This window comes from Schistocerca nitens, chromosome 2, assembly GCF_023898315.1.
Source record: "Schistocerca nitens isolate TAMUIC-IGC-003100 chromosome 2, iqSchNite1.1, whole genome shotgun sequence".
In the NCBI taxonomy this organism is placed as follows: Eukaryota; Metazoa; Arthropoda; class Insecta; order Orthoptera; family Acrididae; genus Schistocerca; species Schistocerca nitens.
Window position 1 is genome coordinate 1,133,880,647 of NC_064615.1, and position 72,089 is coordinate 1,133,952,735.

Sequence of the window (72,089 nt, forward strand, 5' to 3'; positions counted from 1 at the left end):
GATTTTCTTTGGGGTTCCGAGTATCTCTTTTCCGATGCATTATTCCTCCTTTACTGCATCCCTCGCTCCCTCACATTGACGAATTAACACACAAATTGCGTCCATATGAAATACTCTGGATTCCCTGCATTATCTTTCTAAATCGAGATACGTTTCTACGGAAACGATAGGACTTTCTTTGGGGTTCCGAGAATCTCTTTTCCGATGCATTATTCCTCCTTTACTGCATCCCTCGCTCCCTCACAATGACGAATTAACACACGATTTGCGTCCATATGAAATACTCTGGATTCCCTGCATTGTCCTTCTAAATCGGGATTCGGTTCTACGGAAACGACAGGATTTTCTTTGGGGTTCCGAGTATCTCTTTTCCGATGCATTATTCCTCCTTTACTGCATCCCTCGCTCCCTCACATTGACGAATTAACACACAAATTGCGTCCATATGAAATACTCTGGGTTCCCTGCATTATCTTTCTAAATCGAGAGACGTTTCTGCGGAAACGATAGGATTTTCTTTGGGGTTCCGAGTATCTCTTTTCTGATGCATTATTCCTCCTTTACTGCATCCCTCGCTCCCTCACATTGACGAATTAACACACAATTTGCGTCCATATGAAATACTCTGGATTCCCTGCATTGTCCTTCTAAATCAGGATACGTTTCTACGGAAACGATAGGATTTTCCTTGGGGTTCCGAGTATCTCTTTTCCGATGCATTATTCCTCCTTTACTGCATCCCTCGCTCCCTCACATTGACGAATTAACACACAATTTGCGTCCATATGAAATACTCTGGATTCCCTGCATTGTCCTTCTAAATCGAGATACGTTTCTACGGAAACGATAGGATTTTCTTTGGGGTTCCGCGTATCTCTTTTCCGACGCATTATTCCTCCTTTACTGCATCCCTCGCTTCCTCACATTGACGAATTAACACACAATTTGCGTCCATATGAAATACTCTGGATTCCCTGCATTGTCCTTCTAAATCAGGATACGTTTCTACGGAAACGATAGGATTTTCCTTGGGGTTCCGAGTATCTCTTTTCCGATGCATTATTCCTCCTTTACTGCATCCCTCGCTCCCTCACATTGACGAATTAACACACAATTTGCGTCCATATGAAATACTCTGGATTCCCTGCATTGTCCTTCTAAATCGAGATACGTTTCTACGGAAACGATAGGATTTTCTTTGGGGTTCCGCGTATCTCTTTTCCGATGCATTATTCCTCCTTTACTGCATCCCTCGCTTCCTCACATTGACGAATTAACACACAATTTGCGTCCATATGAAATACTCTGGATTCCCCGCATTGTCCTTCTAAATCGAGATACTTTTCTACGGAAACGATAGGATTTTCTTTGGGGTACCGCGTATCTCTTTTCCGATGCATTATTCCTCCTTTACTGCATCCCTCGCTCCCTGACGTTGACGAATTAACACACAATTTGCGTCCATATGAAATACTCAGGATTCCCTGCATTGTCCTTCTAAATCGGGATTCGTTTCTACGGAAACGACAGGATTTTCTTTGGGGTTCCGAGTATCTCTTTTCCGATGCATTATTCCTCCTTTACTGCATCCCTCGCTCCCTCACATTGCCGAATTAACACACAAATTGCGTCCATATGAAATACTCTGGGTTCCCTGCATTATCTTTCTAAATCGAGATACGTTTCTACGGAAACGATAGGATTTTCTTTTGGGAGTCGAGTATCTCTTTTCCGATGTATTATTCCTCCTTTACTGCATCCCTCGCTCCCTCACATTGACGAATTAACACACAATTTGCGTCCATATGAAATACTCTGGATTCCCTGCATTGTCCTTCTAAATCGAGATATGTTTCTACAGAAACGATAGGATTTTCTTTGGGGTTCCGTGTATCTCTTTTCCGATGCATTATTCCTCCTTTACTGCATCCCTCGCTTCCTCACATTGACGAATTAACACACAATTTGCGTCCATATGAAATACTCTGGATTCCCTGCATTGTCCTTCTAAATCGAGATACGTTTCTACGGAAACGATAGGATTTTCTTTGGGGTACCGAGTATCTCTTTTCCGATGCATTATTCCTCCTTTACTGCATCCCTCGCTCCCTCACATTGACCAATTAACACACAATTTGCGTCCATATGAAATACTCTGGATTCCCTGCATTGTCCTTCTAAATCGAGATACGTTTCTACGGAAACGAAAGGATTTTCTTTGGGGTTCCGAGTATCTCTTTTCCGATGCATTATTCCTCCTTTACTGCATCCCTCGCTAACTCACATTGACGAATTAACACACATTTTGCGTCCATATGAAATACTCTGGATTCCCTGCATTGTCCTTCTAAATCGAGATACGTTTCTACGGAAACGATAGGATTTTCTTTGGGATTCCACGTATCTCTTTTCCGATGCATTATTCCTCCTTCACTGCATCCCTCGCTCCCTCACATTGACGAATTAACACACAATTAGCGTCCATATGAAATACTCTGGATTCCCTGCATTGTCCTTCTAAATCGGGATTCGTTCCTACGGAAACGACAGGATTTTCTTTGGGGTTCCGAGTATCTCTTTTCCGATGCATTATTCCTCCTTTACTGCATCCCTCGCTCACTCACATTGCCGAATTAACACACAAATTGCGTCCATATGAAATAATCTGCGTTCCCTGCATTGTCCTTCTAAATCGAGATACGTTTCTACGGAAACGATAGGATTTTCTATGGGGTTCCGAGTATCTCTTTTCCGATGCATTATTCCCCCTTTACTGCATCCCTCGCTCCCTCACATTGACGAATTAACACACAATTTGCGTCCATATGAAAAACTCTGGATTCCCTGCATTGTCCTTCTAAATCAAGATACGTTTCTACGGAAACGATAGGATTTTCTTTGGGGTTCCGAGTATCTCTTTTCCGATGCATTGTTCCTCCTTTACTGCATCCCTCGCTCCCTCACATTGACGAATTAACACACAATTTGCGTCCATATGAAATACTCTGGATTCCCTGCATTGTCCTTCTAAATCGAGATACGTTTCTACGGAAACGATAGGATTTTCTTTGGGGTTCCGAGTATCTCTTTTCCGATGCATTATTCCTCCTTTACTGCATCCCTCGCTCCCTCACATTGACGAATTAACACACAAATTGCGTCCATATGAAATACTCTGGGTTCCCTGCATTATCTTTCTAAATCGAGAGACGTTTCTGCGGAAACGATAGGATTTTCTTTTGGGAGTCGAGTATCTCTTTTCCGATGCATTATTCCTCCTTTACTGCATCCCTCGCTCCCTCACATTGACGAATTAACACACAATTTGCGTCCATATGAAATACTCTGGATTCCCCGCATTGTCCTTCTAAATCGAGATACTTTTCTACGGAAACGATAGGATTTTCTTTGGGGTACCGCGTATCTCTTTTCCGATGCATTATTCCTCCTTTACTGCATCCCTCGCTCCCTGACGTTGACGAATTAACACACAATTTGCGTCCATATGAAATACTCTGGATTCCCTGCATTGTCCTTGTAAATCGAGATACGTTTGTACGGAAACCATAGGATTTTCCTTGGGGTTCCGAGTATCTCTTTTCCGATGCATTATTCCTCCTTTACTGCATCCCTCGCTCCCTCACATTGACGATTTAACACACAATTTGCGTCCATATGATATACTCTGGATTCCCTGCATTGTCCTTGTAAATCGAGATACGTTTCTACGGAAACGATAGGATTTTCTTTGGGGTTCCGAGTATCTCTTTTCCGATGCATTATTCCTCCTTTACTGCATACCTCGCTCCCTCACATTGCCGAATTAACACACAAATTGCGTCCATATGAAATACTCTGGGTTCCCTGCATTATCTTTCTAAATCGAGATACGTTTCTACGGAAACGATAGGATTTTCTTTTGGGAATCGAGTATCCCTTTTCCGATGCATTATTCCTCCTTTACTGCATCCCTCGCTCCCTCACATTGACGAATTAACACACAATTTGCGTCCATATGAAATACTCAGGATTCCCTGCATTGTCCTTCTAAATCGGGATTCGTTTCTACGGAAACGACAGGATTTTCTTTGGGGTTCCGAGTATCTCTTTTCCGATGCATTATTCCTCCTTTACTGCATCCCTCGCTCCCTCACATTGCCGAATTAACACACAAATTGCGTCCATATGAAATACTCTGGGTTCCCTGCATTATCTTTCTAAATCGAGATACGTTTCTACGGAAACGATAGGATTTTCTTTTGGGAGTCGAGTATCTCTTTTCCGATGTATTATTCCTCCTTTACTGCATCCCTCGCTCCCTCACATTGACGAATTAACACACAATTTGCGTCCATATAAAATACTCTGGATTCCCTGCATTGTCCTTCTAAATCGAGATATGTTTCTACGGAAACGATAGGATTTTCTTTGGGGTTCCGAGTATCTCTTATCCGATGCATTATTCCTCCTTTACTGCATCCCTCGCTCCCTCACATTGACGAATTAACACACAATTTGCGTCCATATGAAATACTCTGGATTCCCTGCATTGTCCTTCTAAATCAAGATACGTTTCTACGGAAACGATAGGATTTTCTTTGGGGTTCCGAGTATCTCTTTTCCGATGCATTACTCCTCCTTTACTGCATCCCTCGCTCCGTCACATTGACGAATTAACACACAATTTGCGTCCATATGAAATACTCTGGATTCCCTGCATTGTCCATCTAAATCGAGATACGTTTCTACGGAAACGATAGGATTTTCTTTGGGGTTCCGTGTATCTCTTTTCCGATGCATTATTCCTCCTTTACTGCATCCCTCGCTTCCTCACATTGACGAATTAACAACACAATTTGCGTCCATATGAAATACTCTGGATTCCCTGCATTGTCCTTCTAAATCGAGATACGTTTCTACGGAAACGATAGGATTTTCTTTGGGGTACCGAGTATCTCTTTTCCGATGCATTATTCCTCCTTTACTGCATCCCTCGCTCCCTCACATTGACCAATTAACACACAATTTGCGTCCATATGAAATACTCTGGATTCCCTGCATTTTCCTTGTAAATCGAGATACGTTTCTACGGAAACGATAGGATTTTTTTGGGGTTCCGAGTATCTCTTTTCCGATGCATTATTCCTCCTTTACTGCATCCCTCGCTCCCTCACATTGACGAATTAACACACAATTTGCGTCCATATGAAATACTCTGGATTCCCTGCATTGTCCTTCTAAATCAGGATACGTTTCTACGGAAACGATAGGATTTTCTTTGGGGTTCCGAGTATCTCTTTTCCGATGCATTATTCCGCCTTTACTGCATCCCTCGCTCCCTCACATTGACGAATTAACACACAATTTGCGTCCATATGAAATACTCTGGATTCCCTGCATTGTCCTTCTAAATCGAGATACGTTTTTACGGAAACGATAGGATTTTCTTTGGGGTTCCGCGTATGTCTTTTCCGATGCATTATTCCTCCTTTACTGCATACCTCGCTCCCTCACATTGACGAATTAACACACAGTTTGCGTCCATATGAAATACTCTGGATTCCCTGCATTGTCCTTCTAAATCGAGATACGTTTCTACGGAAACGATAGGATTTTCTTTGGGGTACCGCGTATCTCTTTTCCGATGCATTATTCCTCCTTTACTGCATCCCTCGCTCCCTGACGTTGACGAATTAACACACAATTTGCGTCCATATGAAATACTCTGGATTCCCTGCATTGTCCTTGTAAATCGAGATACGTTTGTACGGAAACCATAGGATTTTCCTTGGGGTTCCGAGTATCTCTTTTCCGATGCATTATTCCTCCTTTACTGCATCCCTCGCTCCCTCACATTGACGATTTAACACACAATTTGCGTCCATATGATATACTCTGGATCCCCTGCATTGTCCTTGTAAATCGAGATACGTTTCTACGGAAACGATAGGATTTTCTTTGGGGTTCCGAGTATCTCTTTTCCGATGCATTATTCCTCCTTTACTGCATCCCTCGCTCCCTCACATTGCCGAATTAACACACAAATTGCGTCCATATGAAATACTCTGGGTTCCCTGCATTATCTTTCTAAATCGAGATACGTTTCTACGGAAACGATAGGATTTTCTTTTGGGAATCGAGTATCCCTTTTCCGATGCATTATTCCTCCTTTACTGCATCCCTCGCTCCCTCACATTGACGAATTAACACACAATTTGCGTCCATATGAAATACTCAGGATTCCCTGCATTGTCCTTCTAAATCGGGATTCGTTTCTACGGAAACGACAGGATTTTCTTTGGGGTTCCGAGTATCTCTTTTCCGATGCATTATTCCTCCTTTACTGCATCCCTCGCTCCCTCACATTGCCGAATTAACACACAAATTGCGTCCATATGAAATACTCTGGGTTCCCTGCATTATCTTTCTAAATCGAGATACGTTTCTACGGAAACGATAGGATTTTCTTTTGGGAGTCGAGTATCTCTTTTCCGATGTATTATTCCTCCTTTACTGCATCCCTCGCTCCCTCACATTGACGAATTAACACACAATTTGCGTCCATATGAAATACTCTGGATTCCCTGCATTGTCCTTCTAAATCGAGATATGTTTCTACGGAAACGATAGGATTTTCTTTGGGGTTCCGAGTATCTCTTATCCGATGCATTATTCCTCCTTTACTGCATCCCTCGCTCCCTCACATTGACGAATTAACACACAATTTGCGTCCATATGAAATACTCTGGATTCCCTGCATTGTCCTTCTAAATCAAGATACGTTTCTACGGAAACGATAAGATTTTCTTTGGGGTTCCGAGTATCTCTTTTCCGATGCATTACTCCTCCTTTACTGCATCCCTCGCTCCGTCACATTGACGAATTAACACACAATTTGCGTCCATATGAAATACTCTGGATTCCCTGCATTGTCCATCTAAATCGAGATACGTTTCTACGGAAACGATAGGATTTTCTTTGGGGTTCCGTGTATCTCTTTTCCGATGCATTATTCCTCCTTTACTGCATCCCTCGCTTCCTCACATTGACGAATTAACACACAATTTGCGTCCATATGAAATACTCTGGATTCCCTGCATTGTCCTTCTAAATCGAGATACGTTTCTACGGAAACGATAGGATTTTCTATGGGGTACCGAGTATCTCTTTTCCGATGCATTATTCCTCCTTTACTGCATCCCTCGCTCCCTCACATTGACCAATTAACACACAATTTGCGTTCATATGAAATACTCTGGATTCCCTGCATTTTCCTTGTAAATCGAGATACGTTTCTACGGAAACGATAGGATTTTTTTGGGGTTCCGAGTATCTCTTTTCCGATGCATTATTCCTCCTTTACTGCATCCCTCGCTCCCTCACATTGACGAATTAACACACAATTTGCGTCCATATGAAATACTCTGGATTCCCTGCATTGTCCTTCTAAATCAGGATACGTTTCTACGGAAACGATAGGATTTTCTTTGGGGTTCCGAGTATCTCTTTTCCGATGCATTATTCCTCCTTTACTGCATCCCTCGCTCCCTCACATTGACGAATTAACACACAATTTGCGTCCATATGAAATACTCTGGATTCCCTGCATTGTCCTTCTAAATCGAGATACGTTTCTACGGAAACGATAGGATTTTCTTTGGGGTTCCGCGTATCTCTTTTCCGATGCATTATTCCTCCTTTACTGCATCCCTCGCTTCCTCACATTGACGAATTAACACACAGTTTGCGTCCATATGAAATACTCTGGATTCCCTGCATTGTCCTTCTAAATCGAGATACGTTTCTACGGAAACGATAGGATTTTCTTTGGGGTACCGCGTATCTCTTTTCCGATGCATTATTCCTCCTTTACTGCATCCCTCGCTCCCTGACGTTGACGAATTAACACACAATTTGCGTCCATATGAAATACTCTGGATTCCTTGCATTGTCCTTGTAAATCGAGATATGTTTGTACGGAAACGATAGGATTTTCCTTGGGGTTCCGAGTATCTCTTTTCCGATGCATTATTCCTCCTTTACTGCATCCCTCGCTCCCTCACATTGACGATTTAACACACAATTTGCGTCCATATGATATACTCTGGATTCCCAGCATTGTCCTTGTAAATCGAGATATGTTTCTACGGAAACGATAGGATTTTCTTTGGGGTTCCGAGTATCTCTTTTCCGATGCATTATTCCTCCTTTACTGCATCCCTCGCTCCCTCACATTGCCGAATTAACACACAAATTGCGTCCATATGAAATACTCTGGGTTCCCTGCATTATCTTTCTAAATCGAGATACGTTTCTACGGAAACGATAGGATTTTCTTTTGGGAGTCGAGTATCCCTTTTCCGATGCATTATTCCTCCTTTACTGCATCCCTCGCTCCCTCACATTGACGAATTAACACACAATTTGCGTCCATATGAAATACTCAGGATTCCCTGCATTGTCCTTCTAAATCGGGATTCGTTTCTACGGAAACGACAGGATTTTCTTTGGGGTTCAGAGTATCTCTTTTCCGATGCATTATTCCTCCTTTACTGCATCCCTCGCTCCCTCACATTGCCGAATTAACACACAAATTGCGTCCATATGAAATACTCTGGGTGGCCCTGCATTATCTTTCTAAATCGAGATACGTTTCTACGGAAACGATAGGATTTTCTTTTGGGAGTCGAGTATCTCTTTTCCGATGTATTATTCCTCCTTTACTGCATCCCTCGCTCCCTCACATTGACGAATTAACACACAATTTGCGTCCATATGAAATACTCTGGATTCCCTGCATTGTCCTTCGAAATCGAGATACGTTTCTACGGAAACGATTGGATTTTCTTTGGGGTTCCGAGTATCTCTTATCCGATGCATTATTCCTCCTTTACTGCATCCCTCGCTCCCTCACATTGACGAATTAACACACAATTTGCGTCCATATGAAATACTCTGGATTCCCTGCGTTGTCCTTCTAAATCAAGATACGTTTCTACGGAAACGATAGGATTTTCTTTGGGGTTCCGAGTATCTCTTTTCCGATGCATTACTCCTCCTTTACTGCATCCCTCGCTCCGTCACATTGACGAATTAACACACAATTTGCGTCCATATGAAATACTCTGGATTCCCTGCATTGTCCATCTATGTCGAGATACGTTTCTACGGAAACGATAAAATTTTCTTTGGGGTTCCGTGTATCTCTTTTCCGATGCATTATTCCTCCTTTACTGCATCCCTCGCTTCCTCACATTGACGAATTAACACACAATTTGCGTCCATATGAAATACTCTGGATTCCCTGCATTGTCCTTCTAAATCGAGATACGTTTCTACGGAAACGATAGGATTTTCTTTGGGGTACCGAGTATCTCTTTTCCGATGCATTATTCCTCCTTTACTGCATCCCTCGCTCCCTCACATTGACCAATTAACACACAATTTGCGTCCATATGAAATACTCTGGATTCCCTGCATTTTCCTTGTAAATCGAGATAGGTTTCTACGGAAACGATAGGATTTTCTTTGGGGTTCCGAGTATCTCTTTTCCGATGCATTATTCCTCCTTTACTGCATCCCTCGCTCCCTCACATTGACGAATTAACACACAATTTGCGTCCATATGATATACTCTGGATTCCCTGCATTGTCCTTGTAAATCGAGATACGTTTCTACGGAAACGATAGGATTTTCTTTGGGGTTCCGAGTATCTCTTTTCCGATGCATTATTCCTCCTTTACTGCATCCCTCGCTCCCTCACATTGACGAATTAACACACAATTTGCGTCCATATGAAATACTCTGGATTCCCTGCATTGTCCTTCTAAATCGGGATTCGTTTCTACGGAAACGACAGGATTTTCTTTGGGGTCCCGAGTATCTCTTTTCCGATGCATTATTCCTCCTTTACTGCATCCCTCGCTCCCTCACATTGCCGAATTAACACACAAATTGCGTCCATATGAAATACTCTGGATACCCTGCATTGTCCTTCTAAATCGAGATACGTTTCTACGGAAACGATAGGATTTTCTTTGGGGTTCCGCGTATCTCTTTTCCGATGCATTATTCCTCCTTTACTGCATCCCTCGCTCCCTGACGTTGACGAATTAACACACAATTTGCGTCCATATGAAATACTCTGGATTCCCTGCATTGTCCATGTAAATCGAGTTACGTTTCTACGGAAACGATAGGATTTTCTTTGGGGTTCCGAGTATCTCTTTTCCGAACATTATTCCTCCTTTACTGCATCCCTCGCTCCCTCACATTGACGATTTAACACACAATTTGCGTCCATATGATATACTCTGGATTCCCTGCATTGTCCTTGTAAATCGAGATACGTTTCTACGGAAACGATAGGATTTTCTTTGGGGTTCCGAGTATCTCTTTTCCGATGCATTATTCCTCCTTTACTGCATCCCTCGCTCCCTCACATTGACGAATTAACACACAATTTGCGTCCATATGAAATACTCTGGATTCCCTGCATTGTCCTTCTAAATCGGGATTCGTTTCTACGGAAACGACAGGATTTTCTTTAAGGTCCCGCGTATCTCTTTTCCGATGCATTATTCCTCCTTTACTGCATCCCTCGCTCCCTCACATTGCCGAATTAACACACAAATTGCGTCCATATGAAATACTCTGGGTTCCCTGCATTATCTTTCTAAATCGAGATACGTTTCTACGGAAACGATAGGATTTTCTTTTGGGAGTCGAGTATCCCTTTTCCGATGCATTATTCCTCCTTTACTGCATCCCTCGCTCCCTCACATTGACGAATTAACACACAATTTGCGTCCATATGAAATACTCAGGATTCCCTGCATTGTCCTTCTAAATCGGGATTCGTTTCTACGGAAACGACAGGATTTTCTTTGGGGTTCCGAGTATCTCTTTTCCGATGCATTATTCCTCCTTTACTGCATCCCTCGCTCCCTCACATTGACGAATTAACACACAATTTGCGTCCATATGAAATACTCAGTATTCCCTGCATTGTCCTTCTAAATCGGGATTCGTTTCTACGGAAACGACAGGATTTTCTTTGGGGTCCCGAGTATCTCTTTTCCGATGCATTATTCCTCCTTTACTGCATCCCTCGCTCCGTCACATTGACGAATTAACACACAATTTGCGTCCATATGAAATACTCTGGATACCCTGCACTGTCCTTCGAAATCGAGATACGTTTCTACGGAAACGATAGGATTTTCTTTGGGGTTCCGCGTATCTCTTTTCCGATGCATTATTCCTCCTTTACTGCATCCCTCGCTTCCTCACATTGACGAATTAACACACAATTTGCGTCCATATGAAATACTCTGGATTCCCTGCATTGTCCTTCTAAATCGAGATACGTTTCTACGGAAACGATAGGATTTTCTTTGGGGTACCGAGTATCTCTTTTCCGATGCATTATTCCTCCTTTACTGCATCCCTCGCTCCCTGACGTTGACGAATTAACACACAATTTGCGTCCATATGAAATACTCTGGATTCCCTGCATTGTCCATGTAAATCGAGATACGTTTCTACGGAAACGATAGGATTTTCTTTGGGGTTCCGAGTATCTCTTTTCCGATGCATTATTCCTCCTTTACTGCATCCCTCGCTCCCTCACATTGACGATTTAACACACAATTTGCGTCCATATGATATAATCTGGATTCCCTGCATTGTCCTTGTAAATCGAGATACGTTTCTAAGGAAACGATAGGATTTTCTTTGGGGTTCCGAGTATCTCTTTTCCGATGCATTATTCCTCCTTTACTGCATCCCTCGCTCCCTCACATTGACGAATTAACACACAATTTGCGTCCATATGAAATACTCTGGATTCCCTGCATTGTCCTTCTAAATCGGGATTCGTTTCTACGGAAACGACAGGATTTTCTTTAAGGTTCCGAGTATCTCTTTTCCGATGCATTATTCCTCCTTTACTGCATCCCTCGCTCCCTGACGTTGACGAATTAACACACAATTTGCGTCCATATGAAATACTCTGGATTCCCTGCACTGTCCTTCGAAATCGAGATACGTTTCTACGGAAACGATAGGATTTTCTTTGGGGTTCCGCGTATCTCTTTTCCGATGCATTATTCCTCCTTTACTGCATCCCTCGCTCCCTCACATTGACGAATTAACACACAATTTGCGTCCATATGAAATACTCAGGATTCCCTGCATTGTCCTTCTAAATCGGGATTCGTTTCTACGGAAACGACAGGATTTTCTTTAAGGTCCCGAGTATCTCTTTTCCGATGCATTATTCCTCCTTTACTGCATCCCTCGCTCCCTCACATTGCCGAATTAACACACAAATTGCGTCCATATGAAATACTCTGGGTTGCCTGCATTATCTTTCTAAATCGAGATACGTTTCTACGGAAACGATAGGATTTTCTTTTGTGAGTCGAGTATCCCTTTTCCGATGCATTATTCCTCCTTTACTGCATCCCTCGCTCCCTCACATTGACGAATTAACACACAATTTGCGTCCATATGAAATACTCTGGATTCCCTGCATTGTCCTTCTAAATCAGGATTCGTTTCTACGGAAACGACAGGATTTTCTTTGGGGTTCCGAGTATCTCTTTTCCGATGCATTATTCCTCCTTTACTGCATCCCTCGCTCCCTCACATTGACGAATTAACACACAATTTGCGTCCATATGAAATACTCAGGATTCCCTGCATTGTCCTTCTAAATCGGGATTCATTTCTACGGAAACGACAGGATTGTCTTTGGGGTCCTGAGTATCTCCTTTCCGATGCATTATTCCTCCTTTACTGCATCCCTCGCTCCGTCACATTGACGAATTAACACACAATTTGCGTCCATATGAAATACTCTGGATTCCCTGCACTGTCCTTCGAAATCGAGATACGTTTCTACGGAAACGATAGGATTTTCTTTGGGGTTCCGCGTATCTCTTTTCCGATGCATTATTCCTCCTTTACTGCATCCCTCGCTTCCTCACATTGACGAATTAACACACAATTTGCGTCCATATGAAATACTCTGGATTCCCTGCATTGTCCTTCTAAATCGAGATACGTTTCTACGGAAACGATAGGATTTTCTTTGGGGTACCGAGTATCTCTTTTCCGATGCATTATTCCTCCTTACTGCATCCCTCGCTCCCTGACGTTGACGAATTAACACACAATTTGCGTCCATATGAAATACTCTGGATTCCCTGCATTGTCCATGTAAATCGAGATACGTTTCTACGGAAACGATAGGATTTTCTTTGGGGTTCCGAGTAACTCTTTTCCGATGCATTATTCCTCCTTTACTGCATCCCTCGCTCCCTCACATTGACGATTTAACACACAATTTGCGTCCATATGATATACTCTGGATTCCCTGCATTGTCCTTGTAAATCGAGATACGTTTCTACGGAAACGATAGGATTTTCTTTGGGGTTCCGAGTATCTCTTTTCCGATGCATTATTCCTCCTTTACTGCATCCCTCGCTCCCTCACATTGACGAATTAACACACAATTTGCGTCCATATGAAATACTCCGGATTCCATGCATTGTCCTTCTAAATCGGGATTCGTTTCTACGGAAACGACAGGATTTTCTTTAAGGTTCCGAGTATCTCTTTTCCGATGCATTATTCCTCCTTTACTGCATCCCTCGCTCCCTCACATTGCCGAATTAACACACAAATTGCGTCCATATGAAATACTCTGGGTTCCCTGCATTATCTTTCTAAATCGAGATACGTTTCTACGGAAACGATAGGATTTTCTTTTGGGAGTCGAGTATCCCTTTTCCGATGCATTATTCCTCCTTTACTGCATCCCTCGCTCCCTCACATTGACGAATTAACACATCATTTGCGTCCATATGAAATACTCAGGATTCCCTGCATTGTCCTTCTAAATCGGGATTCGTTTCTACGGAAACGACAGGATTTTCTTTGGGGTTCCGAGTATCTCTTTTCCGATGCATTATTCCTCCTTTACTGCATCCCTCGCTCCCTCACATTGACGAATTAACACACAAATTGCGTCCATATGAAATACTCTGGGTTCCCTGCATTATCTTTCTAAATCGAGATACGTTTCTACGGAAACGAAAGGATTTTCTTTTGGGAGTCGAGTATCTCTTTTCCGATGAATTATTCCTCCTTTACTGCATCCCTCGCTCCCTCACATTGACGAATTAACACACAATTTGCGTCCATATGAAATACTCTGGATTCCCTGCAGTGTCCTTCGAAATGGAGATACGTTTCTAGGGAAACGATAGGATTTTCTTTGGGGTTCCGAGTATCTCTTTTCCGATGCATTATTCCTCCTTTACTGCATCCCTCGCTCCCTCACATTGACGAATTAACACACAATTTGCGTCCATATGAAATACTCTGGATTCCCTGCATTGTCCTTCTAAATCAAGATACGTTTCTACGGAAACGATAGGATTTTCTTTGGGGTTCCGAGTATCTCTTTTCCGATGCATTACTCCTCCTTTACTGCATCCCTCGCTCCGTCACATTGACGAATTAACACACAATTTGCGTCCATATGAAATACTCTGGATTCCCTGCATTGTCCATCTAAATCAAGATACGTTTCTACGGAAACGATAGGATTTTCTTTGGGGTTCCGTGTATCTCTTTTCAGATGCATTATTCCTCCTTTACTGCATCCCTCGCTCCCTCACATTGACGAATTAACACACAATTTGCGTCCATATGAAATACTCTGGATTCCCTGCATTGTCCTTCTAAATCGAGATACGTTTCTACGGAAACGATAGGATTTTCTTTGGGGTACCGAGTATCTCTTTTCCGATGCATTATTCCTCCTTTACTGCATCCCTCGCTCCCTCACATTGACCAATTAACACACAATTTGCGTCCATATGAAATACTCTGGATTCCCTGCATCGTCCATGTAAATCGAGATACGTTTCTACGGAAACGATAGGATTTTCTTTGGGGTTCCGAGTATCTCTTTTCCGATGCATTATTCCTCCTTTACTGCATCCCTCGCTCCCTCACATTGACGATTTAACACACAATTTGCGTCCATATGATATACTCTGGATTCCCTGCATTGTCCTTGTAAATCGAGATACGTTTCTACGGAAACGATAGGATTTTCTTTGGGGTTCCGAGTATCTCTTTTCCGATGCATTATTCCTCCTTTACTGCATCCCTCGCTCCCTCACATTGACGAATTAACACACAATTTGCGTCCATATGAAATACTCTGGATTCCCTGCATTGTCCTTCTAAATCGGGATTCGTTTCTACGGAAACGACAGGATTTTCTTTAAGGTTCCGAGTATCTCTTTTCCGATGCATTATTCCTCCTTTACTGCATCCCTCGCTCCCTCATATTGCCGAATTAACACACAAATTGCGTCCATATGAAATACTCTGGGTTCCCTGCATTATCTTTCTAAATCGAGATACGTTTCTACGGAAACGATAGGATTTTCTTTTGGGAGTCGAGTATCCCTTTTCCGATGCATTATTCCTCCTTTACTGCATCCCTCGCTCCCTCACATTGACGAATTAACACACCATTTGCGTCCATATGAAACACTCAGGATTCCCTGCATTGTCCTTCTAAATCGGGATTCGTTCCTACGGAAACGACAGGATTTTCTTTGGGGTTCCGAGTATCTCTTTTCCGATGCATTATTCCTCCTTTACTGCATCCCTCGCTCCCTCACATTGCCGAATTAACACACAAATTGCGTCCATATGAAATACTCTGGGTTCCCTGCATTATCTTTCTAAATCGAGATACGTTTCTACGGAAACGAAAGGATTTTCTTTTGGGAGTCGAGTATCTCTTTTCCGATGAATTATTCCTCCTTTACTGCATCCCTCGCTCCCTCACATTGACGAATTAACACACAATTTGCGTCCATATGAAATACTCTGGATTCCCTGCAGTGTCCTTCGAAATCGAGATACGTTTCTAGGGAAACGATAGGATTTTCTTTGGGGTTCCGAGTATCTCTTTTCCGATGCATTATTCCTCCATCACTGCATCCCTCGCTCCCTCACATTGACGAATTAACACACAATTTGCGTCCATATGAAATACTCTGGATTCCCTGCATTGTCCTTCTAAATCAAGATACGTTTCTACGGAAACGATAGGATTTTCTTTGGGGTTCCGAGTATCTCTTTTCCGATGCATTACTCCTCCTTTACTGCATCCCTCGCTCCGTCACATTGACGAATTAACACACAATTTGCGTCCATATGAAATACTCAGGATTCCCTGCATTGTCCATCTAAATCGAGATACGTTTCTACGGAAACGATAGGATTTTCTTTGGGGTTCCGTGTATCTCTTTTCCGATGCATTATTCCTCCTTCACTGCATCCCTCGCTTCCTCACATTGACGAATTAACACACAATTTGCGTCCATATGAAATACTCTGGATTCCCTGCATTGTCCTTCTAAATCGAGATACGTTTCTACGGAAACGATTGGATTTTCTTTGGGGTACCGAGTATCTCTTTTCCGATGCATTATTCCTCCTTTACTGCATCCCTCGCTCCCTCACATTGACAAATTAACACACAATTTGCGTCCATATGAAATACTCTGGATTCCCTGCATTGTCCTTCTAAATCGAGATACGTTTCTACGGAAACGATAGGATTTTCTTTGGGGTTCCGAGTATCTCTTTTCCGATGCATTATTCTTCCTTTACTGCATCCCTCGCTCCCTCACATTGCCGAATTAACACACAAATTGCGTCCATAAGAAATACTCTGGATTCCCTGCATTGTCCTAAATCGGGATTCGGTTCTACGGAAACGACAGGATTTTCTTTGGGGTTCCGAGTATCTCTTTTCCGATGCTTTATTCCTCCTTTACTGCATCCCTCGCTCCCTCACATTGACGAATTAACACACAAATTGCGTCCATATGAAATACTCTGGGTTCCCTGCATTATCTTTCTAAATCGAGAGACGTTTCTACGGAAACGATAGGATTTTCTTTTGGGAGTCGAGTATCTCTTTTCCGATGCATTATTCCTCCTTTACTGCATCCCTCGCTCCCTCACATTGACGAATTAACACACAATTTGCGTCCATATGAAATACTCTGGATTTCCTGCATTGTCCTTCTAAATCGAGATACGTTTCTACGGAAACGATAGGATTTTCTTTGGGGTTCCGAGTATCTCTTTTCCGATGCATTATTCCTCCTTTACTGCATCCCTCGCTCCCTCACATTGACGAATTAACACACAATTTGCGTCCATATGAAATACTCTGGATTCCCTGCATTTTCCTTCTAAATCAAGATACGTTTCTACGGAAACGATAGGATTTTCTTTGGGGTTCCGAGTATCTCTTTTCCGATGCATTATTCCTCCTTTACTGCATCCCTCGCTCCGTCACATTGACGAATTAACACACAATTTGCGTCCATATGAAATACTCTGGATTCCCTGCACTGTCCTTCGAAATCGAGATACGTTTCTACGGAAACGATAGGATTTTCTTTGGGGTCCCGCGTATCTCTTTTCCGATGCATTATTCCTCCTTTACTGCATCCCTCGCTTCCTCACATTGACGAATTAACACACAATTTGCGTCCATATGAAATACTCTGGATTCCCTGCATTGTCCTTCTAAATCGAGATACGTTTCTACGGAAACGATAGGATTTTCTTTGGGGTACCGAGTATCTCTTTTCCGATGCATTATTCCTCCTTTACTGCATCCCTCGCTCCCTGACGTTGACGAATTAACACACAATTTGCGTCCATATGAAATACTCTGGATTCCCTGCATTGTCCATGTAAATCGAGTTACGTTTCTACGGAAACGATAGGATTTTCTTTGGGGTTCCGAGTATCTCTTTTCCGATGCATTATTCCTCCTTTACTGCATCCCTCGCTCCCTCACATTGACGATTTAACACACAATTTGCGTCCATATGATATACTCTGGATTCCCTGCATTGTCCTTGTAAATCGAGATACGTTTCTACGGAAACGATAGGATTTTCTTTGGGGTTCCGAGTATCTCTTTTCCGATGCATTATTCCTCCTTTACTGCATCCCTCGCTCCCTCACATTGACGAATTAACACACAATTTGCGTCCATATGAAATACTCTGGATTCCCTGCATTGTCCTTCTAAATCGGGATTCGTTTCTACGGAAACGACAGGATTTTCTTTGGGGTTCCGAGTATTTCTTTTCCGATGCATTATTCCTCCTTTACTGCATCCCTCGCTCCCTCACATTACCGAATTAACACACAAATTGCGTCCAAATGAAATACTCTGGGTTCCCTGCATTATCTTTCTAAATCGAGATACGTTTCTACGGAAACGATAGGATTTTCTTTTGGGAGTCGAGTATTCCTTTTCCGATGAATTATTCCTCCTTTACTGCATCCCTCGCTCCCTCACATTGACGAATTAACACACAATTTGCGTCCATATGAAATACTCAGGATTCCCTGCATTGTCCTTCTAAATCGGGATTCGTTTCTACGGAAACGACAGGATTTTCTTTGGGGTTCCGAGTATCTCTTTTCCGATGCATTATTCCTCCTTTACTGCATCCCTCGCTCCCTCACATTGACGAATTAACACACAATTTGCGTCCATATGAAATACTCAGGATTCCCTGCATTGTCCTTCTAAATCGGGATTCGTTTCTACGGAAACGACAGGATTTTCTTTGGGGTCCCGAGTATCTCTTTTCCGATGCATTATTCCTCCTTTACTGCATCCCTCGCTCCCTCACATTGCCGAATTAACACACAAATTGCGTCCATATGAAATACTCTGGATTCCCTGCATTGTCCTTCTAAATCGAGATACGTTTCTACGGAAACGATAGGACTTTCTTTGGGGTTCCGAGTATCTCTTTTCCGATGCATTATTCCTCCTTTACTGCATCCCTCGCTCCCTCACATTGACGAATTAACACACCATTTGCGTCCATATGAAATACTCTGGATTCCCTGCATTGTCCTTCTAAATCGGGATTCGTTTCTACGGAAACGACAGGATTTTCTTTGGGGTTCCGAGTATCTCTTTTCCGATGCATTATTCCTCCTTTACTGCATCCCTCGCTCCCTCACATTGACGAATTAACACACAAATTGCGTTTATATGAAATACTCTTGGTTCCCTGCATTATCTTTCTAAATCGAGAGACGTTTCTACGGAAATGATAGGATTTTCTTTTGGGAGTCGAGTATCCCTTTTCCGATGCATTATTCCTCCTTTACTGCATCCCTCGCTCCCTCACATTGACGAATTAACACATCATTTGCGTCCATATGAAATACTCAGGATTCCCTGCATTGTCCTTCTAAATCGGGATTCGTTTCTACGGAAACGACAGGATTTTCTTTGGGGTTCCGAGTATCTCTTTTCCGATGCATTATTCCTCCTTTACTGCATCCCTCGCTCCCTCACATTGACGAATTAACACACAAATTGCGTCCATATGAAATACTCTGGGTTCCCTGCATTATCTTTCTAAATCGAGATACGTTTCTACGGAAACGAAAGGATTTTCTTTTGGGAGTCGAGTATCTCTTTTCCGATGAATTATTCCTCCTTTACTGCATCCCTCGCTCCCTCACATTGACGAATTAACACACAATTTGCGTCCATATGAAATACTCTGGATTCCCTGCAGTGTCCTTCGAAATGGAGATACGTTTCTAGGGAAACGATAGGATTTTCTTTGGGGTTCCGAGTATCTCTTTTCCGATGCATTATTCCTCCTTTACTGCATCCCTCGCTCCCTCACATTGACGAATTAACACACAATTTGCGTCCATATGAAATACTCTGGATTCCCTGCATTGTCCTTCTAAATCAAGATACGTTTCTACGGAAACGATAGGATTTTCTTTGGGGTTCCGAGTATCTCTTTTCCGATGCATTACTCCTCCTTTACTGCATCCCTCGCTCCGTCACATTGACGAATTAACACACGAATTGCGTCCATATGAAATACTCTGGATTCCCTGCATTGTCCATCTAAATCAAGATACGTTTCTACGGAAACGATAGGATTTTCTTTGGGGTTCCGTGTATCTCTTTTCCGATGCATTATTCCTCCTTTACTGCATCCCTCGCTTCCTCACATTGACGAATTAACACACAATTTGCGTCCATATGAAATACTCTGGATTCCCTGCATTGTCCTTCTAAATCGAGATACGTTTCTACGGAAACGATAGGATTTTCTTTGGGGTACCGAGTATCTCTTTTCCGATGCATTATTCCTCCTTTACTGCATCCCTCGCTCCCTCACATTGACCAATTAACACACAATTTGCGTCCATATGAAATACTCTGGATTCCCTGCATTGTCCATGTAAATCGAGATACGTTTCTACGGAAACGATAGGATTTTCTTTGGGGTTCCGAGTATCTCTTTTCCGATGCATTATTCCTCCTTTACTGCATCCCTCGCTCCCTCACATTGACGATTTAACACACAATTTGCGTCCATATGATATACTCTGGATTCCCTGCATTGTCCTTGTAAATCGAGATACGTTTCTACGGAAACGATAGGATTTTCTTTGGGGTTCCGAGTATCTCTTTTCCGATGCATTATTCCTCCTTTACTGCATCCCTCGCTCCCTCACATTGACGAATTAACACACAATTTGCGTCCATATGAAATACTCTCGATTCCCTGCATTGTCCTTCTAAATCGGGATTCGTTTCTACGGAAACGACAGGATTTTCTTTAAGGTTCCGAGTATCTCTTTTCCGATGCATTATTCCTCCTTTACTGCATCCCTCGCTCCCTCATATTGCCGAATTAACACACAAATTGCGTCCATATGAAATACTCTGGGTTCCCTGCATTATCTTTCTAAATCGAGATACGTTTCTACGGAAACGAAAGGATTTTCTTTTGGGAGTCGAGTATCTCTTTTCCGATGAATTATTCCTCCTTTACTGCATCCCTCGCTCCCTCACATTGACGAATTAACACACAATTTGCGTCCATATGAAATACTCTGGATTCCCTGCAGTGTCCTTCGAAATCGAGATACGTTTCTAGGGAAACGATAGGATTTTCTTTGGGGTTCCGAGTATCTCTTTTCCGATGCATTATTCCTCCATTACTGCATCCCTCGCTCCCTCACATTGACGAATTAACACACAATTTGCGTCCATATGAAATACTCTGGATTCCCTGCATTGTCCTTCTAAATCAAGATACGTTTCTACGGAAACGATAGGATTTTCTTTGGGGTTCCGAGTATCTCTTTTCCGATGCATTACTCCTCCTTTACTGCATCCCTCGCTCCGTCACATTGACGAATTATCACACAATTTGCGTCCATATGAAATACTCAGGATTCCCTGCATTGTCCATCTAAATCGAGATACGTTTCTACGGAAACGATAGGATTTTCTTTGGGGTTCCGTGTATCTCTCTTCCGATGCATTATTCCTCCTTTACTGCATCCCTCGCTTCCTCACATTGACGAATTAACACACAATTTGCGTCCATATGAAATACTCTGGATTCCCTGCATTGTCCTTCTAAATCGAGATACGTTTCTACGGAAACGATTGGATTTTCTTTGGGGTACCGAGTATCTCTTTTCCGATGCATTATTCCTCCTTTACTGCATCCCTCGCTCCCTCACATTGACCAATTAACACACAATTTGCGTCCATATGAAATACTCTGGATTCCCTGCATTGTCCTTCTAAATCGAGATACGTTTCTACGGAAACGATAGGATTTTCTTTGGGGTTCCGAGTATCTCTTTTCCGATGCATTATTCTTCCTTTACTGCATCCCTCGCTCCCTCACATTGCCGAATTAACACACAAATTGCGTCCATATGAAATACTCTGGATTCCCTGCATTGTCCTAAATCGGGATTCGGTTCTACGGAAACGACAGGATTTTCTTTGGGGTTCCGAGTATCTCTTTTGCGATGCATTATTCCTCCTTTACTGCATCCCTCGCTCCCTCACATTGACGAATTAACACACAAATTGCGTCCATATGAAATACTCTGGGTTCCCTGCATTATCTTTCTAAATCGAGAGACGTTTCTACGGAAACGATAGGATTTTCTTTTGGGAGTCGAGTATCTCTTTTCCGATGCATTATTCCTCCTTTACTGCATCCCTCGCTCCCTCACATTGACGAATTAACACACAATTTGCGTCCATATGAAATACTCTGGATTTCCTGCATTGTCCTTCTAAATCGAGATACGTTTCTACGGAAACGATAGGATTTTCTTTGGGGTTCCGAGTATCTCTTTTCCGATGCATTATTCCTCCTTTACTGCATCCCTCGCTCCCTCACATTGACGAATTAACACACAATTTGCGTCCATATGAAATACTCTGGATTCCCTGCATTTTCCTTCTAAATCAAGATACGTTTCTACGGAAACGATAGGATTTTCTTTGGGGTTCCGAGTATCTCTTTTCCGATGCATTATTCCTCCTTTACTGCATCCCTCGCTCCGTCACATTGACGAATTAACACACAATTTGCGTCCATATGAAATACTCTGGATTCCCTGCACTGTCCTTCGAAATCGAGATACGTTTCTACGGAAACGATAGGATTTTCTTTGGGGTCCCGCGTATCTCTTTTCCGATGCATTATTCCTCCTTTACTGCATCCCTCGCTTCCTCACATTGACGAATTAACACACAATTTGCGTCCATATGAAATACTCTGGATTCCCTGCATTGTCCTTCTAAATCGAGATACGTTTCTACGGAAACGATAGGATTTTCTTTGGGGTACCGAGTATCTCTTTTCCGATGCATTATTCCTCCTTTACTGCATCCCTCGCTCCCTGACGTTGACGAATTAACACACAATTTGCGTCCATATGAAATACTCTGGATTCCCTGCATTGTCCATGTAAATCGAGTTACGTTTCTACGGAAACGATAGGATTTTCTTTGGGGTTCCGAGTATCTCTTTTCCGATGCATTATTCCTCCTTTACTGCATCCCTCGCTCCCTCACATTGACGATTTAACACACAATTTGCGTCCATATGATATACTCTGGATTCCCTGCATTGTCCTTGTAAATCGAGATACGTTTCTACGGAAACGATAGGATTTTCTTTGGGGTTCCGAGTATCTCTTTTCCGATGCATTATTCCTCCTTTACTGCATCCCTCGCTCCCTCACATTGACGAATTAACACACAATTTGCGTCCATATGAAATACTCTGGATTCCCTGCATTGTCCTTCTAAATCGGGATTCGTTTCTACGGAAACGACAGGATTTTCTTTGGGGTTCCGAGTATCTCTTTTCCGATGCATTATTCCTCCTTTACTGCATCCCTCGCTCCCTCACATTACCGAATTAACACACAAATTGCGTCCATATGAAATACTCTGGGCTCCCTGCATTATCTTTCTAAATCGAGATACGTTTCTACGGAAACGATAGGATTTTCTTTTGGGAGTCGAGTATTCCTTTTCCGATGAATTATTCCTCCTTTACTGCATCCCTCGCTCCCTCACATTGACGAATTAACACACAATTTGCGTCCATATGAAATACTCAGGATTCCCTGCATTGTCCTTCTAAATCGGGATTCGTTTCAACGGAAACGACAGGATTTTCTTTGGGGTTCCGAGTATCTCTTTTCCGATGCATTATTCCTCCTTTACTGCATCCCTCGCTCCCTCACATTGACGAATTAACACACAATTTGCGTCCATATGAAATACTCAGGATTCCCTGCATTGTCCTTCTAAATCGGGATTCGTTTCTACGGAAACGACAGGATTTTCTTTGGGGTCCCGAGTATCTCTTTTCCGATGCATTATTCCTCCTTTACTGCATCCCTCGCTCCCTCACATTGCCGAATTAACACACAAATTGCGTCCATATGAAATACTCTGGATTCCCTGCATTGTCCTTCTAAATCGAGATACGTTTCTACGGAAACGATAGGACTTTCTTTGGGGTTCCGAGTATCTCTTTTCCGATGCATTATTCCTCCTTTACTGCATCCCTCGCTCCCTCACATTGACGAATTAACACACCATTTGCGTCCATATGAAATACTCTGGATTCCCTGCATTGTCCTTCTAAATCGGGATTCGGTTCTACGGAAACGACAGGATTTTCTTTGGGGTTCCGAGTATCTCTTTTCCGATGCATTATTCCTCCTTTACTGCATCCCTCGCTCCCTCACATTGACGAATTAACACACAAATTGCGTCCATATGAAATACTCTTGGTTCCCTGCATTATCTTTCTAAATCGAGAGACGTTTCTACGGAAACGATAGGATTTCCTTTTGGGAGTCGAGTATCCCTTTTCCGATGCATTATTCCTCCTTTACTGCATCCCTCGCTCCCTCACATTGACGAATTAACACATCATTTGCGTCCATATGAAATACTCAGGATTCCCTGCATTGTCCTTCTAAATCGGGATTCGTTTCTACGGAAACGACAGGATTTTCTTTGGGGTTCCGAGTATCTCTTTTCCGATGCATTATTCCTCCTTTACTGCATCCCTCGCTCCCTCACATTGACGAATTAACACACAAATTGCGTCCATATGAAATACTCTGGGTTCCCTGCATTATCTTTCTAAATCGAGATACGTTTCTACGGAAACGAAAGGATTTTCTTTTGGGAGTCGAGTATCTCTTTTCCGATGAATTATTCCTCCTTTACTGCATCCCTCGCTCCCTCACATTGACGAATTAACACACAATTTGCGTCCATATGAAATACTCTGGATTCCCTGCAGTGTCCTTCGAAATGGAGATACGTTTCTAGGGAAACGATAGGATTTTCTTTGGGGTTCCGAGTATCTCTTTTCCGATGCATTATTCCTCCTTTACTGCATCCCTCGCTCCCTCACATTGACGAATTAACACACAATTTGCGTCCATATGAAATACTCTGGATTCCCTGCATTGTCCTTCTAAATCAAGATACGTTTCTACGGAAACGATAGGATTTTCTTTGGGGTTCCGAGTATCTCTTTTCCGATGCATTACTCCTCCTTTACTGCATCCCTCGCTCCGTCACATTGACGAATTAACACACGAATTGCGTCCATATGAAATACTCTGGATTCCCTGCATTGTCCATCTAAATCAAGATACGTTTCTACGGAAACGATAGGATTTTCTTTGGGGTTCCGTGTATCTCTTTTCCGATGCATTATTCCTCCTTTACTGCATCCCTCGCTTCCTCACATTGACGAATTAACACACAATTTGCGTCCATATGAAATACTCTGGATTCCCTGCATTGTCCTTCTAAATCGAGATACGTTTCTACGGAAACGATAGGATTTTCTTTGGGGTACCGAGTATCTCTTTTCCGATGCATTATTCCTCCTTTACTGCATCCCTCGCTCCCTCACATTGACCAATTAACACACAATTTGCGTCCATATGAAATACTCTGGATTCCCTGCATTGTCCATGTAAATCGAGATACGTTTCTACGGAAACGATAGGATTTTCTTTGGGGTTCCGAGTATCTCTTTTCCGATGCATTATTCCTCCTTTACTGCATCCCTCGCTCCCTCACATTGACGATTTAACACACAATTTGCGTCCATATGATATACTCTGGATTCCCTGCATTGTCCTTGTAAATCGAGATACTTTTCTACGGAAACGATAGGATTTTCTTTGGGGTTCCGAGTATCTCTTTTCCGATGCATTATTCCTCCTTTACTGCATCCCTCGCTCCCTCACATTGACGAATTAACACACAATTTGCGTCCATATGAAATACTCTCGATTCCCTGCATTGTCCTTCTAAATCGGGATCCGTTTCTACGGAAACGACAGGATTTTCTTTAAGGTTCCGAGTATCTCTTTTCCGATGCATTATTCCTCCTTTACTGCATCCCTCGCTCCCTCATATTGCCGAATTAACACACAAATTGCGTCCATATGAAATACTCTGGGTTCCCTGCATTATCTTTCTAAATCGAGATACGTTTCTACGGAAACGATAGGATTTTCTTTTGGGAGTCGAGTATCCCTTTTCCGATGCATTATTCCTCCTTTACTGCATCCCTCGCTCCCTCACATTGACGAATTAACACACCATTTGCGTCCATATGAAATACTCAGGATTCCCTGCATTGTCCTTCTAAATCGGGATTCGTTTCTACGGAAACGACAGGATTTTCTTTGGGGTTCCGAGTATCTCTTTTCCGATGCATTATTCCTCCTTTACTGCATCCCTCGCTCCCTCACATTGCCGAATTAACACACAAATTGCGTCCATATGAAATACTCTGGGTTCCCTGCATTATCTTTCTAAATCGAGATACGTTTCTACGGAAACGAAAGGATTTTCTTTTGGGAGTCGAGTATCTCTTTTCCGATGAATTATTCCTCCTTTACTGCATCCCTCGCTCCCTCACATTGACGAATTAACACACAATTTGCGTCCATATGAAATACTCTGGATTCCCTGCAGTGTCCTTCGAAATCGAGATACGTTTCTAGGGAAACGATAGGATTTTCTTTGGGGTTCCGAGTATCTCTTTTCCGATGCATTATTCCTCCATTACTGCATCCCTCGCTCCCTCACATTGACGAATTAACACACAATTTGCGTCCATATGAAATACTCTGGATTCCCTGCATTGTCCTTCTAAATCAAGATACGTTTCTACGGAAACGATAGGATTTTCTTTGGGGTTCTGAGTATCTCTTTTCCGATGCATTACTCCTCCTTTACTGCATCCCTCGCTCCGTCACATTGACGAATTAACACACAATTTGCGTCCATATGAAATACTCAGGATTCCCTGCATTGTCCATCTAAATCGAGATACGTTTCTACGGAAACGATAGGATTTTCTTTGGGGTTCCGTGTATCTCTCTTCCGATGCATTATTCCTCCTTTACTGCATCCCTCGCTTCCTCACATTGACGAATTAACACACAATTTGCGTCCATATGAAATACTCTGGATTCCCTGCATTGTCCTTCTAAATCGAGATACGTTTCTACGGAAACGATTGGATTTTCTTTGGGGTACCGAGTATCTCTTTTCCGATGCATTATTCCTCCTTTACTGCATCCCTCGCTCCCTCACATTGACCAATTAACACACAATTTGCGTCCATATGAAATACTCTGGATTCCCTGCATTGTCCTTCTAAATCGAGATACGTTTCTACGGAAACGATAGGATTTTCTTTGGGGTTCCGAGTATCTCTTTTCCGATGCATTATTCTTCCTTTACTGCATCCCTCGCTCCCTCACATTGCCGAATTAACACACAAATTGCGTCCATATGAAATACTCTGGATTCCCTGCATTGTCCTAAATCGGGATTCGGTTCTACGGAAACGACAGGATTTTCTTTGGGGTTCCGAGTATCTCTTTTCCGATGCATTATTCCTCCTTTACTGCATCCCTCGCTCCCTCACATTGACGAATTAACACACATATTGCGTCCATATGAAATACTCTGGGTTCCCTGCATTATCTTTCTAAATCGAGAGACGTTTCTACGGAAACGATAGGATTTTCTTTTGGGAGTCGAGTATCTCTTTTCCGATGCATTATTCCTCCTTTACTGCATCCCTCGCTCCCTCACATTGACGAATTAACACACAATTTGCGTCCATATGAAATACTCTGGATTTCCTGCATTGTCCTTCTAAATCGAGATACGTTTCTACGGAAACGATAGGATTTTCTTTGGGGTTCCGAGTATCTCTTTTCCGATGCATTATTCCTCCTTTACTGCATCCCTCGCTCCCTCACATTGACGAATTAACACACAATTTGCGTCCATATGAAATACTCTGGATTCCCTGCATTTTCCTTCTAAATCAAGATACGTTTCTACGGAAACGATAGGATTTTCTTTGGGGTTCCGAGTATCTCTTTTCCGATGCATTATTCCTCCTTTACTGCATCCCTCGCTCCGTCACATTGACGAATTAACACACAATTTGCGTCCATATGAAATACTCTGGATTCCCTGCACTGTCCTTCGAAATCGAGATACGTTTCTACGGAAACGATAGGATTTTCTTTGGGGTCCCGCGTATCTCTTTTCCGATGCATTATTCCTCCTTTACTGCATCCCTCGCTTCCTCACATTGACGAATTAACACACAATTTGCGTCCATATGAAATACTCTGGATTCCCTGCATTGTCCTTCTAAATCGAGATACGTTTCTACGGAAACGATAGGATTTTCTTTGGGGTACCGAGTATCTCTTTTCCGATGCATTATTCCTCCTTTACTGCATCCCTCGCTCCCTGACGTTGACGAATTAACACACAATTTGCGTCCATATGAAATACTCTGGATTCCCTGCATTGTCCATGTAAATCGAGTACGTTTCTACGGAAACGATAGGATTTTCTTTGGGGTTCCGAGTATCTCTTTTCCGATGCATTATTCCTCCTTTACTGCATCCCTCGCTCCCTCACATTGACGATTTAACACACAATTTGCGTCCATATGATATACTCTGGATTCCCTGCATTGTCCTTGTAAATCGAGATACGTTTATACGGAAACGATAGGATTTTCTTTGGGGTTCTGAGTATCTCTTTTCCGATGCATTATTCCTCCTTTACTGCATCCCTCGCTCCCTCACATTGACGAATTAACACACAATTTGCGTCCATATGAAATACTCTGGATTCCCTGCATTGTCCTTCTAAATCGGGATTCGTTTCTACGGAAACGACAGGATTTTCTTTGGGGTTCCGAGTATCTCTTTTCCGATGCATTATTCCTCCTTTACTGCATCCCTCGCTCCCTCACATTACCGAATTAACACACAAATTGCGTCCATATGAAATACTCTGGGTTCCCTGCATTATCTTTCTAAATCGAGATACGTTTCTACGGAAACGATAGGATTTTCTTTTGGGAGTCGAGTATTCCTTTTCCGATGAATTATTCCTCCTTTACTGCATCCCTCGCTCCCTCACATTGACGAATTAACACACAATTTGCGTCCATATGAAATACTCAGGATTCCCTGCATTGTCCTTCTAAATCGAGATACGTTTCTACGGAAACGATAGGATTTTCTTTGGGGTTCCGAGTATCTCTTTTCCGATGCATTATTCCTCCTTTACTGCATCCCTCGCTCCCTCACATTGACGAATTAACACACAATTTGCGTCCATATGAAATACTCTGGATTCCCTGCATTTTCCTTCTAAATCAAGATACGTTTCTACGGAAACGATAGGATTTTCTTTGGGGTTCCGAGTATCTCTTTTCCGATGCATTATTCCTCCTTTACTGCATCCCTCGCTCCGTCACATTGACGAATTAACACACAATTTGCGTCCATATGAAATACTCTGGATTCCCTGCACTGTCCTTCGAAATCGAGATACGTTTCTACGGAAACGATAGGATTTTCTTTGGGGTCCCGCGTATCTCTTTTCCGATGCATTATTCCTCCTTTACTGCATCCCTCGCTTCCTCACATTGACGAATTAACACACGATTTGCGTCCATATGAAATACTCTGGATTCCCTGCATTGTCCTTCTAAATCGAGATACGTTTCTACGGAAACGATAGGATTTTCTTTGGGGTACCGAGTATCTCTTTTCCGATGCATTATTCCTCCTTTACTGCATCCCTCGCTCCCTGACGTTGACGAATTAACACACAATTTGCGTCCATATGAAATACTCTGGATTCCCTGCATTGTCCATGTAAATCGAGTACGTTTCTACGGAAACGATAGGATTTTCTTTGGGGTTCCGAGTATCTCTTTTCCGATGCATTATTCCTCCTTTACTGCATCCCTCGCTCCCTCACATTGACGAATTAACACACAATTTGCGTCCATATGAAATACTCTGGATTCCCTGCATTGTCCTTCTAAATCGGGATTCGTTTCTACGGAAACGACAGGATTTTCTTTGGGGTTCCGAGTATCTCTTTTCCGATGCATTATTCCTCCTTTACTGCATCCCTCGCTCCCTCACATTACCGAATTAACACACAAATTGCGTCCATATGAAATACTCTGGGTTCCCTGCATTATCTTTCTAAATCGAGATACGTTTCTACGGAAACGATAGGATTTTCTTTTGGGAGTCGAGTATTCCTTTTCCGATGAATTATTCCTCCTTTACTGCATCCCTCGCTCCCTCACATTGACGAATTAACACACAATTTGCGTCCATATGAAATACTCAGGATTCCCTGCATTGTCCTTCTAAATCGGGATTCGTTTCAACGGAAACGACAGGATTTTCTTTGGGGTTCCGAGTATCTCTTTTCCGATGCATTATTCCTCCTTTACTGCATCCCTCGCTCCCTCACATTGACGAATTAACACACAATTTGCGTCCATATGAAATACTCAGGATTCCCTGCATTGTCCTTCTAAATCGGGATTCGTTTCTACGGAAACGACAGGATTTTCTTTGGGGTCCCGAGTATCTCTTTTCCGATGCATTATTCCTCCTTTACTGCATCCCTCGCTCCCTCACATTGCCGAATTAACACACAAATTGCGTCCATATGAAATACTCTGGATTCCCTGCATTGTCCTTCTAAATCGAGATACGTTTCTACGGAAACGATAGGACTTTCTTTGGGGTTCCGAGTATCTCTTTTCCGATGCATTATTCCTCCTTTACTGCATCCCTCGCTCCCTCACATTGACGAATTAACACACCATTTGCGTCCATATGAAATACTCTGGATTCCCTGCATTGTCCTTCTAAATCGGGATTCGGTTCTACGGAAACGACAGGATTTTCTTTGGGGTTCCGAGTATCTCTTTTCCGATGCATTATTCCTCCTTTACTGCATCCCTCGCTCCCTCACATTGACGAATTAACACACAAATTGCGTCCATATGAAATACTCTTGGTTCCCTGCATTATCTTTCTAAATCGAGAGACGTTTCTTCGGAAACGATAGGATTTTCTTTTGGGAGTCGAGTATCTCTTTTCCGATGCATTATTCCTCCTTTACTGCATCCCTCGCTCCCTCACATTGACGAATTAACACACAATTTGCGTCCATATGAAATACTCTGGATTTCCTGCATTGTCCTTCTAAATCGAGATACGTTTCTACGGAAACGATAGGATTTTCTTTGGGGTTCCGAGTATCTCTTTTCCGATGCATTATTCCTCCTTTACTGCATCCCTCGCTCCCTCACATTGACGAATTAACACACAATTTGCGTCCATATGAAATACTCTGGATTCCCTGCATTGTCCTTCTAAATCAAGATACGTTTCTACGGAAACGATAGGATTTTCTTTGGGGTTCCGAGTATCTCTTTTCCGATGCATTATTCCGCCTTTACTGCATCCCTCGCTCCGTCACATTGACGAATTAACACACAATTTGCGTCCATATGAAATACTCTGGATTCCATGCACTGTCCTTCGAAATCGAGGTACGTTTCTACGGAAACGATAGGATTTTCTTTGGGGTTCCGCGTATCTCTTTTCCGATGCATTATTCCTCCTTTACTGCATCCCTCGCTTCCTCACATTGACAAATTAACACACAATTTGCGTCCATATGAAATACTCTGGATTCCCTGCATTGTCCTTCTACATCGAGATACGTTTCTACGGAAACGATAGGATTTTCTTTGGGGTACCGAGTATCTTTTTTCCGATGCATTATTCCTCCTTTACTGCATCCCTCGCTCCCTGACGTTGACGAATTAACACACAATTTGCGTCCATATGAAATACTCTGGATTCCCTGCATTGTCCATGTAAATCGAGATACGTTTCTACGGAAACGATAGGATTTTCTTTGGGGTTCCGAGTATCTCTTTTCCGATGCATTATTCCTCCTTTACTGCATCCCTCGCTCCCTCACATTGACGATTTAACACACAATTTGCGTCCATATGATATACTCTGGATTCCCTGCATTGTCCTTGTAAATCGAGATACGTTTCTACGGAAACGATAGGATTTTCTTTGGGGTTCCGAGTATCTCTTTTCCGATGCATTATTCCTCCTTTACTGCATCCCTCGCTCCCTCACATTGACGAATTAACACACAATTTGCGTCCATATGAAATACTCTGGATTCCCTGCATTGTCCTTCTAAATCGGGATTCGTTTCTACGGAAACGACAGGTTTTTCTTTAAGGTTCCGAGTATCTCTTTTCCGATGCATTATTCCTCCTTTACTGCATCCCTCGCTCCCTCACATTGCCGAATTAACACACAAATTGCGTCCATATGAAATACTCTGGGTTCCCTGCATTATCTTTCTAAATCGAGATACGTTTCTACGGAAATGAAAGGATTTTCTTTTGGGAGTCGAGTATCTCTTTTCCGATGAATTATTCCTCCTTTACTGCATCCCTCGCTCCCTCACATTGACGAATTAACACACAATTTGCGTCCATATGAAATACTCTGGATTCCCTGCATTGTCCTTCGAAATCGAGATACGTTTCTACGGAAACGATAGGATTTTCTTTGGGGTTCCGAGTATCTCTTTTCCGCTGCATTATTCCTCCTTTACTGCATCCCTCGCTCCCTCACATTGACGAATTAACACACAATTTGCGTCCATATGAAATACTCTGGATTCCCTGCATTGTCCTTCTAAATCAAGATACGTTTCTACGGAAACGATAGGAATTTCTTTGGGGTTCCGAGTATCTCTTTTCCGATGCATTACTCCTCCTTTACTGCATCCCTCGCTCCGTCACATTGACGAATTAACACACAATTTGCGTCCATATGAAATACTCTGGATTCCCTGCATTGTCCATCTAAATCGAGATACGTTTCTACGGAAACGATAGGATTTTCTTTGGGGTTCCGTGTATCTCTTTTCCGATGCATTATTCCTCCTTTACTGCATCCCTCGCTTCCTCACATTGACGAATTAACACACAATTTGCGTCCATATGAAATACTCTGGATTCCCTGCATTGTCCTTCTAAATCGAGATACGTTTCTACGGAAACGATAGGATTTTCTTTGGGGTACCGAGTATCTCTTTTCCGATACATTATTCCTCCTTTACTGCATCCCTCGCTCCCTCACATTGACCAATTAACACACAATTTGCGTCCATATGAAATACTCTGGATTCCCTGCATTTTCCTTGTAAATCGAGATACGTTTCTACGGAAACGATAGGATTTTCTTTGGGGTTCCGAGTATCTCTTTTCCGATGCATTATTCCTCCTTTACTGCATCCCTCGCTCCCTCACATTGACGAATTAACACTCAATTTGCGTCCATATGATATACTCTGGATTCCCTGCATTGTCCTTGTAAATCGAGATTCGTTTCTACGGAAACGAAAGGATTTTCTTTGGGGTTCCGAGTATCTCTTTTCCGATGCATTATTCCTCCTTTACTGCATCCCTCGCTCCCTCACATTGACGAATTAACACACAATTTGCGTCCATATGAAATACTCTGGATTCCCTGCATTGTCCTTTTAATCGAGATACGTTTCTACGGAAACGATAGGATTTTCTTTGGGGTTCCGAGTATCTCTTTTCCGATGCATTATTCCTCCTTTACTGTATCCCTCGCTCCCTGACATTGACGAATTAACACACAATTTGCGTCCATATGAAATACACTAAATTCCCTGCATTGTCATCCTAAATCGAAATACGTTTCTACGGAAACGATAGGATTTTCTTTGGGGTTCCGAGTATCTCTTTTCCGATGCATTATTCCTCCTTTACTGCATCCCTCGCTCCCTCACATTGACGAATTAACACACAATTTGCGTCCATATGAAATACTCAGGATTCCCTGCATTGTCCTTCTAAATCGAGATACGTTTCTACGGAAACGATAGGATTTTCTTTGAGGTTCCGAGTATCTCTTTTCCGATGCATTATTCCTCCTTTACTGCATCCCTCGCTCCCTCACATTGACGAATTAACACACAATTTGCGTCCATATGAAATACTCAGGATTCCCTGCATTGTCCTTCTAAATCGAGATACGTTTCTACGGAAACGATAGGATTTTCTTTGAGGTTCCGAGTACCTCTTTTCCGATGCATTATTCCTCCTTTACTGCATCCCTCGCTAACTCACATTGACGAATTAACACACAATTTGCGTCCATATGAATTACTCTGGATTCCCTGCATTGTCCTTCTAAATCGAGATACGTTTCTACAGAAACGATAGGATTTTCTTTGGGGTTCCGAGTATCTCTTTTCCGATGCATTATTCCTCCTTTACTGCATCCCTCGCTCCCTCCCATTGACGAATTAACACACAATTTGAGTCCATATGAAATACTCTGGATTCCCTTGCATTGTCCTTCTAAATCGGGATTCGTTACTACGAAAACGACAGGATTTTCTTTGGGGTTCCGAGTATCTCTTTTCCGATGCATTATTCCTCCTTTACTGCATCCCTCGCTCCCTCACATTGCCGAATTAACACACAAATTGCGTCCATATGAAATACTCTGGGTTCCCTGCATTATCTTTCTAAATCGAGATACGTTTCTACGGAAACGATAGGATTTTCTTTTGGGAGTCGAGTATCTCTTTTCCGATGCATTATTCCTCCTTTACTGCATCCCTCGCTCCCTCACATTGACGAATTAACACACAATTTACGTCCATATGAAATACTCTGGATTCCCTGCATTGTCCTTCTAAATCAAGAATCGTTTCTACGGAAACGATAGGATTTTCTTTGGGGTTTCGAATATCTCTTTTCCGATGCATTATTCCTCCTTTACTGCATCCCTCGCTCCCTCACATTGACGAATTAACACACAATTTGCGTCCATATGAAATACTCTGGATTCCCTGCATTGTCCTTCTAAATCGAGATACGTTTCTACGGAAACGATAGGATTTTCTTTGGGGTTCTGAGTATCTCTTTTTCGATCCATTATTCCTCCTTTACTGCATCCCTCGCTAACTCACATTGACGAATTAACACACAATTTGCGTCCATATGAAATACTCTGGATTCCCTCCATTGTCTTTCTAAATTGAGATACGTTTCTACGGAAACGATAGGACTTTCTTTGCGGTTCCGAGTATCTCTTTTCCGATGCGTTATTCCTCCTTTACTGCATCCCTCGCTCCCTCACATTGACGAATTAACACACGAATTGCGTCCATATGAAATACTCTGGATTCCCTGCATTGTCCTTCTAAATCGGGATTCGGTTCTACGGAAACGACAGGATTTTCTTTGGGGTTCCGAGTATCTCTTTTCCGATGCATTATTCCTCCTTTACTGCATCCCTCGCTGCCTCACATTGACGAATTAACACACAATTTGCGTCCATATGAAACACTCTGGATTTCCTGCATTGTCCTTCTAAATCGAGATACGTTTCTACGGAAACGATAGGATTTTCTTTGGGGTTCCGAGTATCTCTTTTCCGATGCATTATTCCTCCTTTACTGCATCCCTCGCTCCCTCACATTGACGAATTAACACACAATTTGCGTCCATATGAAATACTCTGGATTCCCTGCATTGTCCTTCTAAATCAAGATACGTTTCTACGGAAACGATAGGATTTTCTTTGGGGTTCCGAGTATCTCTTTTCCGATGCATTATTCCTCCTTTACTGCATCCCTCGCTCCGTCACATTGACGAATTAACACACAGTTTTCGTCCATATGAAATACTCTGGATTCCCTGCATTGTCCTTCTAAATCGAGATACGTTTCTACGGAAACGATAGGATTTTCTTTGGGGTTCCGCGTATCTCTTTTCCGATGCATTATTCCTCCTTTACTGCATCCCTCGCTTCCTCACATTGACGAATTAACACACAATTTGCGTCCATATGAAATACTCTGGATTCCCTGCATTGTCCTTCTAAATCGAGATACGTTTCTACGGAAGCGATAGGATTTTCTTTGGGGTACCGAGTATCTCTTTTCCGATGCATTATTCCTCCTTTACTGCATCCCTCGCTCCCTGACGTTGACGAATTAACACACAATTTGCGTCCATATGAAATACTCTGGATTCCCTGCATTGTCCTTGTAAATCGAGATACGTTTCTACGGAAACGATAGGATTTTCCTTGGGGTTCCGAGTATTTCTTTTCCGATGCATTATTCCTCCTTTACTGCATCCCTCGCTCCCTCACATTGACGATTTAACACACAATTTGTGTCCATATGATATACTCTGGATTCCCTGCATTGTCCTTGTAAATCGAGATAAGTTTCTACGGAAACGATAGGATTTTCTTTGGGGTTCCGAGTATCTCTTTTCCGATGCATTATTCCTCCTTTACTGCATCCCTCGCTCCCTCACATTGAGAATTAACACACAATTTGCGTCCATATGAAATACTCTGGATTCCCTGCATTGTCCTTCTAAATCGGGATTCGTTTCTACAGAAACGACAGGATTTTCTTTGGGGTTCCGAGTATCTCTTTTCCGATGCATTATTCCTCCTTTACTGCATCCCTCGCTCCCTCACATTGCCGAATTATCACACAAATTGCGTCCATATGAAATACTCTGGGTTCCCTGCATTATCTTTCTAAATCGAGATACGCTTCTACGGAAACGATAGGATTTTTTTGGGGTTCCGTGTATCTCTTTTCCGATGCATTATTCCTCCTTTACTGCATCCCTCGCTTCCTCACATTGACGAATTAACACACAATTTGCGTCCATATGAAATACTCTGGATTCCCTGCATTGTCCTTCTAAATCGAGATACGTTTCTACGGAAACGATAGGATTTTCTTTGGGGTACCGAGTATATATTTTCCGATGCATTATTCCTCCTTTACTGCATCCCTCGCTCCCTCACATTGACCAATTAACACACAATTTGCGTCCATATGAAATACTCTGGATTCCCTGCATTTTCCTTGTAAATCGAGATACGTTTCTACGGAAACGATAGGATTTTCTTTGGGGTTCCGAGTATCTCATTTCCGATGCATTATTCCTCCTTTACTGCATCCCTCGCTCCCTCACATTGACGAATTAACACACAAATTGCGTCCACATGAAATACTCTGGATTCCCTGCATTGTGCTTCTAAATCGAGATACGTTTCTACGGAAACGATAGGACTTTCTTTGGGGTTCCGAGTATCTCTTTTCCGATGCATTATTCCTCCTTTACTGCATCCCTTGCTCCCTCACATTGACGAATTAACACACGATTTGCGTCCATATGAAATACTCTGGATTCCCTGCATTGTCCTTCTAAATCGAGATACGTTTCTACGGAAACGATAGGATTTTCTTTGGGGTTCCGAGTATCTCTTTTCCGATGCATTATTCCTCCTTTACTGCATCCCTCGCTCCGTCACATTGACGAATTAACACACAATTTGCGTCCATATGAAATACTCTGGATTCCCTGCACTGTCCTTCTAAATCGAGATACGTTTCTACGTAAACGATAGGATTTTCTTTGGGGTTCCGCGTATCTCTTTTCCGATGCATTATTCCTCCTTTACTGGATCCCTCGCTTCCTCACATTGACGAATTAACACACAATTTGCGTCCATATGAAATACTCTGGATTCCCTGCATTGTCCTTCTAAATCGAGATACGTTTCTACGGAAACGATAGGATTTTCTTTGGGGTACCGAGTATCTCTTTTCCGATGCATTATTCCTCCTTTACTGCATCCCTCGCTCCCTAACATTGACGAATTAACACACAATTTGCGTCCATATGAAATACTCTGGGTTCCCTGCATTATCTTTCTAATACGAGACACGTTTCTACGGAAACGATAGGATTTTCTTTTGGGAGTCGAGTATCTCTTTTGCGATGCAGTATTCCTCCTTTGCTGCATCCCTCGCTCCCTCACATTGACGAATTAACACACAATTTGCGTATATATGAAATACTCTGGATTCCCTGCATTGTCCTTCTAAATCGAGATACGTTTCTACGGAAATGATAGGATTTCCTTTGGGGTTCCGAGTATCTCTTTTCCGATGCATTATTCCTCCTTTACTGCATCACTCGCTCCCTCACATTGCCGAATTAACACACAAATTGCGTCCATATGAAATACTCTGGGTTCCCTGCATTATCTTTCTATATCGAGATACGTTTCTACGGAAACGATAGGATTTTCTTTTGGGAGTCGAGTATCTCTTTTCCGATGAATTATTCCTCCTTACTGCATCCCTCGCTCCCTCACATTGACGAATTAACACACAATTTGCGTCCATATGAAATACTCTGGATTCCCTGCATTGTCCTTCGAAATCGAGATACGTTTCTACGGAAACGATAGGATTTTCTTTGTTGTTCCGAGTATCTCTTTTCCGATGCATTATTCCTCCTTTACTGCATCCCTCGCTCCCTCACATTGACGAATTAACACACAATTTGCGTCCATATGAAATACTCTGGATTCCCTGCATTGTCCTTCTAAATCAAGATACGTTTCTACGGAAACGATAGGATTTTCTTTGGGGTTCCGAGTATCTCTTTTCCGATGCATTACTCCTCCTTTACTGCATCCCTCGCTCCGTCACATTGACGAATTAACACACAATTAGCGTCCATATGAAATACTCTGGATTCCCTGCATTGTCCATCTAAATCGAGATACGTTTCTACGGAAACGATAGGATTTTCTTTGGGGTTCCGTGTATCTCTTTTCCGATGCATTATTCCTCCTTTACTGCATCCCTCGCTTCCTCACATTGACGAATTAACACACAATTTGCGTCCATATGAAATACTCTGGGTTCCCTGCATTATCTTTCTAAATCGAGATACGTTTCTACGGAAACGACAGGATTTTCTTTTGGGAGTCGAGTATCTCTTTTCCGATGCATTATTCCTCCTTTACTGCATCCCTCGCTCCCTCACATTGACGAATTAACACACAATTTGCGTCCATATGATATACTCTGGATTCCCTGCATTGTCCTTGTAAATCGAGATACGTTTCTACGGAAACGATAGGATTTTCTTTGGGGTCCCGAGTATCTCTTTTCCGATGCATTATTCCTCCTTTACTGCATCCCTCGCTCCCTCACATTGACGAATTAAAACACAATTTGCGTCCATACGAAATACTCTGGATTCCCTGAATTGTCCTTCTAAATCGGGATTCGTTTCTACGGAAACGACAGGATTTTCTTTGGGGTCCCGAGTATCTCTTTTCCGATGCATTATTCCTCCTTTACTGCATCCCTCGCTCCCTCACATTGCCAAATTAACACACAAATTGCGTCCATATGAAATACTCTGGGTTCCCTGCTTAATCTTTCTAAATCGAGATACGTTTCTACGGAAACGATAGGATTTTCTTTTGGGAGTCGAGTATCCCTTTTCCGATGCATTATTCCTCCTTTACTGCATCCCTCGCTCCCTCACATTGACGAATTAACACACAATTTGCGTCCATATGATATACTCTGGATTCCCTGCATTGTCCTTCTAAATCGAGATACGTTTCTACGGAAACGATAGGATTTTCTTTGGGGTTCCGAGTATCTCTTTTCCGATGCATTATTCCTCCTTTACTGCATCCCTCGCTCCCTCACATTGACGAATTAACACACAATTTGCGTCCATATGAAATACTCTGTATTCCCTGCATTGTCCTTCTAAATCAAGATACGTTTCTACGGAAACGATAGGATTTTCTTTGGGGTTCAGAGTATCTCTTTTCCGATGCATTATTCGTCCTTTACTGCATCCCTCGCTCCCTCACATTGACGAATTAACACACAATTTGCGTCCATATGAAATACTCTGGATTCCCTGCATTGTCCTTCTAAATCGAGATACGTTTCTACGGAAACGATAGGATTTTCTTTGGGGTTCCGCGTATCTCTTTTCCGATGCATTATTCCTCCTTTACTGCATCCCTCGCATCCTCACATTGACGAATTAACACACAATTTGCGTCCATATGAAATACTCAGGATTCCCTGCATTGTCCTTTTAATCGAGATACGTTTCTACGGAAACGATAGGATTTTCTTTGGGGTTCCGAGTATCTCTTTTCCGATGCATTATTCCTCCTTTACTGTATCCCTCGCTCCCTGACATTGACGAATTAACACACATTTGCGTCCATATGAAATACACTGGATTCCCTGCATTGTCCTCCTAAATCGAAATACGTTTCTACGGAAACGATAGGATTTTCTTTGGGGTTCCGAGTATCTCTTTTCCGATGCATTATTCCTCCTTTACTGCATCCCTCGCTCCCTCACATTGACGAATTAACACACAATTCGCGTCCATATGAGATACTCAGGATTCCCTGCATTGTCCTTCTAAATCGAGATACGTTTCTACGGAAACGATAGGATTTTCTTTGGGGTTCTGAGTATCTCTTTTTCGATCCATTATTCCTCCTTTACTGCATCCCTCGCTAACTCACATTGACGAATTAACACACAATTTGCGTCCATATGAAATACTCTGGATTCCCTCCATTGTCTTTCTAAATTGAGATACGTTTCTACGGAAACGATAGGACTTTCTTTGTGGTTCCGAGTATCTCTTTTCCGATGCGTTATTCCTCCTTTACTGCATCCCTCGCTCCCTCACATTGACGAATTAACACACGAATTGCGTCCATATGAAATACTCTGGATTCCCTGCATTGTCCTTCTAAATCGGGATTCGGTTCTACGGAAACGACAGGATTTTCTTTGGGGTTCCGAGTATCTCTTTTCCGATGCATTATTCCTCCTTTACTGCATCCCTCGCTGCCTCACATTGACGAATTAACACACAATTTGCGTCCATATGAAATACTCTGGATTCCCTGCATTGTCCTTCTAAATCAAGATACGTTTCTACGGAAACGATAGGATTTTCTTTGGGGTTCCGAGTATCTCTTTTCCGATGCATTATTCCTCCTTTACTGCATCCCTCGCTCCGTCACATTGACGAATTAACACACAGTTTTCGTCCATATGAAATACTCTGGATTCCCTGCATTGTCCTTCTAAATCGAGATACGTTTCTACGGAAACGATAGGATTTTCTTTGGGGTTCCGCGTATCTCTTTTCCGATGCATTATTCCTCCTTTACTGCATCCCTCGCTTCCTCACATTGACGAATTAACACACAATTTGCGTCCATATGAAATACTCTGGATTCCCTGCATTGTCCTTCTCAATCGAGATACGTTTCTACGGAAGCGATAGGATTTTCTTTGGGGTACCGAGTATCTCTTTTCCGATGCATTATTCCTCCTTTACTGCATCCCTCGCTCCCTGACGTTGACGAATTAACACACAATTTGCGTCCATATGAAATACTCTGGATTCCCTGCATTGTCCTTGTAAATCGAGATACGTTTCTACGGAAACGATAGGATTTTCCTTGGGGTTCCGAGTATTTCTTTTCCGATGCATTATTCCTCCTTTACTGCATCCCTCGCTCCCTCACATTGACGATTTAACACACAATTTGTGTCCATATGATATACTCTGGATTCCCTGCATTGTCCTTGTAAATCGAGATAAGTTTCTACGGAAACGATAGGATTTTCTTTGGGGTTCCGAGTATCTCTTTTCCGATGCATTATTCCTCCTTTACTGCATCCCTCGCTCCCTCACATTGAGAATTAACACACAATTTGCGTCCATATGAAATACTCTGGATTCCCTGCATTGTCCTTCTAAATCGGGATTCGTTTCTACAGAAACGACAGGATTTTCTTTGGGGTTCCGAGTATCTCTTTTCCGATGCATTATTCCTCCTTTACTGCATCCCTCGCTCCCTCACATTGCCGAATTATCACACAAATTGCGTCCATATGAAATACTCTGGGTTCCCTGCATTATCTTTCTAAATCGAGATACGCTTCTACGGAAACGATAGGATTTTTTTGGGGTTCCGTGTATCTCTTTTCCGATGCATTATTCCTCCTTTACTGCATCCCTCGCTTCCTCACATTGACGAATTAACACACAATTTGCGTCCATATGAAATACTCTGGATTCCCTGCATTGTCCTTCTAAATCGAGATACGTTTCTACGGAAACGATAGGATTTTCTTTGGGGTACCGAGTATATATTTTCCGATGCATTATTCCTCCTTTACTGCATCCCTCGCTCCCTCACATTGACCAATTAACACACAATTTGCGTCCATATGAAATACTCTGGATTCCCTGCATTTTCCTTGTAAATCGAGATACGTTTCTACGGAAACGATAGGATTTTCTTTGGGGTTCCGAGTATCTCTTTTCCGATGCATTATTCCTCCTTTACTGCATCCCTCGCTCCCTCACATTGACGAATTAACACACAAATTGCGTCCACATGAAATACTCTGGATTCCCTGCATTGTGCTTCTAAATCGAGATACGTTTCTACGGAAACGATAGGACTTTCTTTGGGGTTCCGAGTATCTCTTTTCCGATGCATTATTCCTCCTTTACTGCATCCCTTGCTCCCTCACATTGACGAATTAACACACGATTTGCGTCCATATGAAATACTCTGGATTCCCTGCATTGTCCTTCTAAATCGAGATACGTTTCTACGGAAACGATAGGATTTTCTTTGGGGTTCCGAGTATCTCTTTTCCGATGCATTATTCCTCCTTTACTGCATCCCTCGCTCCGTCACATTGACGAATTAACACACAATTTGCGTCCATATGAAATACTCTGTATTCCCTGCACTGTCCTTCTAAATCGAGATACGTTTCTACGTAAACGATAGGATTTTCTTTGGGGTTCCGCGTATCTCTTTTCCGATGCATTATTCCTCCTTTACTGGATCCCTCGCTTCCTCACATTGACGAATTAACACACAATTTGCGTCCATATGAAATACTCTGGATTCCCTGCATTGTCCTTCTAAATCGAGATACGTTTCTACGGAAACGATAGGATTTTCTTTGGGGTACCGAGTATCTCTTTTCCGATGCATTATTCCTCCTTTACTGCATCCCTCGCTCCCTAACATTGACGAATTAACACACAATTTGCGTCCATATGAAATACTCTGGGTTCCCTGCATTATCTTTCTAATACGAGACACGTTTCTACGGAAACGATAGGATTTTCTTTTGGGAGTCGAGTATCTCTTTTGCGATGCAGTATTCCTCCTTTGCTGCATCCCTCGCTCCCTCACATTGACGAATTAACACACAATTTGCGTATATATGAAATACTCTGGATTCCCTGCATTGTCCTTCTAAATCGAGATACGTTTCTACGGAAATGATAGGATTTCCTTTGGGGTTCCGAGTATCTCTTTTCCGATGCATTATTCCTCCTTTACTGCATCACTCGCTCCCTCACATTGCCGAATTAACACACAAATTGCGTCCATATGAAATACTCTGGGTTCCCTGCATTATCTTTCTATATCGAGATACGTTTCTACGGAAACGATAGGATTTTCTTTTGGGAGTCGAGTATCTCTTTTCCGATGAATTATTCCTCCTTACTGCATCCCTCGCTCCCTCACATTGACGAATTAACACACAATTTGCGTCCATATGAAATACTCTGGATTCCCTGCATTGTCCTTCGAAATCGAGATACGTTTCTACGGAAACGATAGGATTTTCTTTGTTGTTCCGAGTATCTCTTTTCCGATGCATTATTCCTCCTTTACTGCATCCCTCGCTCCCTCACATTGACGAATTAACACACAATTTGCGTCCATATGAAATACTCTGGATTCCCTGCATTGTCCTTCTAAATCAAGATACGTTTCTACGGAAACGATAGGATTTTCTTTGGGGTTCCGAGTATCTCTTTTCCGATGCATTACTCCTCCTTTACTGCATCCCTCGCTCCGTCACATTGACGAATTAACACACAATTAGCGTCCATATTTAATACTCTGGATTCCCTGCATTGTCCATCTAAATCGAGATACGTTTCTACGGAAACGATAGGATTTTCTTTGGGGTTCCGTGTATCTCTTTTCCGATGCATTATTCCTCCTTTACTGCATCCCTCGCTTCCTCACATTGACGAATTAACACACAATTTGCGTCCATATGAAATACTCTGGGTTCCCTGCATTATCTTTCTAAATCGAGATACGTTTCTACGGAAACGACAGGATTTTCTTTTGGGAGTCGAGTATCTCTTTTCCGATGCATTATTCCTCCTTTACTGCATCCCTCGCTCCCTCACATTGACGAATTAACACACAATTTGCGTCCATATGATATACTCTGGATTCCCTGCATTGTCCTTGTAAATCGAGATACGTTTCTACGGAAACGATAGGATTTTCTTTGGGGTCCCGAGTATCTCTTTTCCGATGCATTATTCCTCCTTTACTGCATCCCTCGCTCCCTCACATTGACGAATTAAAACACAATTTGCGTCCATACGAAATACTCTGGATTCCCTGAATTGTCCTTCTAAATCGGGATTCGTTTCTACGGAAACGACAGGATTTTCTTTGGGGTCCCGAGTATCTCTTTTCCGATGCATTATTCCTCCTTTACTGCATCCCTCGCTCCCTCACATTGCCAAATTAACACACAAATTGCGTCCATATGAAATACTCTGGGTTCCCTGCTTAATCTTTCTAAATCGAGATACGTTTCTACGGAAACGATAGGATTTTCTTTTGGGAGTCGAGTATCCCTTTTCCGATGCATTATTCCTCCTTTACTGCATCCCTCGCTCCCTCACATTGACGAATTAACACACAATTTGCGTCCATATGATATACTCTGGATTCCCTGCATTGTCCTTCTAAATCGAGATACGTTTCTACGGAAACGATAGGATTTTCTTTGGGGTTCCGAGTATCTCTTTTCCGATGCATTATTCCTCCTTTACTGCATCCCTCGCTCCCTCACATTGACGAATTAACACACAATTTGCGTCCATATGAAATACTCTGTATTCCCTGCATTGTCCTTCTAAATCAAGATACGTTTCTACGGAAACGATAGGATTTTCTTTGGGGTTCAGAGTATCTCTTTTCCGATGCATTATTCGTCCTTTACTGCATCCCTCGCTCCCTCACATTGACGAATTAACACACAATTTGCGTCCATATGAAATACTCTGGATTCCCTGCATTGTCCTTCTAAATCGAGATACGTTTCTACGGAAACGATAGGATTTTCTTTGGGGTTCCGCGTATCTCTTTTCCGATGCATTATTCCTCCTTTACTGCATCCCTCGCATCCTCACATTGACGAATTAACACACAATTTGCGTCCATATGAAATACTCAGGATTCCCTGCATTGTCCTTTTAATCGAGATACGTTTCTACGGAAACGATAGGATTTTCTTTGGGGTTCCGAGTATCTCTTTTCCGATGCATTATTCCTCCTTTACTGTATCCCTCGCTCCCTGACATTGACGAATTAACACACATTTGCGTCCATATGAAATACACTGGATTCCCTGCATTGTCCTCCTAAATCGAAATACGTTTCTACGGAAACGATAGGATTTTCTTGGGGGTTCCGAGTATCTCTTTTCCGATGCATTATTCCTCCTTTACTGCATCCCTCGCTCCCTCACATTGACGAATTAACACACAATTCGCGTCCATATGAGATACTCAGGATTCCCTGCATTGTCCTTCTAAATCGAGATACGTTTCTACGGAAACGATAGGATTTTCTTTGAGGTTCCGAGTATCTCTTTTCCGATGCATTATTCCTCCTTTACTGCATCCCTCGCTCCCTCACATTGACGAATTAACACACAATTTGCGTCCATATGAAATACTCAGGATTCCTTGCATTGTCCTTCTAAATCGAGATACGTTTCTACGGAAACGATAGGATTTTCTTTGAGGTTCCGAGTATCTCTTTTCCGATGCATTATTCCTCCTTTACTGCATCCCTCGCTAACTCACATTGACGAATTAACACACAATTTGCGTCCATATGAATTACTCTGGATTCCCTGCATTGTCCTTCTAAATCGAGATACGTTTCTACGGAAACGTTAGGATTTTCTTTGGGGTTCCGAGTATCTCTTTTCCGATGCATTATTCCTCCTTTACTGCATCCCTCGCTCCCTCCCATTGACGAATTAACACACAATTTGCGTCCATATGAAATACTCTGGATTCCCTTGCATTGTCCTTCTAAATCGGGATTCGTTACTACGAAAACGACAGGATTTTCTTTGGGGTTCCGAGTATCTCTTTTCCGATGCATTATTCCTCCTTTACTGCATCCCTCGCTCCCTCACATTGCCGAATTAACACACAAATTGCGTCCACATGAACTACTCTGGGTTCCCTGCATTATCTTTCTAAATCGAGATACGTTTCTACGGAAACGATAGGATTTTCTTTTGGGAGTCGTGTATCTCTTTTCCGATGCATTATTCCTCCTTTACTGCATCCCTCGCTCCCTCACATTGACGAATTAACACACAATTTACGTCCGTATGAAATACTCTGGATTCCCTGCATTGTCCTTCTAAATCAAGAAACGTTTCTACGGAAACGATAGGATATTCTTTGGGGTTCCGAGTATCTCTTTTCCGATGCATTATTCCTCCTTTACTGCATCCCTCGCTCCCTGATATTGACGAATTAACACACAATTTGCGTCCATATGAAATACTCTGGATTCCCTGCATTGTCCTTCTAAATCGAGATACGTTTCTACGGAAACGATAGGATTTTCTTTGGGGTTCCGAGTATCTCTTTTCCGATGCATTATTCCACCTTTACTGCATCCCTCGCTCCCTCACATTGACGAATTAACACACAATTTGCGTCCATATGAAATACTCTGGGTTCCCTGCATTGTCCTCCTAAATCGAGATACGTTTCTACGGAAACGATAGGATTTTCTTTGGGGTTCCGAATATCTCTTTTCCGATGCATTATTCCTCCTTTACTGCATCCCTCGCTCCCTCACATTGACGAATTAACACACAATTTGCGTCCATATGAAATACTCAGGATTCCCTGCATTGTCCTTCTAAATCGAGATACGTTTCTACGGAAACGATAGGATTTTCTTTGGGGTTCTGAGTATCTCTTTTCCGATGCATTATTCCTCCTTTACTGCATCCCTCGCTAACTCACATTGACGAATTAACACACAATTTGCGTCCATATGAAATACCCTGGATTCCCTGCATTGTCCTTCTAAATCGAGAAACGTTTCTACGGAAACGTTAGGACTTTCTTTGGGGTCCCGAGTATCTCTTTTCCGATGCATTATTCCTCCTTTACTGCATCCCTCGCTCCCTCACATTGACGAATTAACACACGATTTGCGTCCATATGAAATACTCTGGATTCCCTGCATTGTCCTTCTAAATCGGGATTCGGTTCTACGGAAACGACAGGATTTTCTTTGGGGTTCCGAGTATCTCTTTTCCGATGCATTATTCCTCCTTTACTGCATCCCTCGCTCCGTCACATTGACGAATTAACACACAAATTGCGTCCATATGAAATACTCTGGGTTCCCTGCATTATCTTTCTAAATCGAGAGACGTTTCTACGGAAACGATAGGATTTTCTTTTGGGAGTCGAGTATCTCTTTTCCGATGCATTATTCCTCCTTTACTGCATCCCTCGCTCCCTCACATTGACGAATTAACACACAATTTGCGTCGATATGAAGTACTCTGTATTCCCTGCATTGTCCTTCTAAATCAAGATACGTTTCTACGGAAACGATAGGATTTTCTTTGGGGTTCAGAGTATCTCTTTTCCGATGCATTATTCCTCCTTTACTGCATCCCTCGCTCCCTCACATTGACGAATTAACACACAATTTGCGTCCATATGAAATACTCTGGATTCCCTGCATTGTCCTTCTAAATCGAGATATGTTTCTACGGAAACGATAGGATTTTCTTTGGGGTTCCGCGTATCTCTTTTCCGATGCATTATACTCCTTTACTGCATCCCTCGCTTCCTCACATTGACGAATTAACACACAATTTGCGTCCATATGAAATACTCAGGATTCCCTGCATTGTCCTTTTAATCGAGATACGTTTCTACGGAAACGATAGGATTTTCTTTGGGGTTCCGAGTATCTCTTTTCCGATGCATTATTCCTCCTTTACTGCATCCCTCGCTCCCTCACATTGACGAATTAACACACAATTTGCGTCCATATGAAATACACTGGATTCCCTGCATTGTCCTCCTAAATCGAAATACGTTTCTACGGAAACGATAGGATTTTCTTTGGGGTTCCGAGTATCTCTTTTCCGATGCATTATTCCTCCTTTACTGCATCCCTCGCTCCCTCACATTGACGAATTAACACACAATTTGCGTCCATATGAAATACTCAGGATTCCCTGCATTGTCCTTCTAAATCGAGATACGTTTCTACGGAAACGATAGGATTTTCTTTGAGGTTCCGAGTATCTCTTTTCCGATGCATTATTCCTCCTTTACTGCATTCCTCGCTCCCTCACATTGACGAATTAACACACAATTTGCGTCCATATGAAATACTCAGGATTCCCTGCATTGTCCTTCTAAATCGAGATACGTTTCTACGGAAACGATAGGATTTTCTTTGAGATTCCGAGTATCTCTTTTCCGATGCATTATTCCTCCTTTACTGCATCCCTCGCTAACTCACATTGACGAATTAACACACAATTTGCGTCCATATGAATTACTCTGGATTCCCTGCATTGTCCTTCTAAATCGAGATACGTTTCTACGGAAACGATAGGATTTTCTTTGGGGTTCCGAGTATCTCTTTCCCGATGCATTATTCCTCCTTTACTGCATCACTCGCTCCCTCCCATTGACGAATTAACACACAATTTGCGTCCATATGAAATACTCTGGATTCCCTTGCATTGTCCTTCTAAATCGGGATTCGTTACTACGAAAACGACAGGATTTTCTTTGGGGTTCCGAGTATCTCTTTTCCGATGCATTATTCCTCCTTTACTGCATCCCTCGCTCCCTCACATTGCCGAATTAACACACAAATTGCGTCCATATGAACTACTCTGGGTTCCCTGCATTATCTTTCTAAATCGAGATACGTTTCTACGGAAACATAGGATTTTCTTTTGGGAGTCGAGTATCTCTTTTCCGATGCATTATTCTTCCTTTACTGCATCCCCCGCTCCCTCACATTGACGAATTAACACACAATTTACGTCCGTATGATATACTCTGGATTCCCTGCATTGTCCTTCTAAATCAAGAAACGTTTCTACGGAAACGATAGGATATTCTTTGGGGTTCCGAGTATCTCTTTTCCGATGCATTATTCCTCCTTTACTGCATCCCTCGCTCCCTGACATTGACGAATTAACACACAATTTGCGTCCATATGAAATACTCTGGATTCCCTGCATTGTCCTTCTAAATCGAGATACGTTTCTACGGAAACGATAGGATTTTCTTTGTGGTTCCGAGTATCTCTTTTCCGATGCATTATTCCACCTTTACTGCATCCCTCGCTCCCTCACATTGACGAATTAACACACAATTTGCGTCCATATGAAATACTCTGGGTTCCCTGCATTGTCCTCCTAAATCGAGATACGTTTCTACGGAAACGATAGGATTTTCTTTGGGGTTCCGCGTATCTCTTTTCCGATGCTTTATTCCTCCTTTACTGCATCCCTCGCTCCCTCACATTGACGAATTAACACACAATTTGCGTCCATATGAAATACTCAGGATTCCCTGCATTGTCCTTCTAAATCGAGATACGTTTCTACGGAAACGAAAGGATTTTCTTTGGGGTTCTGAGTATCTCTTTTCCGATGCATTATTCCTCCTTTACTGCATCCCTCGCTAACTCACATTGACGAATTAACACACAATTTGCGTCCATATGAAATACTCTGGATTCCCTGCATTGTCCTTCTAAATCGAGAAACGTTTCTACGGAAACGTTAGGACTTTCTTTGGGGTCCCGAGTATCTCTTTTCCGATGCATTATTCCTCCTTTACTGCATCCCTCGCTCCCTCACATTGACGAATTAACACACGATTTGCGTCCATATGAAATACTCTGGATTCCCTGCATTGTCCTTCTAAATCGGGATTCGGTTCTACGGAAACGACAGGATTTTCTTTGGGGTTCCGAGTATCTCTTTTCCGATGCATTATTCCTCCTTTACTGCATCCCTCGCTCCGTCACATTGACGAATTAACACACAAATTGCGTCCATATGAAATACTCTGGGTTCCCTGCATTATCTTTCTAAATCGAGATACGTTTCTACGGAAACGATAGGATTTTCTTTTGGGAGTCGAGTATCTCTTTTCCGATGCATTATTCCTCCTTTACTGCAACCCTCGCTCCCTCACATTGACGAATTAACACACAATTTGCGTCCATATGAAATACTCTGGATTTCCTGCATTGTCCTTCTAAATCGAGATACGTTTCTACGGAAACGATAGGATTTTCTTTGGGGTTCCGAGTATCTCTTTTCCGATGCATTATTCCTCCTTTACTGCATCCCTCGCTCCCTCACATTGACGAATTAACACACAATTTGCGTCCATATGATATACTCTGGATTCCCTGCATTGTCCTTCTAAATCAAGATACGTTTCTACGGAAACGATAGGATTTTCTTTGGGGTACCGAGTATCTCTTTTCCGATGCATTATTCCTCCTTTACTGCATCCCTCGCTCCCTGACGTTGACGAATTAACACACGATTTGCGTCCATATGAAATACTCTGGATTCCCTGCATTGTCCTCGTAAATCGAGATACGTTTCTACGGAAACGATAGGATTTTCTATGGGGTTCCGAGTATCTCTTTTCGATGCATTATTCCTCCTTTACTGCATCCCTCGCTTCCTCACATTGACGATTTAACACACAATTTAAGTCCATATGATATACTCTGGATTCCCTGCGTTGTCCTTGTAAATCGAGATACGTTTCTACGGAAACGATAGGATTTTCTTTGGGGTTCCGAGTATCTCTTTTCCGATGCATTATTCCTCCTTTACTGCATCCCTCGCTCCCTCACATTGACGAATTAACACACAATTTGCGTCCATATGAAATACTCTGGGTTCCCTGCATTATCTTTCTAAATCGAGAGACGTTTCTACGGAAACGATAGGATTTTCTTTTGGGAGTCGAGTATCTCTTTTCCGATGCATTATTCCTCCTTTACTGCATCCCTCGCTCCCTCACATTGACGAATTAACACACAATTTGCGTCGATATGAAATACTCTGTATTCCCTGCATTGTCCTTCTAAATCAAGATACGTTTCTACGGAAACGATAGGATTTTCTTTGGGGTTCCGCGTATCTCTTTTCCGATGCATTATTCCTCCTTTACTGCATCCCTCGCTCCCTCACATTGACGAATTAACACACAATTTGCGTCCACATGAAATACTCTGGATTCCCTGCATTGTCCTTCTAAATCGAGATATGTTTCTACGGAAACGATAGGATTTTCTTTGGGGTTCAGCGTATCTCTTTTCCGATGCATTATACTCCTTTACTGCATCCCTCGCTTCCTCACATTGACGAATTAACACACAATTTGCGTCCATATGAAATACTCAGGATTCCCTGCATTGTCCTTTTGATCGAGATACGTTTCTACGGAAACGATAGGATTTTCTTTGGGGTTCCGAGTATCTCTTTTCCGATGCATTATTCCTCCTTTACTGTATCCCTCGCTCCCTGACATTGACGAATTAACACACAATTTGCGTCCATATGAAATACACTGGATTCCCTGCATTGTCCTCCTAAATCGAAATACGTTTCTACAGAAACGATAGGATTTTCTTTGGGGTTCCGAGTATCTCTTTTCCGATGCATTATTCCTCCTTTACTGCATCCCTCGCTCCCTCACATTGACGAATTAACACACAATTTGCGTCCATATGAAATACTCAGGATTCCCTGCATTGTCCTTCTAAATCGAGATACGTTTCTACGGAAACGATAGGATTTTCTTTGAGGTTCCGAGTATCTCTTTTCCGATGCATTATTCCTCCTTTACTGCATTCCTCGCTCCCTCACATTGACGAATTAACACACAATTTGCGTCCATATGAAATACTCAGGATTCCCTGCATTGTCCTTCTAAATCGAGATACGTTTCTACGGAAACGATAGGATTTTCTTTGAGATTCCGAGTATCTCTTTTCCGATGCATTATTCCTCCTTTACTGCATCCCTCGCTAACTCACATTGACGAATTAACACACAATTTGCGTCCATATGAAATACTCTGGATTCCCTGCATTGTCCTTCTAAATCGAGATACGTTTCTACGGAAACGATAGGATTTTCTTTGGGGTTCCGAGTATCTCTTTTCCGATGCATTATTCCTCCTTTACTGCATCACTCGCTCCCTCCCATTGACGAATTAACACACAATTTGCGTAGATATGAAATACTCTGGATTCCCTTGCATTGTCCTTCTAAATCGTGATTCGTTACTACGAAAACGACAGGATTTTCTTTGGGGTTCCGAGTATCTCTTTTCCGATGCATTATTCCTCCTTTACTGCATCCCTCGCTCCCTCACATTGCCGAATTAACACACAAATTGCGTCCATATGAACTACTCTGGGTTCCCTGCATTATCTTTCTAAATCGAGATTCGTTTCTACGGAAACGATAGGATTTTCTTTTGGGAGTCGAGTATCTCTTTTCCGATGCATTATTCCTCCTTTACTGCATCCCTCGCTCCCTCACATTGACGAATTAACACACAATTTACGTCCGTATGAAATACTCTGGATTCCCTGCGTTGTCCTTCTAAATCAAGAAACGTTTCTACGGAAACGATAGGATATTCTTTGTGGTTCCGAGTATCTCTTTTCCGATGCATTATTCCTCCTTTACTGCATCCCTCGCTCCCTGACATTGACGAATTAACACACAATTTGCGTCCAAATGAAATACTCTGGATTCCCTGCATTGTCCTTCTAAATCGAGATACGTTTCTACGGAAACGATAGGATTTTCTTTGTGGTTCCGAGTATCTCTTTTCCGATGCATTATTCCACCTTTACTGCATCCCTCGCTCCCTCACATTGACGAATTAACACACAATTTGCGTCCATATGAAATACTCTGGGTTCCCTGCATTGTCCTCCTAAATCGAGATACGTTTCTACGGAAACGATAGGATTTTCTTTGGGGTTCCGAATATCTCTTTTCCGATGCTTTATTCCTCCTTTACTGCATCCCTCGCTCCCTCACATTGACGAATTAACACACAATTTGCGTCCATATGAAATACTCAGGATTCCCTGCATTGTCCTTCTAAATCGAGATACGCTTCTACGAAACGAAAGGATTTTCTTTGGGGTTCTGAGTATCTCTTTTCCGATGCATTATTCCTCCTTTACTGCATCCCTCGCTAACTCACATTGACGAATTAACACACAATTTGCGTCCATATGAAATACTCTGGATTCCCTGCATTGTCCTTCTAAATCGAGAAACGTTTCTACGGAAACTTTAGGACTTTCTTTGGGGTCCCGAGTATCTCTTTTCCGATGCATTATTCCTCCTTTACTGCATCCCTCGCTCCCTCACATTGACGAATTAACACACGATTTGCGTCCATATGAAATACTCTGGATTCCCTGCATTGTCCTTCTAAATCGGGATTCGGTTCTACGGAAACGACAGGATTTTCTTTGGGGTTCCGAGTATCTCTTTTCCGATGCATTATTCCTCCTTTACTGCATCCCTCGCTCCGTCACATTGACGAATTAACACACAAATTGCGTCCATATGAAATACTCTGGGTTCCCTGCATTATCTTTCTAAATCGAGAGACGTTTCTACGGAAACGATAGGATTTTTTTTGGGAGTCGAGTTTCTCTTTTCCGATGCATTATTCCTCCTTTACTGCATCCCTCGCTCCCTCACATTGACGAATTAACACACAATTTGCGTCCATATGAAATACTCTGGATTTCCTGCATTGTCCTTCTAAATCGAGATACGTTTCTACGGAAACGATAGGATATTCTTTGGGGTTCCGAGTATCTCTTTTCCGATGCATTATTCCTCCTTTACTGCATCCCTCGCTCCCTCACATTGACGAATTAACACACAATTTGCGTCCATATGAAATACTCTGGATTCCCTGCATTGTCCTTCTAAATCAAGATACGTTTCTACGGAAACGATAGGATTTTCTTTGGGGTACCGAGTATCTCTTTTCCGATGCATTATTCCTCCTTTACTGCATCCCTCGCTCCCTGACGTTGACGAATTAACACACAATTTGCGTCCATATGAAATACTCTGGATTCCCTGCATTGTCCTTGTAAATCGAGATACGTTTCTACGGAAACGATAGGATTTTCTTTGGGGTTCCGAGTATCTCTTTTCGATGCATTATTCCTCCTTTACTGCATCCCTCGCTTCCTCACATTGACGATTTAACACACAATTTAAGTCCATATGATAGACTCTGGATTCCCTGCGTTGTCCTTGTAAATCGAGATACGTTTCTACGGAAACGATAGGATTTTCTTTGGGGTTCCGAGTATCTCTTTTCCGATGCATTATTCCTCCTTTACTGCATCCCTCGCTCCCTCACATTGACGAATTAACACACAATTTGCGTCCATATGAAATACTCTGGGTTCCCTGCATTATCTTTCTAAATCGAGAGACGTTTCTACGGAAACGATAGGATTTTCTTTTGGGAGTCGAGTATCTCTTTTCCGATGCATTATTCCTCCTTTACTGCATCCCTCGCTCCCTCACATTGACGAATTAACACACAATTTGCGTCGATATGAAATACTCTGTATTCCCTGCATTGTCCTTCTAAATCAAGATACGTTTCTACGGAAACGATAGGATTTTCTTTGGGGTTCAGAGTATCTCTTTTCCGATGCATTATTCCTCCTTTACTGCATCCCTCGCTCCCTCACATTAACGAATTAACACACAATTTGCGTCCATATGAAATACTCTGGATTCCCTGCATTGTCCTTCTAAATCGAGATATGTTTCTACGGAAACGATAGGATTTTCTTTGGGGTTCCGCGTATCTCTTTTCCGATGCATTATTCCTCCTTTACTGCATCCCTCGCTCCCTCACATTGACGAATTAACACACAATTTGCGTCCATATGAAATACTCAGGATTCCCTGCATTGTCCTTCTAAATCGAGATACGTTTCTACGGAAACGATAGGATTTTCTTTGAGATTCCGAGTATCTCTTTTCCGATGCATTATTCCTCCTTTACTGCATCCCTCGCTCCCTGACATTGACGAATTAACACACAATTTGCGTTCATATGAAATACTCTGGATTCCCTGCATTGTCCTTCTAAATCGAGATACGTTTCTACGGAAACGATAGGATTTTCTTTGTGGTTCCGAGTATCTCTTTTCCGATGCATTATTCCACCTTTACTGCATCCCTCGCTCCCTCACATTGACGAATTAACACACAATTTGCGTCCATATGAAATACTCTGGGTCCCCTGCATTGTCCTCCTAAATCGAGATACGTTTCTACGGAAACGATAGGATTTTCTTTGGGGTTCCGAATATCTCTTTTCCGATGCTTTATTCCTCCTTTACTGCATCCCTCGCTCCCTCACATTGACGAATTAACACACAATTTGCGTCCATATGAAATACTCAGGATTCCCTGCATTGTCCTTCTAAATCGAGATACGTTTCTACGGAAACGAAAGGATTTTCTTTGGGGTTCTGAGTATCTCTTTTCCGATGCATTATTCCTCCTTTACTGCATCCCACGCTAACTCACATTGACGAATTAACACACAATTTGCGTCCATATGAAATACTCTGGATTCCCTGCATTGTCCTTCTAAATCGAGAAACGTTTCTACGGAAACGTTAGGACTTTCTTTGGGGTCCCGAGTATCTCTTTTCCGATGCATTATTCCTTCTTTACTGCATCCCTCGCTCCCTCACATTGACGAATTAACACACGATTTGCGTCCATATGAAATACTCTGGATTCCCTGCATTGTCCTTCTAAATCGGGATTCGGTTCTACGGAAACGACAGGATTTTCTTTGGGGTTCCGAGTATCTCTTTTCCGATGCATTATTCCTCCTTTACTGCATCCCTCGCTCCGTCACATTGACGAATTAACACACAAATTGCGTCCATATGAAATACTCTGGGTTCCCTGCATTATCTTTCTAAATCGAGAGACGTTTCTACGGAAACGGTAGGATTTTCTTTTGGGAGTCGAGTATCTCTTTTCCGATGCTTTATTCCTCCTTTACTGCATCCCTCGCTCCCTCACATTGACGAATTAACACACAATTTGCGTCCATATGAAATACTCTGGATTTCCTGCATTGTCCTTCTAAATCGAGATACGTTTCTACGGAAACGATAGGATTTTCTTTGGGGTTCCGAGTATCTCTTTTCCGATGCATTATTCCTCCTTTACTGCATCCCTCGCTCCCTCACATTGACGAATTAACACACAATTTGCGTCCATATGAAATACTCTGGATTCCCTGCATTGTCCTTGTAAATCGAGATACGTTTCTACGGAAACGATAGGATTTTCTTTGGGGTTCCGAGTACCTCTTTTCGATGCATTATTCCTCCTTTACTGCATCCCTCGCTTCCTCACATTGACGATTTAACACACAATTTGCGTCCATATGATATACTCTGGATTCCCTGCGTTGTCCTTGTAAATCGAGATACGTTTCTACGGAAACGATAGGATTTTCTTTGGGGTTCCGAGTATCTCTTTTCCGATGCATTATTCCTCCTTTACTGCATCCCTCGCTCCCTCACATTGACGAATTAACACACAATTTGCGTCCATATGAAATACTCTGGATTCCCTGCATTGTCCTTCTAAATCGGGATTCGTTTCTACGGAAACGACAGGATTTTCTTTGGGGTTCCGAGTATCTCTTTTCCGATGCATTATTCCTCCTTTACTGCATCCCTCGCTCCCTCACATTCCCGAATTAACACACAAATTGCGTCCATATGAAATACTCTGGGTTCCCTGCATTATCTTTCTAAATCGAGATACGTTTCTACTGAAACGATAGGATTTTCTTTTGGGAGTCGAGTATCCCTTTTCCGATGCATTATTCCTCCTGTACTGCATCCCTCGCTCCCTCACATTGACGAATTAACACACGATTTGCGTCCATATGAAATACTCAGGATTCCCTGCATTGTCCTTCTAAATCGGGATTCGTTTCTTCGGTAACGACAGGATTTTCTTTGGGGTTCCGAGTATCTCTTTTCCGATGCATTATTCCTCCTTTACTGCATCCCTCGCTCCCTCACATTGCCGAATTAACACACAAATTGCGTCCATATGAAATACTCTGGTTTCCCTGCATTATCTTTCTAAATCGAGATACGTTTCTACTGAAACGATAAGATTTTCTTTTGGGAGTCGAGTATCCCTTTTCCGATGCATTATTCCTCCTTTACTGCATCCCTCGCTCCCTCACATTGACGAATTAACACACAATTTGCGTCCATATGAAATACTCTGGATTCCCTGCATTGTCCTTCTAAATCGAGATACGTTTCTACGGAAACGATAGGATTTTCTTTGGGGTTCCGAGTATCTCTTTTCCGATGCATTATTCCTCCTTTACTGCATCCCTCGCTCCCTCACATTGACGAATTAACACACAATTTGCGTCCATATGAAATACTCTGGATTCCCTGCATTGTCCTTCTAAATCAAGATACGTTTCTACGGAAACGATAGGATTTTCTTTGGGGTTCCGAGTATCTCTTTTCCGATGCATTACTCCTCCTTTACTGCATCCCTCGCTCCGTCACATTGACGAATTAACACACAATTTGCGTCCATATGAAATACTCTGGATTCCCTGCATTGTCCATCTAAATCGAGATACGTTTCTACGGAAACGATAGGATTTTCTTTGGGGTTCCGTGTATCTCTTTTCCGATGCATTATTCCTCCTTTACTGCGTCCCTCGCTTCCTCACATTGACGAATTAACACACAATTTGCGTCCATATGAAATACTCTGGATTCCCTGCATTGTCCATCTAAATCGAGATACGTTTCTACGGAAACGATAGGATTTTCTTTGGGGTACCGAGTATCTCTTTTCCGATCCATTATTCCTCCTTTACTGCATCCCTCGCTCCCTCACATTGACCAATTAACACACAATTTGCGTCCATATGAAATACTCTGGATTCCCTGCATTTACCTTGTAAATCGAGATACGTTTCTACGGAAACGATAGGATTTCCTTTGGGGTTCCGAGTATCTCTTTTCCGATGCATTATTCCTCCTTTACTGCATCCCTCGCTCCCTCACATTGCCGAATTAACACACAATTTGCGTCCATATGATATACTCAGGATTCCCTGCATTGTCCTTGTAAATTGAGATACGTTTCTATGGAAACGACAGGATTTTCTTTGGGGTTCCGAGTATCTCTTTTCCGATGCATTATTCCTCCTTTACTGCATCCCTCGCTCCCTCACATTGACGAATTAACACACAATTTGCGTCCATATGAAATACTCTGGATTCCCTGCATTGTCCTTCTAAATCGGGATTCGTTTCTACGGAAACGACAGGATTTTCTTTGGGGTCCCGAGTATCTCTTTTCCGATGCATTATTCCTCCTTTACTGCATCCCTCGCTCCCTCACATTGCCGAATTAACACACAAATTGCGTCCATATGAAATACTCTGGGTTCCCAGCTTTATCTTTCTAAATCGAGATACGTTTCTACGGAAACGATAGGATTTTCTTTTGGGAGTCGAGTATCCCTTTTCCGATGCATTATTCCTCCTTTACTGCATCCCTCGCTCCCTCACATTGACGAATTAACACACAATTTGCGTCCATATGAAATACTCTGGATTCCCTGCATTGTCCTTCTAAATCGAGATACGTTTCTACGGAAACGATAGGATTTTCTTTGGGGTTCCGAGTATCTCTTTTCCGATGCATTATTCCTCCTTTACTGCATCCCTCGCTCCCTCACATTGACGAATTAACACACAATTTGCGTCCACATGAAATACACGGTATTCCCTGCATTGTCCTTCTAAATCAAGATACGTTTCTACGGAAACGATAGGATTTTCTTTGGGGTTCAGAGTATCTCTTTTCCGATGCATTATTCCTCCTTTACTGCATCCCTCGCTCCCTCACATTGACGAATTAACACACAATTTGCGTCCATATGAAATACTCTGGATTCCCTGCATTGTCCTTCTAAATCGAGATACGTTTCTACGGAAACGATAGGATTTTCTTTGGGGTTCCGAGTATCTCTTTTCCGATGCATTATTCCTCCTTTACTGCATCCCTCGCTCCCTCACATTGACGAATTAACACACAATTTGCGTCCATATGAAATACTCAGGATTCCCTGCATTGTCCTTCTAAATCGAGATACGTTTCTACGGAAACGATAGGATTTTCTTTGAGGTTCCGAGTATCTCTTTTCCGATGCATTATTCCTCCTTTACTGCATCCCTCGCTCACTCACATTGACGAATTAACACACAATTTGCGTCCATATGAAATACTCAGGATTCCCTGCATTTCCTTCTAAATAGAGATACGTTTCTACGGAAACGATAGGATTTTCTTTGATGTTCCGAGTATCTCTTTTCCGATGCATTATTCCTCCTTTACTGCATCCCTCGCTAACTCACATTGACGAATTAACACACAATTTGCGTCCATATGAAATACTCTGGATTCCCTGCATTGTCCTTCTAAATCGAGATTCGTTTCTACGAAAACGACAGGATTTTCTTTGGAGTTCCGAGTATCTCTTTTCCGATGCATTATTCCTCCTTTACTGCATCCCTCGCTCCCTCACATTGACGAATTAACACACAATTTGCGTCCATGTGAAATACTCTGGGTTCCTGCATTATCTTTCTAAAACGAGATACGTTTCTACGGAAACGATAGGATTTTCTTTTGGGAGTCGAGTATCTTTTTTCCGATGCATTATTACTCCTTTACTGCATCCCCCGCTCCCTCACATTGACGAATTAACACACAGTTTGCGTCCATATGAAATACTCTGGATTCCCTGAATTGTCCTTCTAAATCAAGATACGTTTCTACGGAAACGATAGGATTTTCTTTGGGGTTCCGAGTATCTCTTTTCCGATGCATTATTCCTCCTTTACTGCATCCCTCGCTCCCTCACATTGACGAATTAACACACAATTTGCGTCCATATGAAATACTCTGGATTCCCTGCATTGTTCTTCTAAATCGAGATACGTTTCTACGGAAACAATAGGATTTTCTTTGGGGTTCCGCGTATCTCTTTTCCGATGCATTATTCCTCCTTTACTGCATCCCTCGCTTCCTCACATTGACGAATTAACACACAATTTGCGTCCATATGAAATACTCTGGATTCCCTGCATTGTCCTTTTAATCGAGATACGTTTCTACGTAAACGAAAGGATTTTCTTTGGGGTTCCGAGTATCTCTTTTCCGATGCATTATTCCTTCTTTACTGTATCCCTCGCTCCCTGACATTGACGATATAACACACAATTTGCGTCCATATGAAATACTCTGGATTCCCTGCATTGTCCTCCTAAATCGAAATACGTTTCTACGGAAACGATAGGATTTTCTTTGGGGTTCCGAGTATCTCTTTCCCGATGCATTATTCCTCCTTTACTGCATCCCTCGCTCCCTCACATTGACGAATTAACACACAATTTGCGTCCATATGAAATACTCAGGATTCCCTGCATTGTCCTTCTAAATCGAGATACGTTTCTACGGAAACGATAGGATTTTCTTTGAGGTTCCGAGTATCTCTTTTCCGATGCATTATTCCTCCTTTACTGCATCCCTCGCTCCCTCACATTGACGAATTAACACACAATTTGCGTCCATATGAAATACTCAGGATTCCCTGCATTGTCCTTCAAAATCGAGATACGTTTCTACGGAAACGATAGGATTTTCTTTGAGGTTCCGAGTATCTCTTTTCCGATGCATTATTCCTCCTTTACTGCATCCCTCGCTAACTCACATTGACGAATTAACACACAATTTGCGTCCATATGAAATACTCTGGATTCCCTGCATTGTCCTTCTAAATCGAGATACGTTTCTACGGAAACGATAGGATTTTCTTTGGGGTTCCGAGTATCTCTTTTCCGATGCATTATTCCTCCTTTACTGCATCCCTCGCTCCCTCCCATTGACGGATTAACACACAATTTGCGTCCATATGAAATACTCTGGATTCCCTTGCATTGTCCTTCTAAATCGGGATTCGTTTCTACGAAAACGACAGGATTTTCTTTGGGGTTCCGAGTATCTCTTTTCCGATGCATTATTCCTCCTTTACTGCATCCCTCGCTCCCTCACATTGCCGAATTAACACACAAATTGCGTCCATATGAAATACTCTGGGTTCCCTGCATTATCTTTCTAAATCGACATACGTTTCTACGGATACGATAGGATTTACTTTTGGGAGTCGAGTATCTCTTTTCCGATGCATTATTCCTCCTTTACTGCATCCCTCGCTCCCTCACATTGACGAATTAACACACAATTTACGTCCATATGAAATACTCTGGGTTCCCTGCATTGTCCTTCTAAATCAAGAAACGTTTCTACGGAAACGATAGGATTTTCTTTGGGGTTCCGAGTATCTCTTTTCCGATGCATTATTCCTCCTTTACTGCATCCCTCGCTCCCTCACATTGACGAATTAACACACAATTTGCGTCCATATGAAATACTCAGGATTCCCTGCATTGTCCTTCTAAATCGAGATACGTTTCTACGGAAACGATAGGATTTTCTTTGAGGTTCCGAGTATCTCTTTTCCGATGCATTATTCCTCCTTTACTGAATCCCTCGCTCCCTCACATTGACGAATTAACACACAATTAGCGTCCATATGAAATACTCAGGATTCCCTGCATTGTCCTTCTAAATCGAGATACGTTTCTACGGAAACGATAGCATTTTCTTTGAGGTTCCGAGTATCTCTTTTCCGATGCATTATTCCTCCTTTACTGCATTCCTCGCTAACTCACATTGACGAATTAACACACAATTTGCGTCCATATGAAATACTCTGGATTCCCTGCATTGCCCTTCTAAATCGAGATACGTTTCTACGGAAACGATAGGATTTTCTTTGGGGTTCCGAGTATCTCTTTTCCGATGCATTATTCCTCCTTTACTGCATACCTCGCTCCCTCCCATTGACGAATTAACACACAATTTGCGTCCATATGAAATACTCTGGATTCCCTGCATTGTCCTTCTAAAACGGGATACGTTTCTACGAAAACGACAGGATTTTCTTTGGGGTTCCGAGTATCTCTTTTCCGATGCTTTATTCCTCCTTTACTGCATCCCTCGCTCCCTCACATTGCCGAATTAACACACAAATTGCGTCCATATGAAATACTCTGGGTTCCCTGCATTATCTTTCTAAATCGAGATACGTTTCTACGGAAATGATAGGATTTTCTTTTGGGAGTCGAGTATCCCTTTTCCGATGCATTATTCCTCCTTTAATGCATTCCTCGCTCCCTCACATTGACGAATTAACTCACAATTGCGTCCATATGAAATACTCTGGATTCCCTGCATTGTCCTTCTAAATCGAGATACGTTTCTACGGAAACGATAGGATTTTCTTTGGGGTTCCGAGTATCTCTTTTCCGATGCATTATTCCTCCTTTACTGCATCCCTCGCTCCCTCACATTGACGAATTAACACACAATTTGCGTCCATATGAAATACTCTGGATTCCCTGCATTGTCCTTGTAAATCGAGATACGTTTCTAAGGGAACGATAGGATATTCTTTGGGGTTCCGAGTATCTCTTTTCCGATGCATTATTCCTCCTTTACTGCATCCCTCGCTCCCTCACATTGACGAATTAACACACAATTTGCGTCCATATGAAATACTCTGGATTCCCTGCATTGTCCTTCTAAATCGAGATACGTTTCTACGGAAACGATAGGATTTTCTTTGGGGTTCCGAGTATCTCTTTTCCGATGCATTATTCATCCTTTACTGCATCCCTCGCTTCCTCACATTGACGAATTAACACACAATTTGCGTCCATATGAAATACTCTGGGTTCCCTGCATTATCTTTCTAAAACGAGATACGTTTCTACGGAAACGATAGGATTTTCTTTTGGGAGTCGAGTATCTCTTTTCCGATGCATTATTCCTCCTTTACTGCATCTATTCCTCCTTTACTGCACCCCTCGCTCCCTCACATTGACGAATTAACACACAATTTGCGTCCATATGATATACTCCGGTTTCCCTGCATTGTCCTTCTATATCGAGATACGTTTCTACGGAAACGATAGGATATTCTTTGGGGTTCCGAGTATCTCTTTTCCGATGCATTATTCCTCCTTTACTGCATCCCTCGCTCCCTCACATTGACGAATTAACACACAATTTGCGTCCATATGAAATACTCTGGATTCCCTGCATTGTCCTTCTAAATCGAGATACGTTTCTACGGAAACGATAGGATTTTCTTTGGGGTCCCGAGTATCTCTTTTCCGATGCATTATTCCTCCTTTACTGCATCCCTCGCTCCCTCACATTGACGAATTAACACACAATTTCCGTCCATATGAAATATACTGGATTCCTTGCATTGTCCTTCTAAATCGAGATACGTTTCTACGGAAACGATAGGATTTTCTTTCGGGTTCCGAGTATGTCTTTCACGATGCATTATTCTTCCTTTACTGCATCCCTCGCTCCCTCACATTGCCGAATTAACACACAATTTGCGTCCATATGAAATACTCTGGGTTCCCTGCATTATCTTCCTAAAACGAGATACGTTTCTACGGAAACGACAGGATTTTCTTTTAGGAGCCGAGTATCTCTTTTCCGATGCATTATTCCTCCTTTACTGCATCTATTCCTCCTTTACTGCATCCCTCGCTCCCTCACATTGACGAATTAACACACAATTTGCGTCCATATGATATACTCCGGATTCCCTGCATTGTCCTTCTATATCGAGATACGTTTCCACGGAAACGATAGGATTTCCTTTGGGGTTCCGAGTATCTCTTTTCCGATGCATTATTCATCCTTTACTGCATCCCTCGCTCCCTCACATTGACGAATTAACACACAATTTGCGTCCATATGAAATACTCTGGATTCCCTGCATTGTCCTTCTAAATCGAGATACGTTTCTACGGAAACGATAGGATTTTCTTTGGGGTTTCGAGTATCTCTTTTCCGATGCATTATTCCTCCTTTACTGCATCCCTCGCTCCCTCACATTGACGAATTAACACACAATTTGCGTCCATATGAAATACTGTGGATTCCCTGCATTGTCCTTCTAAATCGAGATACGTTTCTACGGAAACGACAGGATTTTATTTGGGGTTCCGATTATCTCTTTTCCGATGCATTATTCCTCCTTTACTGCATCCCTCGCTAACTCACATTGACGAATTAACACACAATTTGCGTCCATATGAAATACTCTGGATTCCCTGCATTGTCCTTCTAAATCGAGATACGTTTCTTCGGAAACGATAGGAATTTCTTTGGGGTTCCGAGTATCTCTTTTCCGATGCATTATTCCTCCTTTACTGCATCCCTCGTTCTCTCACATTGACGAATTAACTTACAATTTGCGTCCATATGAAATACTCTGGATTCCCTGCATTGTCCTTCTGAATCAGGATTCGTTTCTACGGAAACGGCAGGATTTTCTTTGGGGTTCCGAGTATCTCTTTTCCGATGCATTATTCCTCCTTTACTGCATTCCTCGCTCCCTCACATTGCCGAATTAACACACAAATTGCGACCATATGTAATACTCTGGGTTCCCTGCATTATCTTTCTAAATCGAGATACGTTTCTACGGAAACGATAGGATTTTCTTTTGGGAGTCGAGTATCCCTTTTCCGATGCATTATTCCTCCTTTAATGCATCCCTCGCTCCCTCACATTGACGAATTGACACACAATTTGCGTCCATATGAAATACTCTGGATTCCCTGCATTGTCCTTCTAAATCGAGATACGTTTCTACGGAAACGATAGGATTTTCTTTGGGGTTCCGAGTATCTCTTTTCCGATGCATTATTCCTCCTTTACTGCATCCCTCGCTCCCTCACATTGACGAATAAACACACAATTTGCGTCCATATGAAATACTCTGGATTCCCTGCATTGTCCTTGTAAATCGAGATAAGTTTCTACGGAAACGATAGGATTTTCTTTGGGGTTCAGAGTATCTCTTTTCCGATGCATTATTCCTCCTTTACTGCATCCCTCGCTCCCTCACATTGACGAATTAACACACAATTTGCGTCCATATGAAATACTCTGGATTCCCTGCATTGTCCTTCTAAATCGAGATACGTTTCTACGGAAACGATAGGATTTTCTTTGGGGTTCCGAGTATCTCTTTTCCGATGCATTATTCCTCCTTTACTGCACCCCCCCCCTTACTCACATTGACGAATTAACACACAATTTGCGTCCATATGAAATACTCAGGATTCCCAGCATTGTCCTTCTAAATCGAGATACGTTTCTACGGAAACGATAGGATTTTCTTTGGGGTACCGAGTATCTCTTTTCCGATGCATTATTTCTCCTTTACTGTATCCCTCGCTCCCTGACATTGACGAATTAACACACAATTTGCGTCCATATGAAATACTCTGGATTCCCTGCATTGTCCTCCTAAATCGAAATACGTTTCTACGGAAACGATAGGATTTTCTTTGGGGTTCCGAGTATCTCTTTTTCGATGCATTATTCCTCCTTTACTGCATCCCTCGCTCCCTCACATTGACGAATTAACACACAATTTGCGTCGATATGAAATACTCAGGATTCCCTGCATTGTCCTTCTAAATCGAGATACGTTTCTACGGAAACGATAGGATTTTCTTTGAGGTACCGAGTATATTTTTTCCGATGCATTATTCCTCGTTTACTGCATCCCTCGCTCCCTCACATTGACGAATTAACACACAATTTCCGTCTATATGAAATACTCAGGATTCCCTGCATTGTCCTCCTAAATCGAGATACATTTCTACGGAAACGATAGGATTTTCTTTGAGGTTCCGAGTATCTCTTTTCCGAAGCATTATTCCTCCTTTACTGCATCCCTCGCTAACTCACATTGACGAATTAACACACAATTTGCGTCCATATGAAATACTCTGGGTTCCCTGCATTATCTTTCTAAAACGAGATACGTTTCTACGGAGACGATAGGATTTTCTTTGGGGTTCCGCGTATCTCTTTTCCGAGGCATTATTCCTCCTTTACTGCATCCCTCGCTTCCTCACATTGACGAATTAACACACAATTTGCGTCCATATGAAATACTCTGGGTTCCCTGCATTATCTTTCTAAAACGAGATACGTTTCTACAGAAACGATAGGATTTTCTTTTGGGAGTCGAGTATCTCTTTTCCGATGCATTATTCCTCCTTTACTGCATCTATTCCTCCTTTACTGCACCCCTCGCTCCCTCACATTGACGAATTAACACACAATTTGCGTCCATATCATATACTCCGGATTCCCTGCATTGTCCTTCTATATCGAGACACGTTTATACGGAAACGATAGGATATTCTTTGGGGTTCCGAGTATTTCTTTTCCGATGCATTATTCCTCCTTTACTGCATCCCTCGCTTCCTCACATTGACGAATTAACACACAATTTGCGTCCATATGAAATACTCTGGATTCCCTGCATTGTCCTCCTAAATCGAAATACGTTTCTACGGAAACGATAGGATTTTCTTTGGGGTTCCGAGTATCTCTTTTTCGATGCATTATTCCTCCTTTACTGCATCCCTCGCTCCCTCACATTGACGAATTAACACACAATTTGCGTCGATATGAAATACTCAGGATTCCCTGCATTGTCCTTCTAAATCGAGATACGTTTCTACGGAAACGATAGGATTTTCTTTGAGGTACCGAGTATATTTTTTCCGATGCATTATTCCTCGTTTACTGCATCCCTCGCTCCCTCACATTGACGAATTAACACACAATTTCCGTCTATATGAAATACTCAGGATTCCCTGCATTGTCCTCCTAAATCGAGATACATTTCTACGGAAACGATAGGATTTTCTTTGAGGTTCCGAGTATCTCTTTTCCGATGCATTATTCCTCCTTTACTGCATCCCTCGCTAACTCACATTGACGAATTAACACACAATTTGCGTCCATATGAAATACTCTGGGTTCCCTGCATTATCTTTCTAAAACGAGATACGTTTCTACGGAGACGATAGGATTTTCTTTGGGGTTCCGCGTATCTCTTTTCCGAGGCATTATTCCTCCTTTACTGCATCCCTCGCTTCCTCACATTGACGAATTAACACACAATTTGCGTCCATATGAAATACTCTGGGTTCCCTGCATTATCTTTCTAAAACGAGATACGTTTCTACGGAAACGATAGGATTTTCTTTTGGGAGTCGAGTATCTCTTTTCCGATGCATTATTCCTCCTTTACTGCATCTATTCCTCCATTACTGCACCCCTCGCTCCCTCACATTGACGAATTAACACACAATTTGCGTCCATATCATATACTCCGGATTCCCTGCATTGTCCTTCTATATCGAGACACGTTTCTACGGAAACGATAGGATTTTCTTTGGGGTGCCGAGTATCTCTTTTCCGATGCATTATTCCTCCTTTACTGCATCCCTCGCTTCCTCACATTGACGAATTAACACACAATTTGCGTCGATATGAAATACTCTGGATTCCCTGCATTGTCCTTCTAAATCGAGATACGTTTCTACGGAAACGATAGGATTTTCTTTGGGGTTCCGAGTATCTCTTTTTCGATGCATTATTCCTCCTTTACTGCATCCCTCGCTCCCTCACATTGACGAATTAACACACAATTTGCGTCGATATGAAATACTCAGGATTCCCTGCATTGTTCTTCTAAATCGAGATACGTTTCTACGGAAACGATAGGATTTTCTTTGAGGTTCCGAGTATCTTTTTTCCGATGCATTATTCCTCCTTTACTGCATCCCTCGCTCCCTCACATTGACGAATTAACACACAATTTCCGTCCATATGAAATACTCAGGATTCCCTGCATTGTCCTTCTAAATCGAGATACATTTTTACGGAAACGATAGGATTTTCTTTGAGGTTCCGAGTATCTCTTTTCCGATGCATTATTCCTCCTTTACTGCATCCCTCGCTAACTCACATTGACGAATTAACACACAATTTGCGTCCATATGAAATACTCTGGGTTCCCTGCATTATCTTTCTAAAACGAGATACGTTTCTACGGAAACGATAGGATTTTCTTTGGGGTTCCGCGTATCTCTTTTCCGATGCATTATTCCTCATTTACTGCATCCCTCGCTTCCTCACATTGACGAATTAACACACAATTTGCGTCCATATGAAATACTCTGGGATCCCTGCATTATCTTTCTAAAACGAGATACGTTTCTACGGAAACGATAGGATTTTCTTTTGGGAGTCGAGTATCTCTTTTCCGATGCATTATTCCTCCTTTACTGCATCTATTCCTCCTTTACTGCACCCCTCGCTCCCTCACATTGACGAATTAACACACAATTTGCGTCCATATGATATACTCCGGATTCCCTGCATTGTCCTTCTATATCGAGATACGTTTCTACGGAAACGATAGGATTTTCTTTGGGGTTCCGAGTATCTCTTTTCCGATGCATTATTCATCCTTTACTGCATCCCTCGCTCCCTCACATTGACGAATGAACACACAATTTGCGTCCATATGAAATACTCTGGATTCCCTGCATTGTCCTTCTAAATCGAGATACGTTTCTACGGAAACGATAGGATCTTCTTTGGGGTTCCGAGTATCTCTTTTCCGATGCATTATTCCTCCTTTACTGCATCCCTCGCTCCCTCACATTGACGAATTAACACATAATTTGCGTCCATATGAAATACTCTGGATTCCCTCCATTGTCCTTCTAAATCGAGACACGTTTCTACGGAAACGACAGAATTTTCTTAGGTTTTCCGAGTATCTCTTTTCCGATGCATTATTCCTCCTTTACTGCATCCCTCGCTAACTCACATTGACGAATTAACACACAATTTTGCGTCCATATGAAATACTCTGGATTCCCTGCATTGTCCTTCTAAATCGAGATACGTTTCTACGGAAACGATAGGATTTTCTTTGGGGTTCAGAGTATCTCTTTTCCGATGCATTATTCCTCCTTTACTGCATCCCTCGCTCCCTCACATTGACGAATTAACACACAATTTGCGTCGATATGAAATACTCAGGATTCCCTGCATTGTCCTTCTAAATCGAGATACGTTTCTACGGAAACGATAGGATTTTCTTTGAGGTTCCGAGTATCTCTTTTCCGATGCATTATTCCTCCTTTACTGCATCCCTCGCTAACTCACATTGACGAATTAACACACAATTTGCGTCCATATGAAATACTCTGGATTCCCTGCATTGTCCTTCTAAATCGAGATACGTTTCTACGGAAACGATAGGATTTTCTTTGGGGTTCCGAGTATCTCTTTTCCGATGCATTATTCCTCCTTTACTGCATCCCTCGCTCCCTCCCATTGACGAATTAACACACAATTTGCGTCCATATGAAATACTCTGGATTCCCTTGCATTGTCCTTCTAAATCGGGATTCGTTTCTACGAAAACGACAGGATTTTCTTTGGGGTTCCGAGTATCTCTTTTCCGATGCATTATTCCTCCTTTACTGCATCCCTCGCTCTCTCACATTGCCGAATTAACACACAAATTGCGTCCATATGAAATACTCTGGGTTCCCTGCATTATCTTTCTAAATCGAGATACGTTTCTACGGAAACGATAGGATTTTCTTTTGGGAGTCGAGAATCTCTTTTCCGATGCATTATTCCTCCTTTACTGCATCCCTCGCTCCGTCACATTGACGAATTAACACACAATTTGCGTCCATATGAAATACTCAGGATTCCCTGCATTGTCCTTCTAAATCGAGATACGTTTCTACGGAAACGATAGCATTTTCTTTGAGGTTCCGAGTATCTCTTTTCCGATGCATTATTCCTCCTTTACTGCATTCCTCGCTAACTCACACTGACGAATTAACACACATTTTCGTCCATATGAAATACTCTGGATTCCCTGCATTGTCCTTCTAAATCGAGATACGTTTCTACGGAAACGATAGGATTTTCTTTGGGGTTCCGAGTATCTCTTTTCCGATGCATTATTCCTCCTTTACTGCATACCTCGCTCCCTCCCATTGACGAATTAACACACAATTTGCGTCCATATGGAATACTCTGGATTCAGTGCATTGTCCTTCTAAAACGGGATTCGTTTCTACGAAAACGACAGGATTTTCTTTGGGGTTCCGAGTATCTCTTTTCCGATGCATTATTCCTCCTTTACTGCATCCCTCGCTCCCTCACATTGCCGAATTAACACACAAATTGCGTCCATATGAAATACTCTGGGTTCCCTGCATTATCTTTCTAAATCGAGATACGTTTCTACGGAAACGATAGGATTTTCTTTTGGGAGTCGAGTATCTCTTTTCCGATGCATTTTTCCTCCTTTACTGCATCCCTCGCTCCCTCACATTGACGAATTAACACACAGTTTGCGTCCATATGAAATACTCTGGATTCCCTGCATTGTCCTTCTAAATCAAGAAACGTTTCTACGGAAACGATAGGATTTTCTTTGGGGTTCCGAGTATCTCTTTTCCGATGCATTATTCCTCCTTTACTGCATCCCTCGCTCCCTCACATTGACGAATTAACACACAATTTGCGTCCATATGAAATACTCTGGATTCCCTGCATTGTTCTTCTAAATCGAGATACGTTTCTACGGAAACAATAGGATTTTCTTTGGGGTTCCGCGTATCTCTTTTCCGATGCATTATTCCTCCTTTACTGCATCCCTCGCTTCCTCACATTGACGAATTAACACACAATTTGCGTCCATATGTAATACTCTGGATTCCCTGCATTGTCCTTCTAAATCGAGATACGTTTCTACGGAAACGATAGGATTTTCTTTGGGGTTCCGAGTATCTCTTTTCCGATGCATTATTCCTCCTTTACTGCATCCCTCGCTCCCTCACATTGACGAATTAACACACAATTTGCGTCCATATGAAATACTCTGGATTCCCTGCATTGTCCTTCTAAATCAAGAAACGTTTCTACGGAAACGATAGGATTTTCTTTGGGGTTCCGAGTATCTCTTTTCCGATGCATTATTCCTCCTTTACTGCATCCCTCGCTCCCTCACATTGACGAATTAACACACAATTTGCGTCCATATGAAATACTCAGGATTCCCTGCATTGTGCTTCTAAATCGAGATACGTTTCTACGGAAACGATAGGATTTTCTTTGAGGTTCCGAGTATCTCTTTTCCGATGCATTATTCCTCCTTTACTGCATCCCTCGCTCCCTCACATTGACGAATTAACACACAATTTGCGTCCATATGAAATACTCAGGATTCCCTGCATTGTCCTTCTAAATCGAGATACGTTTCTACGGAAACGATAGCATTTTCTTTGAGGTTCCGAGTATCTCTTTTCCGATGCATTATTCCTCCTTTACTGCATTCCTCGCTAACTCACATTGACGAATTAACACACAATTTGCATCCATATGAAATACTCTGGATTCCCTGCATTGTCCTTCTAAATCGAGATACGTTTCTACGGAAACGATAGGATTTTCTTTCGGGTTCCGAGTATGTCTTTCACGATGCATTATTCTTCCTTTACTGCATCCCTCGCTCCCTCACATTGCCGAATTAACACACAATTTGCGTCCATATGAAATACTCTGGGTTCCCTGCATTATCTTCCTAAAACGAGATACGTTTCTACGGAAACGACAGGATTTTCTTTTAGGAGCCGAGTATCTCTTTTCCGATGCATTATTCCTCCTTTACTGCATCTATTCCTCCTTTACTGCATCCCTCGCTCCCTCACATTGACGAATTAACACACAATTTGCGTCCATATGATATACTCCGGATTCCCTGCATTGTCCTTCTATATCGAGATACGTTTCCACGGAAACGATAGGATTTCCTTTGGGGTTCCGAGTATCTCTTTTCCGATGCATTATTCATCCTTTACTGCATCCCTCGCTCCCTCACATTGACGAATTAACAC